Below are 72,089 nucleotides of genomic sequence, written 5' to 3' on the forward strand. Positions count from 1 at the left end.
TGACGATGAAGCTCAGAAATTGCATCGGAAATAAAAATAAGAGACTCAATGCCGACTTAAGTACAGGAAGAGTGATTCTTCCTACTGTCTATGTGTTGAGCGTTCCCTTGTCACCAGTTTTACATTCCGATCAACCTCTGCAGGTATACTGTTCCCCTTCGACCTTCCCATTGACGATGAAGCTCAGAAATTGCATCGGAATTAAATATAAGGGACACCATGCGGACTTAAGTAAAGGAAGACTGAGTCTTCCTACTGTCTCTGATTTGAGCGTTTCCTGTATCACCAGTTTTACATTCCGATGCACCTCTGCAGGTTTACTGTATCCCTTGGACCTTCACAGTGACGATGAATCACAGAAATAGCATCGGAATTAAATATAAGATACACAATAACGACTTAAGAACAGGAAGGCTGAGTCTTCCTACTGTCTATGTTTTGAGCGTTTCCTGTGTCATCAGTTTTACATTCCGATGCACCTCTGCAGGTTTACTGTATCCATTGGACCTTCCCATTGACGATGAAACACAGAAATAGCATCGGAATTAAATATAAGATACACAATAACGACTTAAGAACAGGAAGGCTGAGTCTTCCTACTGTCTATGTTTTGAGCGTTTCCTGTGTCACCAGTTTCACATTCCGATGAACCACTGCAGGTTTACTGTATCCCTTGCACATTCACAGTGACGATGAAACACAGATATTGCATCGGAAATAAATATAAGAGACACAATGCCGACTTAAGTACAAGAAAACTAAGTCTTCTTAAGGTCTACGTTTTGAGCGTTTCCCGTGTCACCAGTTTTACATTCCGATGCACTTCTGCAGGCTTACTGTGTTCCTAGGACCTTCCCATTGACGATGAAGCTCAGAAATTGCATCGGAAATAAAAATAAGAGACACAATGATGACTTAAGTACAGGAAGACTGATTCTTCCTACTGTCTATGTGTTGAGCGTTCCCTTGTCACCAGTTTTACATTCCGATCCACCTCTGCAGGTATACTGTTCCCCTTCGACCTTCCCATTGACGATGAAGCTCAGAAATTGCATCGGAATTAAATATAAGGGACACCATGCGGACTTAAGTAAAGGAAGACTGAGTCTTCCTACTGTCTATGATTTGAGCGTGTCCTGTATCACCAGTTTTACATTCCGATGCACCTCTGCAGGTTTACTGTATCCCTTGGACCTTCACAGTGACGATGAAACACAGAAATTGCATCGGAATTAAATATAAAAGACACAATGCCGACTTAAGTACAAGAAAACTGAGTCTTCTTAGGGTCTATGTTATGAGCGCTTCCTGTGTCACCAGTTTTACATTCCGATGCACCTCTGCAGGCATACTGTATCCCTTGGACCTTCCCATTGACGATGAAACACAGAAATTGCATCGGAATTAAATATAAGAGACAGAATGCCGAGTTAAGTACAGAAAGACTGAGTCTTCCTACTGCCTATGTTTTGAGCGTTTCCTGCGTCACCAATTTTACATTCCGATGCACCTCTGCAGGTTTACTGTATCCATTGGACCTTCCCATTGACGATGAAGCACAGAAATAGCATCGGAATTAAATATAAGAGACACAATAACGACTTAAGAACAGGAAGGCTGAGTCTTCCTACTGTCTATGTTTTGAGCGTTTCCTGTGTCACCAGTTTCACATTCCGATGCACCTCTGCAGGTTTACTGTATCCCTTGGATCTTCCCATTGACGATGAAACACAGAAATTGCATCGGAACTAAATGTAAGAGACACAATGCCGACTTAAGTACAAAAACATAGAGTCTTCCTACTGTCTATGTTTTGAGCGTTTCCTGTGTCACCAGTTTCACATTCCGATGAACCACTGCAGGATTACTGTATCCCTTGGACTTTCACAGTGACGATGAAACACAGATATTGCATCGGAATTAAATATAAGAGACACAATGCCGACTTAAGTACAAGAAAACTGAGTGTTCTTAAGGTCTACGTTTTGAGCGTTTCCCGTGTCACCAGTTTTACATCCCGATGCACTTCTGCAGGCTTACTGTGTTCCTAGGACCTTCCCATTGACGATGAAGCTCAGAAATTGCATCGGAAATAAAAATAAGAGACACAATGCCGACTTAAGTACAGGAAGACTGATTCTTCCTACTGTCTATGTGTTGAGCGTTCCCTTGTCACCAGTTTTACATTCCGATCAACCTCTGCAGGTATACTGTTCCCCTTCGACCTTCCCATTGACGATGAAGCTCAGAAATTGCATCGGAATTAAATATAAGGGACACCATGCGGACTTAAGTAAAGGAACACTGAGTCTTCCTACTGTCTATGATTTCAGCGTTTCCTGTATCACCAGTTTTACATTCCGATGCACCTCTGAGGGTTTACTGTATCCCTTGGACCTTCACAGTGACGATGAAACACAGAAATTGCATCGGAATTAAATATAAAAGACACAATGCCGACTTAAGTACAAGAAAACTGAGTCTTCTTAGGGTCTATGTTATGAGCGCTTCCTGTGTCACCAGTTTTACATTCCGATGCACCTCTGCAGGCATACTGTATCCCTTGGACCTTCCCATTGACGATGAAACACAGAAATAGCATCGGAATTAAATATAAGATACACAACAACGACTTAAGAACAGGAAGGCTGAGTCTTCCTACTGTCTATGTTTTGAGCGTTTCCTGTGTCACCAGTTTTACATTCCGATGCAACTCTGCAGGTTTACTGTATCCCTTGGATCTTCCCATTGACGATGAAACACAGAAATTGCATCGGATTTAAAAATATAAAAGACACAATGCCGACTTAAGTACAAGAAAACTCAGTCTTCTTAGGGTCTATGTTATGAGCGCTTCCTGTGTCACCAGTTTTACATTCCGATGCACCTCTGCAGGCATACTGTATCCCTTGGACCTTCCCATTGACGATGAAACACAGAAATTGCATCGGAATTAAATATAAGAGACAGAATGCCGACTTAAGTACAGAAAGACTGAGTCTTCCTACTGCCTATGTTTTGAGCGTTTCCTGCGTCACCAATTTTACATTCCGATGCACCTCTGCAGGTTTACTGTATCCATTGGACCTTCCCATTGACGATGAAACACAGAAATAGCATCGGAATTAAATATAAGAGACACAATAACGACTTAAGAACAGGAAGGCTGAGTCTTCCTACTGTCTATGTTTTGAGCGTTTCCTGTGTCACCAGTTTCACATTCCGATGCACCTCTGCAGGTTTACTGTATCCCTAGGATCTTCCCATTGACGATGAAACACAGAAATTGCATCGGAACTAAATTTAAGAGACACAATGCCGACTTAAGTACAAAAACATAGAGTCTTCCTACTGTCTATGTTTTGAGCGTTTCCTGTGTCACCAGTTTCACATTCCGATGAACCACTGCAAGTTTACTGTATCCCTTGGACTTTCACAGTGACGATGAAACACAGATATTGCATCGGAATTAAATATAAGAGACACAATGCCGACTTAAGTACAAGAAAACTGAGTCTTCTTAAGGTCTACGTTTTGAGCGTTTCCCGTCTCACCAGTTTTACATTCCGATGCACTTCTGCAGGCTTACTGTGTTCCTAGGACCTTCCCATTGACGATGACGCTCAGAAATTGCATCGGAAATAAAAATAAGAGACTCAATGCCGACTTAAGTACAGGAAGAGTGATTCTTCCTACTGTCTATGTGTTGAGCGTTCCCTTGTCACCAGTTTTACATTCCGATCAACCTCTGCAGGTATACTGTTCCCCTTCGACCTTCCCATTGACGATGAAGCTCAGAAATTGCATCGGAATTAAATATAAGGGACACCATGCGGACTTAAGTAAAGGAAGACTGAGTCTTCCTACTGTCTATGATTTGAGCGTTCCCTGTATCACCAGTTTTACATTCCGATGCACCTCTGCAGGTTTACTGTATCCCTTGGACCTTCACAGTGACGATGAAACACAGAAATAGCATCGGAATTAAATATAAGATACACAATAACGACTTAAGAACAGGAAGGCTGAGTCTTCCTACTGTCTATGTTTTGAGCGTTTCCTGTGTCACCAGTTTTACATTCCGATGCACCTCTGCAGGCATACTGTATCCCTTGGACCTTCCCATTGACGATGAAACACAGAAATAGCATCGGAATTAAATATAAGATACACAACAACGACTTAAGAACAGGAAGGCTGAGTCTTCCTACTGTCTATGTTTTGAGCGTTTCCTGTGTCACCAGTTTTACATTCCGATGCACCTCTGCAGGTTTACTGTATCCCTTGGATCTTCCCATTGACGATGAAACACAGATATTGCATCGGAACTAAATATAAGAGACACAATGCCGACTTAAGTGCAGAAACATTGAGTCTTCCTACTGTCTATGTTTTGAGCGTTTCCTGGGTCACCAGTTTCACATTCCGATGCACCTCTGCAGGTTTACAGTATCTCTTGGATCTTCCCATTGACGATGAAACACAGAAATTGCATCGGAACTAAATATAAGAGACACAATGCCGACTGAAGTACAAAAACATAGAGTCTTCCTACTGTCTATGTTTTGAGCGTTTCCTGTGTCACCAGTTTCACTTTCCGATGAACCACTGCCGGATTACTGTATCCCTTGGACTTTCACAGTGACGATGAAACACAGATATTGCATCGGAATTAAATATAAGAGACACAATGCCGACTTAAGTACAAGAAAACTGAGTCTTCTTAAGGTCTACGTTTTGAGCGTTTCCCGTGTCACCAGTTTTACATTTCGATGCACTTCTGCAGGCTTACTGTGTTCCTAGGACCTTCCCATTGACGATGAAGCTCAGAAATTGCATCGGAAATAAAAATAAGTGACACAATGCCGACTTAAGTACAGGAAGGCTGAGTCTTCCTACTGTCTATGTTTTGAGCATTTCCTGTGTCACCAGTTTTACATTCCAATGCACCTCTGCAGGTTTACTGTATCCCTTGGATCTTCCCATTGACGATGAAACACAGAAATAGCATCGGAATTAAATATAAGATACACAATAACGACTTAAGAACAGGAAGGCTGAGTCTTCCTACTGTCTATGTTTTGAGCGTTTCCTGTGTCACCAGTTTCACATTCCGATGAACCACTGCAGGTTTACTGTATCCCTTGCACATTCACAGTGACGATGAAACACAGATATTGCATCGGAAATAAATATAAGAGACACAATGCCGACTTAAGTACAAGAAAACTAAGTCTTCTTAAGGTCTACGTTTTCAGCGTTTCCCGTGTCACCAGTTTTACATTCCGATGCACTTCTGCAGGCTTACTGTGTTCCTAGGACCTTCCCATTGACGATGAAGCTCAGAAATTGCATCGGAAATAAAAATAAGAGACACAATGATGACTTAAGTACAGGAAGACTGATTCTTCCTACTGTCTATGTGTTGAGCGTTCCCTTGTCACCAGTTTTACATTCCGATCCACCTCTGCAGGTATACTGTTCCCCTTCGACCTTCCCATTGACGATGAAGCTCAGAAATTGCATCGGAATTAAATATAAGGGACACCATGCGGACTTAAGTAAAGGAAGACTGAGTCTTCCTACTGTCTATGATTTGAGCGTGTCCTGTATCACCAGTTTTACATTCCGATGCACCTCTGCAGGTTTACTGTATCCCTTGGACCTTCACAGTGACGATGAAACACAGAAATTGCATCGGAATTAAATATAAAAGACACAATGCCGACTTAAGTACAAGAAAACTGAGTCTTCTTAGGGTCTATGTTATGAGCGCTTCCTGTGTCACCAGTTTTACATTCCGATGCACCTCTGCAGGCATACTGTATCCCTTGGACCTTCCCATTGACGATGAAACACAGAAATTGCATCGGAATTAAATATAAGAGACAGAATGCCGAGTTAAGTACAGAAAGACTGAGTCTTCCTACTGCCTATGTTTTGAGCGTTTCCTGCGTCACCAATTTTACATTCCGATGCACCTCTGCAGGTTTACTGTATCCATTGGACCTTCCCATTGACGATGAAACACAGAAATAGCATCGGAATTAAATATAAGAGATACAATAACGACTTAAGAACAGGAAGGCTGAGTCTTCCTACTGTCTATGTTTTGAGCGTTTCCTGTGTCACCAGTTTCACATTCCGATGCACCTCTGCAGGTTTACTGTATCCCTTGGATCTTCCCATTGACGATGAAACACAGAAATTGCATCGGAACTAAATGTAAGAGACACAATGCCGACTTAAGTACAAAAACATAGAGTCTTCCTACTGTCTATGTTTTGAGCGTTTCCTGTGTCACCAGTTTCACATTCCGATGAACCACTGCAGGATTACTGTATCCCTTGGACTTTCACAGTGACGATGAAACACAGATATTGCATCGGAATTAAATATAAGAGACACAATGCCGACTTAAGTACAAGAAAACTGAGTGTTCTTAAGGTCTACGTTTTGAGCGTTTCCCGTGTCACCAGTTTTACATCCCGATGCACTTCTGCAGGCTTACTGTGTTCCTAGGACCTTCCCATTGACGATGAAGCTCAGAAATTGCATCGGAAATAAAAATAAGAGACACAATGCCGACTTAAGTACAGGAAGACTGATTCTTCCTACTGTCTATGTGTTGAGCGTTCCCTTGTCACCAGTTTTACATTCCGATCAACCTCTGCAGGTATACTGTTCCCCTTCGACCTTCCCATTGACGATGAAGCTCAGAAATTGCATCGGAATTAAATATAAGGGACACCATGCGGACTTAAGTAAAGGAACACTGAGTCTTCCTACTGTCTATGATTTCAGCGTTTCCTGTATCACCAGTTTTACATTCCGATGCACCTCTGAGGGTTTACTGTATCCCTTGGACCTTCACAGTGACGATGAAACACAGAAATTGCATCGGAATTAAATATAAGAGACACAATGCCGACTTAAGTACAAGAAAACTGAGTCTTCTTAGGGTCTATGTTATGAGCGCTTCCTGTGTCACCAGTTTTACATTCCGATGCACCTCTGCAGGCATACTGTATCCCTTGGACCTTCCCATTGACGATGAAACACAGAAATAGCATCGGAATTAAATATAAGGTACACAACAACGACTTAAGAACAGGAAGGCTGAGTCTTCCTACTGTCTATGTTTTGAGCGTTTCCTGTGTCACCAGTTTTACATTCCGATGCACCTCTGCAGGTTTACTGTATCCCTTGGATCTTCCCATTGACGATGAAACACAGAAATTGCATCGGATTTAAAAATATAAAAGACACAATGCCGACTTAAGTACAAGAAAACTCAGTCTTCTTAGGGTCTATGTTATGAGCGCTTCCTGTGTCACCAGTTTTACATTCCGATGCACCTCTGCAGGCATACTGTATCCCTTGGACCTTCCCATTGACGATGAAACACAGAAATTGCATCGGAATTAAATATAAGAGACAGAATGCCGACTTAAGTACAGAAAGACTGAGTCTTCCTACTGCCTATGTTTTGAGCGTTTCCTGCGTCACCAATTTTACATTCCGATGCACCTCTGCAGGTTTACTGTATCCATTGGACCTTCCCATTGACGATGAAACACAGAAATAGCATCGGAATTAAATATAAGAGACACAATAACGACTTAAGAACAGGAAGGCTGAGTCTTCCTACTGTCTATGTTTTGAGCGTTTCCTGTGTCACCAGTTTCACATTCCGATGCACCTCTGCAGGTTTACTGTATCCCTTGGATCTTCCCATTGACGATGAAACACAGAAATTGCATCGGAACTAAATTTAAGAGACACAATGCCGACTTAAGTACAAAAACATAGAGTCTTCCTACTGTCTATGTTTTGAGCGTTTCCTGTGTCACCAGTTTCACATTCCGATGAACCACTGCAAGTTTACTGTATCCCTTGGACTTTCACAGTGACGATGAAACACAGATATTGCATCGGAATTAAATATAAGAGACACAATGCCGACTTAAGTAGAAGAAAACTGAGTCTTCTTAAGGTCTACGTTTTGAGCGTTTCCCGTCTCACCAGTTTTACATTCCGATGCACTTCTGCAGGCTTACTGTGTTCCTAGGACCTTCCCATTGACGATGACGCTCAGAAATTGCATCGGAAATAAAAATAAGAGACTCAATGCCGACTTAAGTACAGGAAGAGTGATTCTTCCTACTGTCTATGTGTTGAGCGTTCCCTTGTCACCAGTTTTACATTCCGATCAACCTCTGCAGGTATACTGTTCCCCTTCGACCTTCCCATTGACGATGAAGCTCAGAAATTGCATCGGAATTAAATATAAGGGACACCATGCGGACTTAAGTAAAGGAAGACTGAGTCTTCCTACTGTCTATGATTTGAGCGTTCCCTGTATCACCAGTTTTACATTCCGATGCACCTCTGCAGGTTTACTGTATCCCTTGGACCTTCACAGTGACGATGAAACACAGAAATAGCATCGGAATTAAATATAAGATACACAATAACGACTTAAGAACAGGAAGGCTGAGTCTTCCTACTGTCTATGTTTTGAGCGTTTCCTGTGTCACCAGTTTTACATTCCGATGCACCTCTGCAGGCATACTGTATCCCTTGGACCTTCCCATTGACGATGAAACACAGAAATAGCATCGGAATTAAATATAAGATACACAACAACGACTTAAGAACAGGAAGGCTGAGTCTTCCTACTGTCTATGTTTTGAGCGTTTCCTGTGTCACCAGTTTTACATTCCGATGCACCTCTGCAGGTTTACTGTATCCCTTGGATCTTCCCATTGACGATGAAACACAGATATTGCATCGGAACTAAATATAAGAGACACAATGCCGACTTAAGTGCAGAAACATTGAGTCTTCCTACTGTCTATGTTTTGAGCGTTTCCTGGGTCACCAGTTTCACATTCCGATGCACCTCTGCAGGTTTACAGTATCTCTTGGATCTTCCCATTGACGATGAAACACAGAAATTGCATCGGAACTAAATATAAGAGACACAATGCCGACTGAAGTACAAAAACATAGAGTCTTCCTACTGTCTATGTTTTGAGCGTTTCCTGTGTCACCAGTTTCACTTTCCGATGAACCACTGCCGGATTACTGTATCCCTTGGACTTTCACAGTGACGATGAAACACAGATATTGCATCGGAATTAAATATAAGAGACACAATGCCGACTTAAGTACAAGAAAACTGAGTCTTCTTAAGGTCTACGTTTTGAGCGTTTCCCGTGTCACCAGTTTTACATTTCGATGCACTTCTGCAGGCTTACTGTGTTCCTAGGACCTTCCCATTGACGATGAAGCTCAGAAATTGCATCGGAAATAAAAATAAGTGACACAATGCCGACTTAAGTACAGGAAGGCTGAGTCTTCCTACTGTCTATGTTTTGAGCATTTCCTGTGTCACCAGTTTTACATTCCAATGCACCTCTGCAGGTTTACTGTATCCCTTGGATCTTCCCATTGACGATGAAACAAAGAAATTCCATCGGAATTAAATAGAAGAGACACAATGCCGACTTAAGTACTGGAAGATTGAGTCTTCCTACTGCCTATGTTTTGAGCGTTTCCTGCGTCACCAATTTTACATTCCGATGCACCTCTGCAGGTTTACTGTATCCATTGGACCTTCCCATTGACGATGAAACACAGAAATAGCATCGGAATTAAATATAAGAGACACAATAACGACTTAAGAACAGGAAGGCTGAGTCTTCCTACTGTCTATTTTTTGAGCGTTTCCTGGGTCCAAAGTTTTACATTCCGATGCACCTCTGCAGGTTTACTGTATCCATTGGACCTTCCCATTGACGATGAAACACAAAAATAGCATCGGAATTAAATATAAGAGACACAATGTCGACATAAGAACAGGAAGGTTCAGTCTTACTACTGTCTATGCTTTGAGGGTTTCCTGTGTCACCAGTTTTACATTCCGATGCACCTCTGCAGGTTTACTGTATCTCTTGGATCTTCCCATTGACGATGAAACACAGAAATTGCATCGGAACTAAAAATAAGAGACACAATGCCGACTTAAGTACAAAAACATAGAGTCTTCCTACTGTCTATGTTTTGAGCGTTTCCTGTGTCACCAGTTTCACATTCCGATGAACCACTGCAAGTTTACTGTATCCCTTGGACTTTCACAGTGACGATGAAACACAGATATTGCATCGGAATTAAATATAAGAGACACAATGCCGACTTAAGTACAAGAAAACTGAGTCTTCTTAAGGTCTACGCTTTGAGCGTTTCCCGTGTCACCAGTTTTACATTCCGATGCACTTCTGCAGGCTTACTGTGTTCCTAGGACCTTCCCATTGACGATGAAGCTCAGAAATTGCATCGGAAATAAAAATAAGAGACTCAATGCCGACTTAAGTACAGGAAGAGTGATTCTTCCTACTGTCTATGTGTTGAGCGTTCCCTTGTCACCAGTTTTACATTCCGATCAACCTCTGCAGGTATACTGTTCCCCTTCGACCTTCCCATTGACGATGAAGCTCAGAAATTGCATCGGAATTAAATATAAGGGACACCATGCGGACTTAAGTAAAGGAAGACTGAGTCTTCCTACTGTCTATGATTTGAGCGTTTCCTGTATCACCAGTTTTACATTCCGATGCACCTCTGCAGGTTTACTGTATCCCTTGGACCTTCACAGTGACGATGAAACACAGAAATAGCATCGGAATTAAATATAAGATACACAATAACGACTTAAGAACAGGAAAAGTGAGTCTTCCTACTGTCTATGTTTTGAGCGTTTCCTGTGTCACCAGTTTTACATTCCGATGCACCTCTGCAGGTTTCCTGTATCCATTGGACCTTCCCATTGACGATGAAACACAGAAATAGCATCGGAATTAAATATAAGATACGCAATAACGACTTAAGAACAGGAAGGTTAAGTCTTCCTACTGTCTATGTTTTGAGCGTTTCCTGTGTCACCAGTTTCACATTCCGATGAACCACTGCAGGTTTACTGTATCCCTTGGACATTCACAGTGACGATGAAACACAGATATTGCATCGGAATTAAATATAAGAGACACAATGCCGACTTAAGTACAAGAAAACTGAGTCTCCTTAAGGTCTACGTTTTGAGCGTTTCCCGTGTCACCAGTTTTACATTCCAATGCACTTCTGCAGGCTTACTGTGTTCCTAGGACCTTCCCATTGACGATGAAGCTCAGAAATTGCATCGGAAATAAAAATAAGAGACACAATGCCGACTTAAGTACAAGAAAACTGAGTCTTCTTAGGGTCTATGTTATGAGCGCTTCCTGTGTCACCAGTTTTACATTCCGATGCACCTCTGCAGGCATACTGTTCCCCTTCGACCTTCCCATTGACGATGAAACACAGAAATAGCATCGGAATTAAATATAAGATACACAACAACGACTTAAGAACAGGAAGGCTGAGTCTTCCTACTGTCTATGTTTTGAGCGTTTCCTGTGTCACCAGTTTTACATTCCGATGCACCTCTGCAGGTTTACTGTATCCCTTGGATCTTCCCATTGACGATGAAACACAGAAATTGCATCGGAATTAAATATAAAAGACACAATGCCGACTTAAGTACAAGAAAACTGAGTCTTCTTAGGGTCTATGTTATGAGTGCTTCCTGTGTCACCAGTTTTACATTCCGATGCACCTCTGCAGGCATACTGTATCCCTTGGACCTTCCCATTGACGATGAAACACAGATATTGCATCGGAATTAAATATAAGAGACAGAATGCTGGCTTAAGTACAGAAAGACTGAGTCTTCCTACTGCCTATGTTTTGAGCGTTTCCTGCGTCACCAATTTTACATTCCGATGCACCCCTGCAGGTTTACTGTATCCATTGGACCTTCCCATTGACGATGAAACACAGAAATAGCATCGGAATTAAATATAAGAGACACAATAACGACTTAAGAACAGGAAGGCTGAGTCTTCCTACTGTCTATGTTTTGAGCGTTTCCTGTGTCACCAGTTTCACATTCCGATGCACCTCTGCAGGTTTACTGTATCCCTTGATTTTCCCATTGACGATGAAACACAGAAATTGCATCGGAACTAAATATAAGAGACAAAATGCCGACTTAAGTACAAATACATAGAGTCTTCCTACGGTCTATGTTTTGAGCGTTTCCTGTGTCACCAGTTTCACATTCCGATGAACCACTGCAGGATTACTGTATCCCTTGGACTTTCACAGTGACGATGAAACACAGATATTGCATCGGAATTAAATATAAGAGACACAATGCCGACTAAGGTACAAGAAAACTGAGTGTTCTTAAGGTCTACGTTTTGAGCGTTTCCCGTGTCACCAGTTTTACATCCCGATGCACTTCTGCAGGCTTACTGTGTTCCTAGGACCTTCCCATTGACGATGAAGCTCAGAAATTGCATCGGAAATAAAAATAAGAGACACAATGCCGACTTAAGTACAGGAAGACTGATTCTTCCTACTGTCTATGTGTTGAGCGTTCCCTTGTCACCAGTTTTACATTCCGATCAACCTCTGCAGGTATACTGTTTCCCTTCGACCTTCCCATTGACGATGAAGCTCAGAAATTGCAACGGAATTAAATATAAGGGACACCATGCGGACTTAAGTAAAGGAACACTGAGTCTTCCTACTGTCTATGATTTCAGCGTTTCCTGTATCACCAGTTTTACATTCCGATGCACCTCTGAGGGTTTACTGTATCCCTTGGACCTTCACAGTGACGATGAAACACAGAAATTGCATCGGAATTAAATATAAAAGACACAATGCCGACTTAAGTACAAGAAAACTGAGTCTTCTTAGGGTCTATGTTATGAGCGCTTCCTGTGTCACCAGTTTTACATTCCGATGCACCTCTGCAGGCATACTGTATCCCTTGGACCTTCCCATTGACGATGAAACACAGATATTGCATCGGAATTAAATATAAGAGACACAATGCCGACTTAAGTACAGAAAGACTGAGTCTTCCTACTGCCTATGTTTTGAGCGTTTCCTGCGTCACCAATTTTACATTCCGATGCACCTCTGCAGGTTTACTGTATCCATTGGACCTTCCTATTGACGATGAAACACAGAAATAGCATCGGAATTAAATATAAGATACACAACAACGACTTAAGAACAGGAAGGCTTAGTCTTCCTACTGTCTGTGTTTTGAGCGTTTCCTGTGTCACCAGTTTTACATTCCGATGCACCTCTGCAGGTTTACTGTATCCCTTGGATCTTCCCATTGACGATGAAACACAGAAATTGCATCGGAACTAAATATAAGAGACACAATGCCGACTTAAGTGCAGAAACATTGAGTCTTCCTACTGTCTATGTTTTGAGCGTTTCCTGGGTCACCAGTTTCACATTCCGATGCACCTCTGCAGGTTTACAGTATCTCTTGGATCTTCCCAATGACGATGAAACACAGAAATTGCATCGGAACTAAATATAAGGGACACAATGCCGACTTAAGTACAAAAACATAGAGTCTTCCTACTGTCTATGTTTTGAGCGTTTCCTGTGTCACCAGTTTCACTTTCCGATGAACCACTGCAGGATTACTGTATCCCTTGGACTTTCACAGTGACGATGAAACACAGATATTGCATCGGAATTAAATATAAGAGACACAATGCCGACTTAAGTACAAGAAAACTGAGTCTTCTTAAGGTCTACGTTTTGAGCGTTTCCCGTGTCACCAGTTTTACATTTCGATGCACTTCTGCAGGCTTACTGAGTTCCTAGGACCTTCCCATTGACGATGAAGCTCAGAAATTGAATCGGAAATAAAAATAAGTGACACAATGCCGACTTAAGTACAGGAAGGCTGAGTCTTCCTACTGTCTATGATTTGAGCATTTCCTGTGTCACCAGTGTTACATTCCAATGCACCTCTGCAGGTTTACTGTATCCCTTGGATCTTCCCATTGACGATGAAACAAAGAAATTCCATCGGAATTAAATAGAAGAGACACAATGCCGACTTAAGTACTGGAAGATTGAGTCTTCCTACTGCCTATGTTTTGAGCGTTTCCTGAGTCACCAATTTTACATTCCGGTGCACCTCTGCAGGTTTACTGTATCCATTGGACCTTCCCATTGACGATGAAACACAGAAATAGCATCGGAATTAAATATAAGAGACACAATAACGACTTATGAACAGGAAGGCTGAGTCTTCCTACTGTCTATGTTTTGAGCGTTTCCTGTGTCACCAGTTTTACATTCCGATGCACCTCTGCAGGTTTACTGTATCCATTGGACCTTCCCATTGACGATGAAACACAAAAATAGCATCGGAATTAAATATAAGAGACACAATGTCGACATAAGAACAGGAAGGTTCAGTCTTCCTACTGTCTATGCTTTGAGGGTTTCCTGTGTCACCAGTTTTACATTCCGATGCACCTCTGCAGGTTTACTGTATCCCTTTGAATCTTCCCATTGACGATGAAACACAGAAATTGCATCGGAACTAAAAATAAGAGACACAATGCCGACTTAAGTACAAAAACATAGATTCTTCCTACTGTCTATGTTTTGAGCGTTTCCTGTGTCACCAGTTTCACATTCCGATGAACCACTGCAGGATTACTGTATCCCTTGGACTTTCACAGTGACGATGAAACACAGATATTGCATCGGATTTAAATATAAGAGACACAATGCCGACTTAAGTACAAGAAAACTGAGTCTTCTTAAGGTCTACGTTTTGAGCGTTTCCCGTGTCACCAGTTTTACATCCCGATGCACTTCTGCAGGCTTACTGTGTTCCTAGGACCTTCCCATTGACGATGAAGCTCAGAAATTGCATCGGAAATAAAAATAAGAGACACAATGCCGACTTAAGTACAGGAAGACTGATTCTTCCTACTGTCTATGTGTTGAGCGTTCCCTTGTCACCAGTTTTACATTCCGATCCACCTCTGCAGGTATACTGCTCCCCTTCGACCTTCCCATTGACGATGAAGCTCAGAAATTGCATCGGAATTAAATATAAGGGACACCATGCGGACTTAAGTAAAGGAAGACTGAGTCTTCCTACTGTCTATGATTTGAGCGTGTCCTGTATCACCAGTTTTACATTCCGATGCACCTCTGCAGGTTTACTGTATCCCTTGGACCTTCACAGTGACGATGAAACACAGAAATTGCATCGGAATTAAATATAAAAGACACAATGCCGACTTAAGTACAAGAAAACTGAGTCTTCTTAGGGTCTATGTTATGAGCGCTTCCTGTGTCACCAGTTTTACATTCCGATGCACCTCTGCAGGCATACTGTATCCCTTGGACCTTCCCATTGACGATGAAACACAGATATTGCATCGGAATTAAATATAAGAGACACAATGCCGACTTAAGTACAGAAAGACTGAGTCTTCCTACTGCCTATGTTTTGAGCGTTTCCTGCGTCACCAATTTTACATTCCGATGCACCTCTGCAGGTTTACTGTATCCATTGGACCTTCCTATTGACGATGAAACACAGAAATAGCATCGGAATTAAATATAAGATACACAACAACGACTTAAGAACAGGAAGGCTTAGTCTTCCTACTGTCTGTGTTTTGAGCGTTTCCTGTGTCACCAGTTTTACATTCCGATGCACCTCTGCAGGTTTACTGTATCCCTTGGATCTTCCCATTGACGATGAAACACAGAAATTGCATCGGAACTAAATATAAGAGACACAATGCCGACTTAAGTGCAGAAACATTGAGTCTTCCTACTGTCTATGTTTTGAGCGTTTCCTGGGTCACCAGTTTCACATTCCGATGCTCCTCTGCAGGTTTACAGTATCTCTTGGATCTTCCCAATGACGATGAAACACAGAAATTGCATCGGAACTAAATATAAGAGACACAATGCCGACTTAAGTACAAAAACATAGAGTCTTCCTACTGTCTATGTTTTGAGCGTTTCCTGTGTCACCAGTTTCACTTTCCGATGAACCACTGCAGGATTACTGTATCCCTTGGACTTTCACAGTGACGATGAAACACAGATATTGCATCGGAATTAAATATAAGAGACACAATGCCGACTTAAGTACAAGAAAACTGAGTCTTCTTAAGGTCTACGTTTTGAGCGTTTCCCGTGTCACCAGTTTTACATTTCGATGCACTTCTGCAGGCTTACTGTGTTCCTAGGACCTTCCCATTGACGATGAAGCTCAGAAATTGCATCGGAAATAAAAATAAGTGACACAATGCCGACTTAAGTACAGGAAGGCTGAGTCTTCCTACTGTCTATGATTTGAGCATTTCCTGTGTCACCAGTGTTACATTCCAATGCACCTCTTCTGGTTTACTGTATCCCTTGGATCTTCCCATTGACGATGAAACAAAGAAATTCCATCGGAATTAAATAGAAGAGACACAATGCCGACTTAAGTACTGGAAGATTGAGTCTTCCTACTGCCTATGTTTTGAGCGTTTCCTGCGTCACCAATTTTACATTCCGGTGCACCTCTGCAGGTTTACTGTATCCATTGGACCTTCCCATTGACGATGAAACACAGAAATAGCATCGGAATTAAATATAAGAGACACAATAACGACTTAAGAACAGGAAGGCTGAGTCTTCCTACTGTCTATGTTTTGAGCGTTTCCTGTGTCACCAGTTTTACATTCCGATGCACCTCTGCAGGTTTACTGTATCCATTGGACCTTCCCATTGACGATGAAACACAAAAATAGCATCGGAATTAAATATAAGAGACACAATGTCGACATAAGAACAGGAAGGTTCAGTCTTCCTACTGTCTATGCTTTGAGGGTTTCCTGTGTCACCAGTTTTACATTCCGATGCACCTCTGCAGGTTTACTGTATCCCTTTGAATCTTCCCATTGACGATGAAACACAGAAATTGCATCGGAACTAAAAATAAGAGACACAATGCCGACTTAAGTACAAAAACATAGAGTCTTCCTACTGTCTATGTTTTGAGCGTTTCCTGTGTCACCAGTTTCACATTCCGATGAACCACTGCAAGTTTACTGTATCCCTTGGACTTTCACAGTGACGATGAAACACAGATATTGCATCGGAATTAAATATAAGAGACACAATGCCGACTTAAGTACAAGAAAACTGAGTCTTCTTAAGGTCTACGGTTTGAGCGTTTCCCGTGTCACCAGTTTTACATTCCGATGCACTTCTGCAGGCTTACTGTGTTCCTAGGACCTTCCCATTGACGATGAAGCTCAGAAATTGCATCGGAAATAAAAATAAGAGACTCAATGCCGACTTAAGTACAGGAAGAGTGATTCTTCCTACTGTCTATGTGTTGAGCGTTCCCTTGTCACCAGTTTTACATTCCGATCAACCTCTGCAGGTATACTGTTCCCCTTCGACCTTCCCATTGACGATGAAGCTCAGAAATTGCATCGGAATTAAATATAAGGGACGCCATGCGGACTTAAGTAAAGGAAGACTGAGTCTTCCTACTGTCTATGATTTGAGCGTTTCCTGTATCACCAGTTTTACATTCCGATGCACCTCTGCAGGTTTACTGTATCCCTTGGACCTTCACAGTGACGATGAAACACAGATATAGCATCGGAATTAAATATAAGATACACAATAACGACTTAAGAACAGGAAGGCTGAGTCTTCCTACTGTCTATGTTTTGAGCGTTTCCTGTGTCACCAGTTTTACATTCCGATGCACCTCTGCAGGTTTACTGTATCCATTGGACCTTCCCATTGACGATGAAACACAGAAATAGCATCGGAATTAAATATAAGATACACAATAACGACTTAAGAACAGGAAGGCTGAGTCTTCCTACTGTCTATGTTTTGAGCGTTTCCTGTGTCACCAGTTTCACATTCCGATGAACCACTGCAGGTTTACTGTATCCCTTGCACATTCACAGTGACGATGAAACACAGATATTGCATCGGAATTAAATATAAGAGACACAATGCCGACTTAAGTACAAGAAAACTGAGTCTTCTTAAGGTCTACGTTTTGAGCGTTTCCCGTGTCACCAGTTTTACATTCCGATGCACTTCTGCAGGCTTACTGTGTTCCTAGAACCTTCCCATTGACGATGAAGCTCAGAAATTGCATCGGAAATAAAAATAAGAGACACAATGATGACTTAAGTACAGGAAGACTGATTCTTCCTACTGTCTATGTGTTGAGCGTTCCCTTGTCACCAGTTTTACATTCCGATCCACCTCTGCAGGTATACTGTTCCCCTTCGACCTTCCCATTGACGATGAAGCTCAGAAATTGCATCGGAATTAAATATAAGGGACACCATGCGGACTTAAGTAAAGGAACACTGAGTCTTCCTACTGTCTATGATTTGAGCGTGTCCTGTATCACCAGTTTTACATTCCGATGCACCTCTGCAGGTTTACTGTATCCCTTGGACCTTCACAGTGACGATGAAACACAGAAATTGTATCGGAATTAAATATAAAAGACACAATGCCGACTTAAGTACAAGAAAACTGAGTGTTCTTAGGGTCTATGTTATGAGCGCTTCCTGTGTCACCAGTTTTACATTCCGATGCACCTCTGCAGGCATACTGTATCCCTTGGACCTTCCCATTGACGATGAAACACAGATATTGCATCGGAATTAAATATAAGAGACACAATGCCGACTTAAGTACAGAAAGACTGAGTCTTCCTACTGCCTATGTTTTGAGCGTTTCCTGCGTCACCAATTTTACATTCCGATGCACCTCTGCAGGTTTACTGTATCCATTGGACCTTCCCATTGACGATGAAACACAGAAATAGCATCGGAATTAAATATAAGATACACAACAACGACTTAAGAACAGGAAGGCTTAGTCTTCCTACTGTCTATGATTTGAGCGTTTCCTGTGTCACCAGTTTTACATTCCGATGCACCTCTGCAGGTTTACTGTATCCCTTGGATCTTCCCATTGACTGATGAAACACAGAAATTGCATCGGAACTAAATATAAGAGACACAATGCCGACTTAAGTGCAGAAACATTGAGTCTTCCTACTGTCTATGTTTTGAGCGTTTCCTGGGTCACCAGTTTCACATTCCGATGCACCTCTGCAGGTTTACAGTATCTCTTGGATCTTCCCAATGACGATGAAACACAGAAATTGCATCGGAACTAAATATAAGAGACACAATGCCGACTTAAGTACAAAAACATAGAGTCTTCCTACTGTCTATGTTTTGAGCGTTTCCTGTGTCACCAGTTTCACTTTCCGATGAACCACTTCAGGATTACTGTATCCCTTGGACTTTCACAGTGACGATGAAACACAGATATTGCATCGGAATTATAATATAAGAGACACAATGCCGACTTAAGTACAAGAAAACTGAGTCTTCTTAAGGTCTACGTTTTGAGCGTTTCCCGTGTCACCAGTTTTACATTTCGATGCACTTCTGCAGGCTTACTGTGTTCCTAGGACCTTCCCATTGACGATGAAGCTCAGAAATTGCATCGGAAATAAAAATAAGTGACACAATGCCGACTTAAGTACAGGAAGGCTGAGTCTTCCTACTGTCTATGATTTGAGCATTTCCTGTGTCACCAGTTTTACATTCCAATGCACCTCTGCAGGTTTACTGTATCCCTTGGATCTTCCCATTGACGATGAAACAAAGAAATTCCATCGGAATTAAATAGAAGAGACACAATGCCGACTTAAGTACTGGAAGATTGAGTCTTCCTACTGCCTATGTTTTGAGCGTTTCCTGCGTCACCAATTTTACATTCCGATGCACCTCTGCAGGTTTACTGTATCCATTGGACCTTCCCATTGACGATGAAACACAGAAATAGCATCGGAATTAAATATAAGAGACACAATAACGACTTAAGAACAGGAAGGCTGAGTCTTCCTACTGTCTATGTTTTGAGCGTTTCCTGTGTCACCAGTTTCACATTCCGATGAACCACTGCAAGTTTACTGTATCCCTTGGACTTTCACAGTGACGATGAAACACAGATATTGCATCGGAATTAAATATAAGAGCCACAATGCCGACTTAAGTACAAGAAAACTGAGTCGTCTTAAGGTCTACGGTTTGAGCGTTTCCCGTGTCTCCAGTTTTACATTCCGATGCACTTCTGCAGGCTTACTGTGTTCCTAGGACCTTCCCATCGACGATGAAGCTCAGAAATTGCATGGGAAATAAAAATAAGAGACTCAATGCCGACTTAAGTACAGGAAGAGTGATTCTTCCTACTGTCTATGTGTTGAGCGTTCCCTTGTCACCAGTTTTACATTCCGATCAACCTCTGCAGGTATACTGTTCCCCTTCGACCTTCCCATTGACGATGAAGCTCAGAAATTGCATCGGAATTAAATATAAGGGACACCATGCGGACTTAAGTAAAGGAAGACTGAGTCTTCCTACTGTCTATGATTTGAGCGTTTCCTGTATCACCAGTTTCACATTCCGATGCACCTCTGCAGGTTTACTGTATCCCTTGGACCTTCACAGTGACGATGAAACACAGAAATAGCATCGGAATTAAATATAAGATACACAATAACGACTTAAGAACAGGAAGGCTGAGTCATCCTACTGTCTATGTTTTGAGCGTTTCCTGTGTCACCAGTTTTACATTCCGATGCACCTCTGCAGGTTTACTGTATCCATTGGACCTTCCCATTGACGATGAAACACAGAAATAGCATCGGAATTAAATATAAGATACACAATAACGACTTAAGAACAGGAAGGCTGAGTCTTCCTACTGTCTATGTTTTGAGCGTTTCCTGTGTCACCAGTTTCACATTCCGATGAACCACTGCACGTTTACTGTATCCCTTGCACATTCACAGTGACGATGAAACACAGATATTGCATCGGAAATAAATATAAGAGACACAATGCCGACTTAAGTACAAGAAAACTAAGTCTTCTTAAGGTCTACGTTTTGAGCGTTTCCCGTGTCACCAGTTTTACATTCCGATGCACTTCTGCAGGCTTACTGTGTTCCTAGGACCTTCCCATTGACGATGAAGCTCAGAAATTGCATCGGAAATAAAAATAAGAGACACAATGATGACTTAAGTACAGGAAGACTGATTCTTCCTACTGTCTATGTGTTGAGCGTTCCCTTGTCACCAGTTTTACATTCCGATCCACCTCTGCAGGTATACTGTTCCCCTTCGACCTTCCCATTGACGATGAAGCTCAGAAATTGCATCGGAATTAAATATAAGGGACACCATGCGGACTTAAGTAAAGGAAGACTGAGTCTTCCTACTGTCTATGATTTGAGCGTGTCCTGTATCACCAGTTTTACATTCCGATGCACCTCTGCAGGTTTACTGTATCCCTTGGACCTTCACAGTGACGATGAAACACAGAAATTGCATCGGAATTAAATATAAAAGACACAATGCCGACTTAAGTACAAGAAAACTGAGTCTTCTTAGGGTCTATGTTATGAGCGCTTCCTGTGTCACCAGTTTTACATTCCGATGCACCTCTGCAGGCATACTGTATCCCTTGGACCTTCCCATTGACGATGAAACACAGAAATTGCATCGGAATTAAATATAAGAGACAGAATGCCGACTTAAGTACAGAAAGACTGAGTCTTCCTACTGCCTATGTTTTGAGCGTTTCCTGCGTCACCAATTTTACATTCCGATGCACCTCTGCAGGTTTACTGTATCCATTGGACCTTCCCATTGACGATGAAACACAGAAATAGCATCGGAATTAAATATAAGAGACACAATAACGACTTAAGAACAGGAAGGCTGAGTCTTCCTACTGTCTATGTTTTGAGCGTTTCCTGTGTCACCAGTTTCACATTCCGATGCACCTCTGCAGGTTTACTGTATCCCTTGGATCTTCCCATTGACGATGAAACACAGAAATTGCATCGGAACTAAATATAAGAGACACAATGCCGACTTAAGTACAAAAACATAGAGTCTTCCTACGGTCTATGTTTTGAGCGTTTCCTGTGTCACCAGTTTCACATTCCGATGAACCACTGCAGGATTACTGTATCCCTTGGACTTTCACAGTGACGATGAAACACAGATATTGCATCGGAATTAAATATAAGAGACACAATGCCGACTTAAGTACAAGAAAACTGAGTCTTCTTAAGGTCTACGTTTTGAGCGTTTCCCGTGTCACCAGTTTTACATCCCGATGCACTTCTGCAGGCTTACTGTGTTCCTAGGACCTTCCCATTGACGATGAAGCTCAGAAATTGCATCGGAAATAAAAATAAGAGACACAATGCCGACTTAAGTACAGGAAGACTGATTCTTCCTACTGTCTATGTGTTGAGCGTTCCCTTGTCACCAGTTTTACATTCCGATCAACGTCTGCAGGTATACTGTTCCCCTTCGACCTTCCCATTGACGATGATGCTCAGAAATTGCATCGGAATTAAATATAAGGGACACCATGCGGACTTAAGTAAAGGAACACTGAGTCTTCCTACTGTCTATGATTTCAGCGTTTCCTGTATCACCAGTTTTACATTCCGATGCACCTCTGAGGGTTTACTGTATCCCTTGGACCTTCACAGTGACGATGAAACACAGAAATTGCATCGGAATTAAATATAAAAGACACAATGCCGACTTAAGTACAAGAAAACTGAGTCTTCTTAGGGTCTATGTTATGAGCGCTTCCTGTGTCACCAGTTTTACATTCCGATGCACCTCTGCAGGCATACTGTATCCCTAGGACCTTCCCATTGACGATGAAACACAGAAATAGCATCGGAATTAAATATAAGATACACAACAACGACTTAAGAACAGGAAGGCTGAGTCTTCCTACTGTCTATGTTTTGAGCGTTTCCTGTGTCACCAGTTTTACATTCCGATGCACCTCTGCAGGTTTACTGTATCCCTTGGATCTTCCCATTGACGATGAAACACAGAAATTGCATCGGATTTAAAAATATAAAAGACACAATGCCGACTTAAGTACAAGAAAACTCAGTCTTCTTAGGGTCTATGTTATGAGCGCTTCCTGTGTCACCAGTTTTACATTCCGATGCACCTCTGCAGGCATACTGTATCCCTTGGACCTTCCCATTGACGATGAAACACAGAAATAGCATCGGAATTAAATATAAGAGACACAATAACGACTTAAGAACAGGAAGGCTGAGTCTTCCTACTGTCTATGTTTTGAGCGTTTCCTGTGTCACCAGTTTCACATTCCGATGCACCTCTGCAGGTTTACTGTATCCCTTGGATCTTCCCATTGACGATGAAACACAGAAATTGCATCGGAACTAAATATAAGAGACACAATGCCGACTTAAGTACAAAAACATAGTGTCTTCCTACTGTCTATGTTTTGAGCGTTTCCTGTGTCACCAGTTTCACATTCCGATGAACCACTGCAAGTTTACTGTATCCCTTGGACTTTCACAGTGACGATGAAACACAGATATTGCATCGGAATTAAATATAAGAGACACAATGCCGACTAAGGTACAAGAAAACTGAGTCTTCTTAAGGTCTACGTTTTGAGCGTTTCCCGTCTCACCAGTTTTACATTCCGATGCACTTCTGCAGGCTTACTGTGTTCCTAGGACCTTCCCATTGACGATGAAGCTCAGAAATTGCATCGGAAATAAAAATAAGAGACTCAATGCCGACTTAAGTACAGGAAGAGTGATTCTTCCTACTGTCTATGTGTTGAGCGTTCCCTTGTCACCAGTTTTACATTCCGATCAACCTCTGCAGGTATACTGTTCCCCTTCGACCTTCCCATTGACGATGAAGCTCAGAAATTGCATCGGAATTAAATATAAGGGACACCATGCGGACTTAAGTAAAGGAAGACTGAGTCTTCCTACTGTCTATGATTTGAGCGTTCCCTGTATCACCAGTTTTACATTCCGATGCACCTCTGCAGGTTTACTGTATCCCTTGGACCTTCACAGTGACGATGAAACACAGAAATAGCATCGGAAATAAATATAAGATACACAATAACGACTTAAGAACAGGAAGGCTGAGTCTTCCTACTGTCTATGTTTTGAGCGTTTCCTGTGTACCAGTTTTACATTCCGATGCACCTCTGCAGGCATACTGTATCCCTTGGACCTTCCCATTGACGATGAAACACAGAAATAGCATCGGAATTAAATATAAGATACACAACAACGACTTAAGAACAGGAAGGCTGAGTCTTCCTACTGTCTATGTTTTGAGCGTTTCCTGTGTCACCAGTTTTACATTCCGATGAACCTCTGCAGGTTTACTGTATCCCTTGGATCTTCCCATTGACGATGAAACACAGAAATTGCATCGGAACTAAATATAAGAGACACAATGCCGACTTAAGTGCAGAAACATTGAGTCTTCCTACTGTCTATGTTTTGAGCGTTTCCTGTGTCACCAGTTTCACTTTCCGATGAACCACTGCAGGATTACTGTATCCCTTGGACTTTCACAGTGACGATGAAACACAGATATTGCATCGGAATTAAATATAAGAGACACAATGCCGACTTAAGTACAAGAAAACTGAGTCTTCTTAAGGTCTACGTTTTGAGCGTTTCCCGTGTCACCAGTTTTACATTTCGATGCACTTCTGCAGGCTTACTGTGTTCCTAGGACCTTCCCATTGACGATGAAGCTCAGAAATTGCATCGGAAATAAAAATAAGTGACACAATGCCGACTTAAGTACAGGAAGGCTGAGTCTTCCTACTGTCTATGTTTTGAGCATTTCCTGTGTCACCAGTTTTACATTCCAATGCACCTCTGCAGGTTTACTGTATCCCTTGGATCTTCCCATTTACGATGAAACAAAGAAATTCCATCGGAATTAAATAGAAGAGACACAATGCCGACTTAAGTACTGGAAGATTGAGTCTTCCTACTGCCTATGTTTTGAGCGTTTCCTGCGTCACCAATTTTACATTCCGATGCACCTCTGCAGGTTTACTGTATCCATTGGACCTTCCCATTGACGATGAAACACAGAAATAGCATCGGAATTAAATATAAGAGACACAATAACGACTTAAGAACAGGAAGGCTGAGTCTTCCTACTGTCTATGTTTTGAGCGTTTCCTGTGTCACCAGTTTTACATTCCGATGCACCTCTGCAGGTTTACTGTATCCATTGGACCTTCCCATTGACGATGAAACACAAAAATAGCATCGGAATTAAATATAAGAGACACAATGTCGACATAAGGACAGGAAGGTTCAGTCTTACTACTGTCTATGCTTTGAGGGTTTCCTGTGTCACCAGTTTTACATTCCGATGCACCTCTGCAGGTTTACTGTATCCCTTGGATCTTCCCATTGACGATGAAACACAGAAATTGCATCGGAACTAAAAATAAGAGACACAATGCCGACTTAAGTACAAAAACATAGAGTCTTCCTACTGTCTATGTTTTGAGCGTTTCCTGTGTCACCAGTTTCACATTCCGATGAACCACTGCAAGTTTACTGTATCCCTTGGACTTTCACAGTGACGATGAAACACAGATATTGCATCGGAATTAAATATAAGAGACACAATGCCGACTTAAGAACAAGAAAACTGAGTCTTCTTAAGGTCTACGTTTTGAGCGTTTCCCGTGTCACCAGTTTTACATTCCGATGCACTTCTGCAGGCTTACTGTGTTCCTAGGACCTTCCCATTAACGATGAAGCTCAGAAATTGCATCGGAAATAAAAATAAGAGACACAATGATGACTTAAGTACAGGAAGACTGATTCTTCCTACTGTCTATGTGTTGAGCGTTCCCTTGTCACCAGTTTTACATTCCGATCCACCTCTGCAGGTATACTGTTCCCCTTCGACCTTCCCATTGACGATGAAGCTCAGAAATTGCATCGGAATTAAATATAAGGGACACCATGCGGACTTAAGTAAAGGAAGACTGAGTCTTCCTACTGTCTATGATTTGAGCGTGTCGTGTATCACCAGTTTTACATTCCGAAGCACCTCTGCAGGTTTACTGTATCCCTTGGACCTTCACAGTGACGATGAAACACAGAAATTGCATCGGAATTAAATATAAAAGACACAATGCCGACTTAAGTACAAGAAAACTGAGTCTTCTTAGGGTCTATGTTATGAGCGCTTCCTGTGTCACCAGTTTTACATTCCGATGCACCTCTGCAGGCATACTGTATCCCTTGGACCTTCCCATTGACGATGAAACACAGAAATTGCATCGGAATTAAATATAAGAGACAGAATGCCGACTTAAGTACAGAAAGACTGAGTCTTCCTACTGCCTATGTTTTGAGCGTTTCCTGCGTCACCAATTTTACATTCCGATGCACCTCTGCAGGTTTACTGTATCCATTGGACCTTCCCATTGACGATGAAACACAGAAATAGCATCGGAATTAAATATAAGAGACACAATAACGACTTAAGAACAGGAAGGCTGAGTCTTCCTACTGTCTATGTTTTGAGCGTTTCCTGTGTCACCAGTTTCACATTCCGATGAACCACTGCAGGATTACTGTATCCCTTGGACTTTCACAGTGACGATGAAACACAGATATTGCATCGGAATTAAATATAAGAGACACAATGCCGACTTAAGTACAAGAAAACTGAGTGTTCTTAAGGTCTACGTTTTGAGCGTTTCCCGTGTCACCAGTTTTACATCCCGATGCACTTCTGCAGGCTTACTGTGTTCCTAGGACCTTCCCATTGACGATGAAGCTCAGAAATTGCATCGGAAATAAAAATAAGAGACACAATGCCGACTTAAGTACAGGAAGACTGATTCTTCCTACTGTCTATGTGTTGAGCGTTCCCTTGTCACCAGTTTTACATTCCGATCAACCTCTGCAGGTATACTGTTCCCCTTCGACCTTCCCATTGACGATGAAGCTCAGAAATTACATCGGAATTAAATATAAGGGACACCATGCGGACTTAAGTAAAGGAACACTGAGTCTTCCTACTGTCTATGATTTCAGCGTTTCCTGTATCACCAGTTTTACATTCCGATGCACCTCTGAGGGTTTACTGTATCCCTTGGACCTTCACAGTGACGATGAAACACAGAAATTGCATCGGAATTAAATATAAAAGACACAATGCCGACTTAAGTACAAGAAAACTGAGTCTTCTTAGGGTCTATGTTATGAGCGCTTCCTGTGTCACCAGTTTTACATTCCGATGCACCTCTGCAGGCATACTGTATCCCTTGGACCTTCCCATTGACGATGAAACACAGAAATAGCATCGGAATTAAATATAAGATACACAACAACGACTTAAGAACAGGAAGGCTGAGTCTTCCTACTGTCTATGTTTTGAGCGTTTCCTGTGTCACCAGTTTTACATTCCGATGCACCTCTGCAGGATTACTGTATCCCTTGGATCTTCCCATTGACGATGAAACACAGAAATTGCATCGGATTTAAAAATATAAAAGACACAATGCCGACTTAAGTACAAGAAAACTCAGTCTTCTTAGGGTCTATGTTATGAGCGCTTCCTGTGTCACCAGTTTTACATTCCGATGCACCTCTGCAGGCATACTGTATCCCTTGGACCTTCCCATTGACGATGAAACACAGAAATTGCATCGGAATTAAATATAAGAGACAGAATGCCGACTTAAGTACAGAAAGACTGAGTCTTCCTACTGCCTATGTTTTGAGCGTTTCCTGCGTCACCAATTTTACATTCCGATGCACCTCTGCAGGTTTACTGTATCCATTGGACCTTCCCATTGACGATGAAACACAGAAATAGCATCGGAATTAAATATAAGAGACACAATAACGACTTAAGAACAGGAAGGCTGAGTCTTCCTACTGTCTATGTTTTGAGCGTTTCCTGTGTCACCAGTTTCACATTCCGATGCACCTCTGCAGGTTTACTGTATCCCTTGGATCTTCCCATTGACGATGAAACACAGAAATTGCATCGGAACTAAATATAAGAGACACAATGCCGACTTAAGTACAAAAACATAGAGTCTTCCTACTGTCTATGTTTTGAGCGTTTCCTGTGTCACCAGTTTCACATTCCGATGAACCACTGCAAGTTTACTGTATCCCTTGGACTTTCACAGTGACGATGAAACACAGATATTGCATCGGAATTAAATATAAGAGACACAATGCCGACTTAAGTACAAGAAAACTGAGTCTTCTTAAGGTCTACGTTCTGAGCGTTTCCCGTCTCACCAGTTTTACATTCCGATGCACTTCTGCAGGCTTACTGTGTTCCTAGGACCTTCCCATTGACGATGAAGCTCAGAAATTGCATCGGAAATAAAAATAAGAGACTCAATGCCGACTTAAGTACAGGAAGAGTGATTCTTCCTACTGTCTATGTGTTGAGCGTTCCCTTGTCACCAGTTTTACATTCCGATCAACCTCTGCAGGTATACTGTTCCCCTTCGACCTTCCCATTGACGATGAAGCTCAGAAATTGCATCGGAATTAAATATAAGGGACACCATGCGGACTTAAGTAAAGGAAGACTGAGTCTTCCTACTGTCTATGATTTGAGCGTTCCCTGTATCACCAGTTTTACATTCCGATGCACCTCTGCAGGTTTACTGTATCCCTTCGACCTTCACAGTGACGATGAAACACAGAAATAGCATCGGAATTAAATATAAGATACACAATAACGACTTAAGAACAGGAAGGCTGAGTCTTCCTACTGTCTATGTTTTGAGCTTTTCCTGTGTCACCAGTTTTACATTCCGATGCACCTCTGCAGGCATACTGTATCCCTTGGACCTTCCCATTGACGATGAAACACAGAAATAGCATCGGAATTAAATATAAGATACACAACAACGACTTAAGAACAGGAAGGCTGAGTCTTCCTACTGTCTATGTTTTGAGCGTTTCCTGTGTCACCAGTTTTACATTCCGATGCACCTCTGCAGGTTTACTGTATCCCTTGGATCTTCCCATTGACGATGAAACACAGAAATTGCATCGGAACTAAATATAAGAGACACAATGCTGACTTAAGTGCAGAAACATTGAGTCTTCCTACTGTCTATGTTTTGAGCGTTTCCTGGGTCACCAGTTTCACATTCCGATGCACTTCTGCAGGTTTACAGTATCTCTTGGATCTTCCCATTGACGATGAAACACAGAAATTGCATCGGAACTAAATATAAGAGACACAATGCCGACTGAAGTACAAAAACATAGAGTCTTCCTACTGTCTATGTTTTGAGCGTTTCCTGTGTCACCAGTTTCACTTTACGTTGAACCACTGCAGGATTACTGTATCCCTTGGACTTTCACAGTGACGATGAAACACAGATATTGCATCGGAATTAAATATAAGAGACACAATGCCGACTTAAGTACAAGAAAACTGAGTCTTCTTAAGGTCTACGTTTTGAGCGTTTCCCGTCTCACCAGTTTTACATTCCGATGCACTTCTGCAGGCTTACTGTGTTCCTAGGACCTTCCCATTGACGATGAAGCTCAGAAATTGCATCGGAAATAAAAATAAGAGACTCAATGCCGACTTAAGTACAGGAAGAGTGATTCTTCCTACTGTCTATGTGTTGAGCGTTCCCTTGTCACCAGTTTTACATTCCGATCAACCTCTGCAGGTATACTGTTCCCCTTCGACCTTCCCATTGACGATGAAGCTCAGAAATTGCATCGGAATTAAATATAAGGGACACCATGCGGACTTAAGTAAAGGAAGACTGAGTCTTCCTACTGTCTATGATTTGAGCGTTCCCTGTATCACCAGTTTTACATTCCGATGCACCTCTGCACGTTTACTGTATCCCTTCGACCTTCACAGTGACGATGAAACACAGAAATAGCATCGGAATTAAATATAAGATACACAATAACGACTTAAGAACAGGAAGGCTGAGTCTTCCTACTGTCTATGTTTTGATCGTTTCCTGTGTCACCAGTTTTACATTCCGATGCACCTCTGCAGGCATACTGTATCCCTTGGACCTTCCCATTGACGATGAAACACAGAAATAGCATCGGAATTAAATATAAGATACACAACAACGACTTAAGAACAGGAAGGCTGAGTCTTCCTACTGTCTATGTTTTGAGCGTTTCCTGTGTCACCAGTTTTACATTCCGATGAACCTCTGCAGGTTTACTGTATCCCTTGGATCTTCCCATTGACGATGAAACACAGAAATTGCATCGGAACTAAATATAAGAGACACAATGCCGACTTAAGTGCAGAAACATTGAGTCTTCCTACTGTCTATGTTTTGAGCGTTTCCTGGGTCACCAGTTTCACATTCCGATGCACCTCTGCAGGTTTACAGTATCTCTTGGATCTTCCCATTGACGATGAAACACAGAAATTGCATCGGAACTAAATATAAGAGACACAATGCCGACTTAAGTACAAAAACATAGAGTCTTCCTACTGTCTATGTTTTGAGCGTTTCCTGTGTCACCAGTTTCACTCTCCGATGAACCACTGCAGGATTACTGTATCCCTTGGACTTTCACAGTGACGATGAAACACAGATATTGCATCGGAATTAAATATAAGAGACACAATGCCGACTTAAGTACAAGAAAACTGAGTCTTCTTAAGGTCTACGTTTTGAGCGTTTCCCGTGTCACCAGTTTTACATTTCGATGCACTTCTGCAGGCTTACTGTGTTCCTAGGACCTTCCCATTGACGATGAAGCTCAGAAATTGCATCGGAAATAAAAATAAGTGACACAATGCCGACTTAAGTACAGGAAGGCTGAGTCTTCCTACTGTCTATGTTTTGAGCATTTCCTGTGTCACCAGTTTTACATTCCAATGCACCTCTGCAGGTTTACTGTATCCCTTGGATCTTCCCATTGACGATGAAACAAAGAAATTCCATCGGAATTAAATAGAAGAGACACAATGCCGACTTAAGTACTGGAAGATTGAGTCTTCCTACTGCCTATGTTTTGAGCGTTTCCTGCGTCACCAATTTTACATTCCGATGCACCTCTGCAGGTTTACTGTATCCATTGGACCTTCCCATTGACGATGAAACACAGAAATAGCATCGGAATTAAATATAAGAGACACAATAACGACTTAAGAACAGGAAGGCTGAGTCTTCCTACTGTCTATGTTTTGAGCGTTTCCTGGGTCCAAAGTTATACATTCCGATGCACCTCTGCAGGTTTACTGTATCCATTGGACCTTCCCATTGACGATGAAACACAAAAATAGCATCGGAATTAAATATAAGAGACACAATGTCGACATAAGAACAGGAAGGTTCAGTCTTACTACTGTCTATGCTTTGAGGGTTTCCTGTGTCACCAGTTTTACATTCCGATGCACCTCTGCAGGTTTACTGTATCCCTTGGATCTTCCCATTGACGATGAAACACAGAAATTGCATCGGAACTAAAAATAAGAGACACAATGCCGACTTAAGTACAAAAACATAGAGTCTTCCTACTGTCTATGTTTTGAGCGTTTCCTGTGTCACCAGTTTCACATTCCGATGAACCACTGCAAGTTTACTGTATCCCTTGGACTTTCACAGTGACGATGAAACACAGATATTGCATCGGAATTAAATATAAGAGACACAATGCCGACTTAAGAACAAGAAAACTGAGTCTTCTTAAGGTCTACGTTTTGAGCGTTTCCCGTGTCACCAGTTTTACATTCCGATGCACTTCTGCAGGCTTACTGTGTTCCTAGGACCTTCCCATTGACGATGAAGCTCAGAAATTGCATCGGAAATAAAAATAAGAGACACAATGATGACTTAAGTACAGGAAGAGTGATTCTTCCTACTGTCTATGTGTTGAGCGTTCCCTTGTCACCAGTTTTACATTCCGATCCACCTCTGCAGGTATACTGTTCCCCTTCGACCTTCCCATTGACGATGAAGCTCAGAAATTGCATCGGAATTAAATATAAGGGACACCATGCGGACTTAAGTAAAGGAAGACTGAGTCTTCCTACTGTCTATGATTTGAGCGTGTCCTGTATCACCAGTTTTACATTCCGATGCACCTCTGCAGGTTTACTGTATCCCTTGGACCTTCACAGTGACGATGAAACACAGAAATTGCATCGGAATTAAATATAAGAGACAGAATGCCGACTTAAGTACAGAAAGACTGAGTCTTCCTACTGCCTATGTTTTGAGCGTTTCCTGCGTCACCAATTTTACATTCCGATGCACCTCTGCAGGTTTACTGTATCCATTGGACCTTCCCATTGACGATGAAACACAGAAATAGCATCGGAATTAAATATAAGAGACACAATAACGACTTAAGAACAGGAAGGCTGAGTCTTCCTACTGTCTATGTTTTGAGCGTTTCCTGTGTCACCAGTTTCACATTCCGATGAACCACTGCAGGATTACTGTATCCCTTGGACTTTCACAGTGACGATGAAACACAGATATTGCATCGGAATTAAATATAAGAGACACAATGCCGACTTAAGTACAAGAAAACTGAGTGTTCTTAAGGTCTACGTTTTGAGCGTTTCCCGTGTCACCAGTTTTACATCCCGATGCACTTCTGCAGGCTTACTGTGTTCCTAGGACCTTCCCATTGACGATGAAGCTCAGAAATTGCATCGGAAATAAAAATAAGAGACACAATGCCGACTTAAGTACAGGAAGACTGATTCTTCCTACTGTCTATGTGTTGAGCGTTCCCTTGTCACCAGTTTTACATTCCGATCAACCTCTGCAGGTATACTGTTCCCCTTCGACCTTCCCATTGACGATGAAGCTCAGAAATTACATCGGAATTAAATATAAGGGACACCATGCGGACTTAAGTAAAGGAACACTGAGTCTTCCTACTGTCTATGATTTCAGCGTTTCCTGTATCACCAGTTTTACATTCCGATGCACCTCTGAGGGTTTACTGTATCCCTTGGACCTTCACAGTGACGATGAAACACAGAAATTGCATCGGAATTAAATATAAAAGACACAATGCCGACTTAAGTACAAGAAAACTGAGTCTTCTTAGGGTCTATGTTATGAGCGCTTCCTGTGTCACCAGTTTTACATTCCGATGCACCTCTGCAGGCATACTGTATCCCTTGGACCTTCCCATTGACGATGAAACACAGAAATAGCATCGGAATTAAATATAAGATACACAACAACGACTTAAGAACAGGAAGGCTGAGTCTTCCTACTGTCTATGTTTTGAGCGTTTCCTGTGTCACCAGTTTTACATTCCGATGCACCTCTGCAGGATTACTGTATCCCTTGGATCTTCCCATTGACGATGAAACACAGAAATTGCATCGGATTTAAAAATATAAAAGACACAATGCCGACTTAAGTACAAGAAAACTCAGTCTTCTTAGGGTCTATGTTATGAGCGCTTCCTGTGTCACCAGTTTTACATTCCGATGCACCTCTGCAGGCATACTGTATCCCTTGGACCTTCCCATTGACGATGAAACACAGAAATTGCATCGGAATTAAATATAAGAGACAGAATGCCGACTTAAGTACAGAAAGACTGAGTCTTCCTACTGCCTATGTTTTGAGCGTTTCCTGCGTCACCAATTTTACATTCCGATGCACCTCTGCAGGTTTACTGTATCCATTGGACCTTCCCATTGACGATGAAACACAGAAATAGCATCGGAATTAAATATAAGAGACACAATAACGACTTAAGAACAGGAAGGCTGAGTCTTCCTACTGTCTATGTTTTGAGCGTTTCCTGTGTCACCAGTTTCACATTCCGATGCACCTCTGCAGGTTTACTGTATCCCTTGGATCTTCCCATTGACGATGAAACACAGAAATTGCATCGGAACTAAATATAAGAGACACAATGCCGACTTAAGTACAAAAACATAGAGTCTTCCTACTGTCTATGTTTTGAGCGTTTCCTGTGTCACCAGTTTCACATTCCGATGAACCACTGCAAGTTTACTGTATCCCTTGGACTTTCACAGTGACGATGAAACACAGATATTGCATCGGAATTAAATATAAGAGACACAATGCCGACTTAAGTACAAGAAAACTGAGTCTTCTTAAGGTCTACGTTCTGAGCGTTTCCCGTCTCACCAGTTTTACATTCCGATGCACTTCTGCAGGCTTACTGTGTTCCTAGGACCTTCCCATTGACGATGAAGCTCAGAAATTGCATCGGAAATAAAAATAAGAGACTCAATGCCGACTTAAGTACAGGAAGAGTGATTCTTCCTACTGTCTATGTGTTGAGCGTTCCCTTGTCACCAGTTTTACATTCCGATCAACCTCTGCAGGTATACTGTTCCCCTTCGACCTTCCCATTGACGATGAAGCTCAGAAATTGCATCGGAATTAAATATAAGGGACACCATGCGGACTTAAGTAAAGGAAGACTGAGTCTTCCTACTGTCTATGATTTGAGCGTTCCCTGTATCACCAGTTTTACATTCCGATGCACCTCTGCAGGTTTACTGTATCCCTTCGACCTTCACAGTGACGATGAAACACAGAAATAGCATCGGAATTAAATATAAGATACACAATAACGACTTAAGAACAGGAAGGCTGAGTCTTCCTACTGTCTATGTTTTGAGCTTTTCCTGTGTCACCAGTTTTACATTCCGATGCACCTCTGCAGGCATACTGTATCCCTTGGACCTTCCCATTGACGATGAAACACAGAAATAGCATCGGAATTAAATATAAGATACACAACAACGACTTAAGAACAGGAAGGCTGAGTCTTCCTACTGTCTATGTTTTGAGCGTTTCCTGTGTCACCAGTTTTACATTCCGATGCACCTCTGCAGGTTTACTGTATCCCTTGGATCTTCCCATTGACGATGAAACACAGAAATTGCATCGGAACTAAATATAAGAGACACAATGCTGACTTAAGTGCAGAAACATTGAGTCTTCCTACTGTCTATGTTTTGAGCGTTTCCTGGGTCACCAGTTTCACATTCCGATGCACTTCTGCAGGTTTACAGTATCTCTTGGATCTTCCCATTGACGATGAAACACAGAAATTGCATCGGAACTAAATATAAGAGACACAATGCCGACTGAAGTACAAAAACATAGAGTCTTCCTACTGTCTATGTTTTGAGCGTTTCCTGTGTCACCAGTTTCACTTTACGTTGAACCACTGCAGGATTACTGTATCCCTTGGACTTTCACAGTGACGATGAAACACAGATATTGCATCGGAATTAAATATAAGAGACACAATGCCGACTTAAGTACAAGAAAACTGAGTCTTCTTAAGGTCTACGTTTTGAGCGTTTCCCGTCTCACCAGTTTTACATTCCGATGCACTTCTGCAGGCTTACTGTGTTCCTAGGACCTTCCCATTGACGATGAAGCTCAGAAATTGCATCGGAAATAAAAATAAGAGACTCAATGCCGACTTAAGTACAGGAAGAGTGATTCTTCCTACTGTCTATGTGTTGAGCGTTCCCTTGTCACCAGTTTTACATTCCGATCAACCTCTGCAGGTATACTGTTCCCCTTCGACCTTCCCATTGACGATGAAGCTCAGAAATTGCATCGGAATTAAATATAAGGGACACCATGCGGACTTAAGTAAAGGAAGACTGAGTCTTCCTACTGTCTATGATTTGAGCGTTCCCTGTATCACCAGTTTTACATTCCGATGCACCTCTGCACGTTTACTGTATCCCTTCGACCTTCACAGTGACGATGAAACACAGAAATAGCATCGGAATTAAATATAAGATACACAATAACGACTTAAGAACAGGAAGGCTGAGTCTTCCTACTGTCTATGTTTTGATCGTTTCCTGTGTCACCAGTTTTACATTCCGATGCACCTCTGCAGGCATACTGTATCCCTTGGACCTTCCCATTGACGATGAAACACAGAAATAGCATCGGAATTAAATATAAGATACACAACAACGACTTAAGAACAGGAAGGCTGAGTCTTCCTACTGTCTATGTTTTGAGCGTTTCCTGTGTCACCAGTTTTACATTCCGATGAACCTCTGCAGGTTTACTGTATCCCTTGGATCTTCCCATTGACGATGAAACACAGAAATTGCATCGGAACTAAATATAAGAGACACAATGCCGACTTAAGTGCAGAAACATTGAGTCTTCCTACTGTCTATGTTTTGAGCGTTTCCTGGGTCACCAGTTTCACATTCCGATGCACCTCTGCAGGTTTACAGTATCTCTTGGATCTTCCCATTGACGATGAAACACAGAAATTGCATCGGAACTAAATATAAGAGACACAATGCCGACTTAAGTACAAAAACATAGAGTCTTCCTACTGTCTATGTTTTGAGCGTTTCCTGTGTCACCAGTTTCACTCTCCGATGAACCACTGCAGGATTACTGTATCCCTTGGACTTTCACAGTGACGATGAAACACAGATATTGCATCGGAATTAAATATAAGAGACACAATGCCGACTTAAGTACAAGAAAACTGAGTCTTCTTAAGGTCTACGTTTTGAGCGTTTCCCGTGTCACCAGTTTTACATTTCGATGCACTTCTGCAGGCTTACTGTGTTCCTAGGACCTTCCCATTGACGATGAAGCTCAGAAATTGCATCGGAAATAAAAATAAGTGACACAATGCCGACTTAAGTACAGGAAGGCTGAGTCTTCCTACTGTCTATGTTTTGAGCATTTCCTGTGTCACCAGTTTTACATTCCAATGCACCTCTGCAGGTTTACTGTATCCCTTGGATCTTCCCATTGACGATGAAACAAAGAAATTCCATCGGAATTAAATAGAAGAGACACAATGCCGACTTAAGTACTGGAAGATTGAGTCTTCCTACTGCCTATGTTTTGAGCGTTTCCTGCGTCACCAATTTTACATTCCGATGCACCTCTGCAGGTTTACTGTATCCATTGGACCTTCCCATTGACGATGAAACACAGAAATAGCATCGGAATTAAATATAAGAGACACAATAACGACTTAAGAACAGGAAGGCTGAGTCTTCCTACTGTCTATGTTTTGAGCGTTTCCTGGGTCCAAAGTTATACATTCCGATGCACCTCTGCAGGTTTACTGTATCCATTGGACCTTCCCATTGACGATGAAACACAAAAATAGCATCGGAATTAAATATAAGAGACACAATGTCGACATAAGAACAGGAAGGTTCAGTCTTACTACTGTCTATGCTTTGAGGGTTTCCTGTGTCACCAGTTTTACATTCCGATGCACCTCTGCAGGTTTACTGTATCCCTTGGATCTTCCCATTGACGATGAAACACAGAAATTGCATCGGAACTAAAAATAAGAGACACAATGCCGACTTAAGTACAAAAACATAGAGTCTTCCTACTGTCTATGTTTTGAGCGTTTCCTGTGTCACCAGTTTCACATTCCGATGAACCACTGCAAGTTTACTGTATCCCTTGGACTTTCACAGTGACGATGAAACACAGATATTGCATCGGAATTAAATATAAGAGACACAATGCCGACTTAAGAACAAGAAAACTGAGTCTTCTTAAGGTCTACGTTTTGAGCGTTTCCCGTGTCACCAGTTTTACATTCCGATGCACTTCTGCAGGCTTACTGTGTTCCTAGGACCTTCCCATTGACGATGAAGCTCAGAAATTGCATCGGAAATAAAAATAAGAGACACAATGATGACTTAAGTACAGGAAGAGTGATTCTTCCTACTGTCTATGTGTTGAGCGTTCCCTTGTCACCAGTTTTACATTCCGATCCACCTCTGCAGGTATACTGTTCCCCTTCGACCTTCCCATTGACGATGAAGCTCAGAAATTGCATCGGAATTAAATATAAGGGACACCATGCGGACTTAAGTAAAGGAAGACTGAGTCTTCCTACTGTCTATGATTTGAGCGTGTCCTGTATCACCAGTTTTACATTCCGATGCACCTCTGCAGGTTTACTGTATCCCTTGGACCTTCACAGTGACGATGAAACACAGAAATTGCATCGGAATTAAATATAAAAGACACAATGCCGACTTAAGTACAAGAAAACTGAGTCTTCTTAGGGTCTATGTTATGAGCGCTTCCTGTGTCACCAGTTTTACATTCCGATGCACCTCTGCAGGCATACTGTATCCCTTGGACCTTCCCATTGACGATGAAACACAGAAATTGCATCGGAATTAAATATAAGAGACAGAATGCCGACTTAAGTACAGAAAGACTGAGTCTTCCTACTGCCTATGTTTTGAGCGTTTCCTGCGTCACCAATTTTACATTCCGATGCACCTCTGCAGGTTTACTGTATCCATTGGACCTTCCCATTGACGATGAAACACAGAAATAGCATCGGAATTAAATATAAGAGACACAATAACGACTTAAGAACAGGAAGGCTGAGTCTTCCCACTGTCTATGTTTTGAGCGTTTCCTGTGTCACCAGTTTCACATTCCGATGCACCTCTGCAGGTTTACTGTATCCCTTGGATCTTCCCATTGACGATGAAACACAGAAATTGCATCGGAACTAAATATAAGAGACACAATGCCGACTTAAGTACAAAAACATAGAGTCTTCCTACGGTCTATGTTTTGAGCGTTTCCTGTGTCACCAGTTTCACATTCCGATGAACCACTGCAGGATTACTGTATCCCTTGGACTTTCACAGTGACGATGAAACACAGATATTGCATCGGAATTAAATATAAGAGACACAATGCCGACTTAAGTACAAGAAAACTGAGTGTTCTTAAGGTCTACGTTTTGAGCGTTTCCCGTGTCACCAGTTTTACATCCCGATGCACTTCTGCAGGCTTACTGTGTTCCTAGGACCTTCCCATTGACGATGAAGCTCAGAAATTGCATCGGAAAGAAAAATAAGAGACACAATGCCGACTTAAGTACAGGAAGACTGATTCTTCCTACTGTCTATGTGTTGAGCGTTCCCTTGTCACCAGTTTTACATTCCGATCAACCTCTGCAGGTATACTGTTCCCCTTCGACCTTCCCATTGACGATGAAGCTCAGAAATTGCATCGGAATTAAATATAAGGGACACCATGCGGACTTAAGTAAAGGAACACTGAGTCTTCCTACTGTCTATGATTTCAGCGTTTCCTGTATCACCAGTTTTACATTCCGATGCACCTCTGAGGGTTTACTGTATCCCTTGGACCTTCACAGTGACGATGAAACACAGAAATTGCATCGGAATTAAATATAAAAGACACAATGCCGACTTAAGTACAAGAAAACTGAGTCTTCTTAGGGTCTATGTTATGAGCGCTTCCTGTGTCACCAGTTTTACATTCCGATGCACCTCTGCAGGCATACTGTATCCCTTGGACCTTCCCATTGACGATGAAACACAGAAATAGCATCGGAATTAAATATAAGATACACAACAACGACTTAAGAACAGGAAGGCTGAGTCTTCCTACTGTCTATGTTTTGAGCGTTTCCTGTGTCACCAGTTTTACATTCCGATGCACCTCTGCAGGATTACTGTATCCCTTGGATCTTCCCATTGACGATGAAACACAGAAATTGCATCGGATTTAAAAATATAAAAGACACAATGCCGACTTAAGTACAAGAAAACTCAGTCTTCTTAGGGTCTATGTTATGAGCGCTTCCTGTGTCACCAGTTTTACATTCCGATGCACCTCTGCAGGCATACTGTATCCCTTGGACCTTCCCATTGACGATGAAACACAGAAATTGCATCGGAATTAAATATAAGAGACAGAATGCCGACTTAAGTACAGAAAGACTGAGTCTTCCTACTGCCTATGTTTTGAGCGTTTCCTGCGTCACCAATTTTACATTCCGATGCACCTCTGCAGGTTTACTGTATCCATTGGACCTTCCCATTGACGATGAAACACAGAAATAGCATCGGAATTAAATATAAGAGACACAATAACGACTTAAGAACAGGAAGGCTGAGTCTTCCTACTGTCTATGTTTTGAGCGTTTCCTGTGTCACCAGTTTGACATTCCGATGCACCTCTGCAGGTTTACTGTATCCCTTGGATCTTCCCATTGACGATGAAACACAGAAATTGCATCGGAACTAAATATAAGAGACACAATGCCGACTTAAGTACAAAAACATAGAGTCTTCCTACTGTCTATGTTTTGAGCGTTTCCTGTGTCACCAGTTTCACATTCCGATGAACCACTGCAAGTTTACTGTATCCCTTGGACTTTCACAGTGACGATGAAACACAGATATTGCATCGGAATTAAATATAAGAGACACAATGCCGACTTAAGTACAAGAAAACTGAGTCTTCTTAAGGTCTACGTTTTGAGCGTTTCCCGTCTCACCAGTTTTACATTCCGATGCACTTCTGCAGGCTTACTGTGTTCCTAGGACCTTCCCATTGACGATGAAGCTCAGAAATTGCATCGGAAATAAAAATAAGAGACTCAATGCCGACTTAAGTACAGGAAGAGTGATTCTTCCTACTGTCTATGTGTTGAGCGTTCCCTTGTCACCAGTTTTACATTCCGATCAACCTCTGCAGGTATACTGTTCCCCTTCGACCTTCCCATTGACGATGAAGCTCAGAAATTGCATCGGAATTAAATATAAGGGACACCATGCGGACTTAAGTAAAGGAAGACTGAGTCTTCCTACTGTCTATGATTTGAGCGTTCCCTGTATCACCAGTTTTACATTCCGATGCACCTCTGCAGGTTTACTGTATCCCTTGGACCTTCACAGTGACGATGAAACACAGATATAGCATCGGAATTAAATATAAGATACACAATAACGACTTAAGAACAGGAAGGCTGAGTCTTCCTACTGTCTATGTTTTGAGCGTTTCCTGTGTCACCAGTTTTACATTCCGATGCACCTCTGCAGGCATACTGTATCCCTTGGACCTTCCCATTGACGATGAAACACAGAAATAGCATCGGAATTAAATATAAGATACACAACAACGACTTAAGAACAGGAAGGCTGAGTCTTCCTACTGTCTATGTTTTGAGCGTTTCCTGTGTCACCAGTTTTACATTCCGATGCACCTCTGCAGGTTTACTGTATCCCTTGGATCTTCCCATTGACGATGAAACACAGAAACTGCATCGGAACTAAATATAAGAGACACAATGCCGACTTAAGTGCAGAAACATTGAGTCTTCCTACTGTCTATGTTTTGAGCGTTTCCTGGGTCACCAGTTTCACATTCCGATGCACCTCTGCAGGTTTACAGTATCTCTTGGATCTTCCCATGACGATGAAACACAGAAATTGCATCGGAACTAAATATAAGAGACACAATGCCGACTGAAGTACAAAAACATAGAGTCTTCCTACTGTCTATGTTTTGAGCGTTTCCTGTGTCACCAGTTTCACTTTCCGATGAACCACTGCAGGATTACTGTATCCCTTGGACTTTCACAGTGACGATGAAACACAGATATTGCATCGGAATTAAATATAAGAGACACAATGACGACTTAAGTACAAGAAAACTGAGTCTTCTTAAGGTCTACGTTTTGAGCGTTTCCCGTGTCACCAGTTTTACATTTCGATGCACTTCTGCAGGCTTACTGTGTTCCTAGGACCTTCCCATTGACGATGAAGCTCAGAAATTGCATCGGAAATAAAAATAAGTGACACAATGCCGACTTAAGTACAGGAAGGCTGAGTCTTCCTACTGTCTATGTTTTGAGCATTTCCTGTGTCACCAGTTTTACATTCCAATGCACCTCTGCAGGTTTACTGTATCCCTTGGATCTTCCCATTGACGATGAAACAAAGAAATTCCATCGGAATTAAATAGAAGAGACACAATGCCGACTTAAGTACTGGAAGATTGAGTCTTCCTACTGCCTATGTTTTGAGCGTTTCCTGCGTCACCAATTTTACATTCCGATGCACCTCTGCAGGTTTACTGTATCCATTGGACCTTCCCATTGACGATGAAACACAGAAATAGCATCGGAATTAAATATAAGAGACACAATAACGACTTAAGAACAGGAAGGCTGAGTCTTCCTACTGTCTATTTTTTGAGCGTTTCCTGGGTCCAAAGTTTTACATTCCGATGCACCTCTGCAGGTTTACTGTATCCATTGGACCTTCCCATTGACGATGAAACACAAAAATAGCATCGGAATTAAATATAAGAGACACAATGTCGACATAAGAACAGGAAGGTTCAGTCTTACTACTGTCTATGCTTTGAGGGTTTCCTGTGTCACCAGTTTTACATTCCGATGCACCTCTGCAGGTTTACTGTATCCCTTGGATCTTCCCATTGACGATGAAACACAGAAATTGCATCGGAACTAAAAATAAGAGACACAATGCCGACTTAAGTACAAAAACATAGAGTCTTCCTACTGTCTATGTTTTGAGCGTTTCCTGTGTCACCAGTTTCACATTCCGATGAACCACTGCAAGTTTACTGTATCCCTTGGACTTTCACAGTGACGATGAAACACAGAAATTGCATCGGAATTAAATATAAGAGACACAATGCCGACTTAGTACAAGAAAACTGAGTCTTCTTAAGGTCTACGTTTTGAGCGTTTCCCGTGTCACCAGTTTTACATTCCGATGCACTTCTGCAGGCTTACTGTGTTCGTAGGACCTACCCATTGACGATGAGGCTCAGAAATTGCATCGGAAATAAAAATAAGAGACTCAATGCCGACTTAAGTACAGGAAGAGTGATTCTTCCTACTGTCTATGTGTTGAGCGTTCCCTTGTCACCAGTTTTACATTCCGATCAACCTCTGCAGGTATACTGTTCCCCTTCGACCTTCCCATTGACGATGAAGCTCAGAAATTGCATCGGAATTAAATATAAGGGACACCATGCGGACTTAAGTAAAGGAAGACTGAGTCTTCCTACTGTCTATGATTTGAGCGTTTCCTGTATCACCAGTTTTACATTCCGATGCACCTCTGCAGGTTTACTGTATCCCTTGGACCTTCACAGTGACGATGAAACACAGAAATAGCATCGGAATTAAATATAAGATACACAATAACGACTTAAGAACAGGAAAACTGAGTCTTCCTACTGTCTATGTTTTGAGCGTTTCCTGTGTCACCAGTTTTACATTCCGATGCACCTCTGCAGGTTTCCTGTATCCATTGGACCTTCCCATTGACGATGAAACACAGAAATAGCATCGGAATTAAATATAAGATACACAATAACGACTTAAGAACAGGAAGGTTAAGTCTTCCTACTGCCTATGTTTTGAGCGTTTCCTGTGTCACCAGTTTCACATTCCGATGAACCACTGCAGGTTTACTGTATCCCTTGGACATGCACAGTGACGATGAAACACAGATATTGCATCGGAATTAAATATAAGAGGCACAATGCCGACTTAAGTACAAGAAAACTGAGTCTTCTTAAGGTCTACGTTTTGAGCGTTTCCCGTGTCACCAGTTTTACATTCCGATGCACTTCTGCAGGCTTACTGTGTTCCTAGGACCTTCCCATTGACGATGAAGCTCAGAAATTGCATCGGAAATAAAAATAAGAGACACAATGCCGACTTAAGTACAAGAAAACTGAGTCTTCTTAGGGTCTATGTTATGAGCGCTTCCTGTGTCACCAGTTTTACATTCCGATGCACCTCTGCAGGCATACTGTATCCCTTGGACCTTCCCATTGACGATGATACACAGAAATAGCATCGGAATTAAATTTAAGATACACAACAAAGACTTAAGAACAGGAAGGCTGAGTCTTCCTACTGTCTATGTTTTGAGCGTTTCCTGTGTCACCAGTTTTACATTCCGATGCACCTCTGCAGGTTTACTGTATCCCTTGGATCTTCCCATTGACGATGAAACACAGAAATTGCATCGGAATTAAATATAAAAGACACAATGCCGACATAAGTACAAGAAAACTGAGTCTTCTTAGGGTCTATGATATGAGCGCTTCCTGTGTCACCAGTTTTACATTCCGATGCACCTCTGCAGGCATACTGTATCCCTTGGACCTTCCCATTGACGATGAAACACAGAAATTGCATCGGAACTAAATATAAGAGACACAATGCCGACTTAAGTACAAAAACATAGAGTCTTCCTACGGTCTATGTTTTGAGCGTTTCCTGTGTCACCAGTTTCACATTCCGATGAACCACTGCAGGATTACTGTATCCCTTGGACTTTCACAGTGACGATGAAACACAGATATTGCATCGGAATTAAATATAAGAGACACAATGCCGACTTAAGTACAAGAAAACTGAGTGTTCTTAAGGTCTACGTTTTGAGCGTTTCCCGTGTCACCAGTTTTACATCCCGATGCACTTCTGCAGGCTCACTGTGTTCCTAGGACCTTCCCATTGACGATGAAGCTCAGCAATTGCATCGGAAATAAAAATAAGAGACACAATGCCGACTTAAGTACAGGAAGACTGATTCTTCCTACTGTCTATGTGTTGAGCGTTCCCTTGTCACCAGTTTTACATTCCGATCAACCTCTGCAGGTATACTGTTCCCCTTCGACCTTCCCATTGACGATGAAGCTCAGAAATTGCATCGGAATTAAATATAAGGGACACCATGCGGACTTAAGTAAAGGAACACTGAGTCTTCCTACTGTCTATGATTTCAGCGTTTCCTGTATCACCAGTTTTACATTCCGATGCACCTCTGAGGGTTTACTGTATCCCTTGGACCTTCACAGTGACGATGAAACACAGAAATTGCATCGGAATTAAATATAAAAGACACAATGCCGACTTAAGTACAAGAAAACTGAGTCTTCTTAGGGTCTATGTTATGAGCGCTTCCTGTGTCACCAGTTTTACATTCCGATGAACCTCTGCAGGCATACTGTATCCCTTGGACCTTCCCATTGACGATGAAACACAGAAATAGCATCGGAATTAAATATAAGATACACAACAACGACTTAAGAACAGGAAGGCTGAGTCTTCCTACTGTCTATGGTTTGAGCGTTTCCTGTGTCACCAGTTTTACATTCCGATGCACCCCTGCAGGTTTACTGTATCCCTTGGATCTTCCCATTGACGATGAAACACAGAAATTGCATCGGAACTAAATATAAGAGACACAATGCCGACTTAAGTGCAGAAACATTGAGTCTTCCTACTGTCTATGTTTTGAGCGTTTCCTGGGTCACCAGTTTCACATTCCGATGCACCTCTGCAGGTTTACAGTATCTCTTGGATCTTCCCATTGACGATGAAACACAGAAATTGCATCGGAACTAAATATAAGAGACACAATGCCGACTTAAGTACAAAAACATAGAGTCTTCCTACTGTCTATGTTTTGAGCGTTTCCTGTGTCACCAGTTTCACTTTCCGATGAACCACTGCAGGATTACTGTATCCCTTGGACTTTCACAGTGACGATGAAACACAGATATTGCATCAGAATTAAATATAAGAGACACAATGCCGACTTAAGTACAAGAAAACTGAGTCTTCTTAAGGTCTACGTTTTGAGCGTTTCCCGTGTCACCAGTTTTACATTTCGATGCACTTCTGCAGGCTTACTGTGTTCCTAGGACCTTCCCATTGACGATGAAGCTCAGAAATTGCATCGGAAATAAAAATAAGTGACACAATGCCGACTTAAGTACAGGAAGGCTGAGTCTTCCTACTGTCTATGTTTTGAGCATTTCCTGTGTCACCAGTTTTACATTCCAATGCACCTCTGCAGGTTTACTGTATCCCTTGGATCTTCCCATTGACGATGAAACAAAGAAATTCCATCGGAATTAAATAGAAGAGACACAATGCCGACTTAAGTACTGGAAGATTGAGTCTTCCAACTGCCTATATTTGAGCGTTTCCTGCGTCACCAATTTTACATTCCGATGCACCTCTGCAGGTTTACTGTATCCATTGGACCTTCCCATTGACGATGAAACACAGAAATAGCATCGGAATTAAATATAAGAGACACAATAACGACTTAAGAACAGGAAGGCTGAGTCTTCCTACTGTCTATGTTTTGAGCGTTTCCTGTGTCACCAGTTTTACATTCCGATGCACCTCTGCAGGTTTACTGTATCCATTGGACCTTCCCATTGACGATGAAACACAAAAATAGCATCGGAATTAAATATAAGAGACACAATGTCGACATAAGAACAGGAAGGTTCAGTCTTCCTACTGTCTATGCTTTGAGGGTTTCCTGTGTCACCAGTTTTACATTCCGATGCACCTCTGCAGGTTTACTGTATCCCTTGGATCTTCCCATTGACGATGAAACACAGAAATTGCATCGGAACTAAAAATAAGAGACACAATGCCGACTTAAGAACAAAAACATAGAGTCCTCCGACTGTCTATGTTTTGAGCGTTTCCTGTGTCACCAGTTTCACATTCCGATGAACCACTGCAGGATTACTGTATCCCTTGGACTTTCACAGTGACGATGAAACACAGATATTGCATCGGAATTAAATATAAGAGACACAATGCCGACTTAAGTACAAGAAAACTGAGTGTTCTTAAGGTCTACGTTTTGAGCGTTTCCCGTGTCACCAGTTTTACATCCCGATGCACTTCTGCAGGCTTACTGTGTTCCTAGGACCTTCCCATTGACGATGAAGCTCAGAAATTGCATCGGAAAGAAAAATAAGAGACACAATGCCGACTTAAGTACAGGAAGACTGATTCTTCCTACTGTCTATGTGTTGAGCGTTCCCTTGTCAACAGTTTTACATTCCGATCAACCTCTGCAGGTATACTGTTCCCCTTCGACCTTCCCATTGACGATGAAGCTCAGAAATTGCATCGGAATTAAATATAAGGGACACCATGCGGACTTAAGTAAAGGAACACTGAGTCTTCCTACTGTCTATGATTTCAGCGTTTCCTGTATCACCAGTTTTACATTCCGATGCACCTCTGAGGGTTTACTGTATCCCTTGGACCTTCACAGTGACGATGAAACACAGAAATTGCATCGGAATTAAATATAAAAGACACAATGCCGACTTAAGTACAAGAAAACTGAGTCTTCTTAGGGTCTATGTTATGAGCGCTTCCTGTGTCACCAGTTTTACATTCCGATGCACCTCTGCAGGCATACTGTATCCCTTGGACCTTCCCATTGACGATGAAACACAGAAATAGCATCGGAATTAAATATAAGATACACAACAACGACTTAAGAACAGGAAGGCTGAGTCTTCCTACTGTCTATGTTTTGAGCGTTTCCTGTGTCACCAGTTTTACATTCCGATGCACCTCTGCAGGATTACTGTATCCCTTGGATCTTCCCATTGACGATGAAACACAGAAATTGCATCGGATTTAAAAATATAAAAGACACAATGCCGACTTAAGTACAAGAAAACTCAGTCTTCTTAGGGTCTATGTTATGAGCGCTTCCTGTGTCACCAGTTTTACATTCCGATGCACCTCTGCAGGCATACTGTATCCCTTGGACCTTCCCATTGACGATGAAACACAGAAATTGCATCGGAATTAAATATAAGAGACAGAATGCCGACTTAAGTACAGAAAGACTGAGTCTTCCTACTGCCTATGATTTGAGCGTTTCCTGCGTCACCAATTTTACATTCCGATGCACCTCTGCAGGTTTACTGTATCCATTGGACCTTCCCATTGACGATGAAACACAGAAATAGCATCGGAATTAAATATAAGAGACACAATAACGACTTAAGAACAGGAAGGCTGAGTCTTCCTACTGTCTATGTTTTGAGCGTTTCCTGTGTCACCAGTTTGACATTCCGATGCACCTCTGCAGGTTTACTGTATCCCTTGGATCTTCCCATTGACGATGAAACACAGAAATTGCATCGGAACTAAATATAAGAGACACAATGCCGACTTAAGTACAAAAACATAGAGTCTTCCTACTGTCTATGTTTTGAGCGTTTCCTGTGTCACCAGTTTCACATTCCGATGAACCACTGCAAGTTTACTGTATCCCTTGGACTTTCACAGTGACGATGAAACACAGATATTGCATCGGAATTAAATATAAGAGACACAATGCCGACTTAAGTACAAGAAAACTGAGTCTTCTTAAGGTCTACGTTTTGAGCGTTTCCCGTCTCACCAGTTTTACATTCCGATGCACTTCTGCAGGCTTACTGTGTTCCTAGGACCTTCCCATTGACGATGAAGCTCAGAAATTGCATCGGAAATAAAAATAAGAGACTCAATGCCGACTTAAGTACAGGAAGAGTGATTCTTCCTACTGTCTATGTGTTGAGCGTTCCCTTGTCACCAGTTTTACATTCCGATCAACCTCTGCAGGTATACTGTTCCCCTTCGACCTTCCCATTGACGATGAAGCTCAGAAATTGCATCGGAATTAAATATAAGGGACACCATGCGGACTTAAGTAAAGGAAGACTGAGTCTTCCTACTGTCTATGATTTGAGCGTTCCCTGTATCACCAGTTTTACATTCCGATGCACCTCTGCAGGTTTACTGTATCCCTTGGACCTTCACAGTGACGATGAAACACAGATATAGCATCGGAATTAAATATAAGATACACAATAACGACTTAAGAACAGGAAGGCTGAGTCTTCCTACTGTCTATGTTTTGAGCGTTTCCTGTGTCACCAGTTTTACATTCCGATGCACCTCTGCAGGCATACTGTATCCCTTGGACCTTCCCATTGACGATGAAACACAGAAATAGCATCGGAATTAAATATAAGATACACAACAACGACTTAAGAACAGGAAGGCTGAGTCTTCCTACTGTCTATGTTTTGAGCGTTTCCTGTGTCACCAGTTTTACATTCCGATGCACCTCTGCAGGTTTACTGTATCCCTTGGATCTTCCCATTGACGATGAAACACAGAAACTGCATCGGAACTAAATATAAGAGACACAATGCCGACTTAAGTGCAGAAACATTGAGTCTTCCTACTGTCTATGTTTTGAGCGTTTCCTGGGTCACCAGTTTCACATTCCGATGCACCTCTGCAGGTTTACAGTATCTCTTGGATCTTCCCATGACGATGAAACACAGAAATTGCATCGGAACTAAATATAAGAGACACAATGCCGACTGAAGTACAAAAACATAGAGTCTTCCTACTGTCTATGTTTTGAGCGTTTCCTGTGTCACCAGTTTCACTTTCCGATGAACCACTGCAGGATTACTGTATCCCTTGGACTTTCACAGTGACGATGAAACACAGATATTGCATCGGAATTAAATATAAGAGACACAATGACGACTTAAGTACAAGAAAACTGAGTCTTCTTAAGGTCTACGTTTTGAGCGTTTCCCGTGTCACCAGTTTTACATTTCGATGCACTTCTGCAGGCTTACTGTGTTCCTAGGACCTTCCCATTGACGATGAAGCTCAGAAATTGCATCGGAAATAAAAATAAGTGACACAATGCCGACTTAAGTACAGGAAGGCTGAGTCTTCCTACTGTCTATGTTTTGAGCATTTCCTGTGTCACCAGTTTTACATTCCAATGCACCTCTGCAGGTTTACTGTATCCCTTGGATCTTCCCATTGACGATGAAACAAAGAAATTCCATCGGAATTAAATAGAAGAGACACAATGCCGACTTAAGTACTGGAAGATTGAGTCTTCCTACTGCCTATGTTTTGAGCGTTTCCTGCGTCACCAATTTTACATTCCGATGCACCTCTGCAGGTTTACTGTATCCATTGGACCTTCCCATTGACGATGAAACACAGAAATAGCATCGGAATTAAATATAAGAGACACAATAACGACTTAAGAACAGGAAGGCTGAGTCTTCCTACTGTCTATTTTTTGAGCGTTTCCTGGGTCCAAAGTTTTACATTCCGATGCACCTCTGCAGGTTTACTGTATCCATTGGACCTTCCCATTGACGATGAAACACAAAAATAGCATCGGAATTAAATATAAGAGACACAATGTCGACATAAGAACAGGAAGGTTCAGTCTTACTACTGTCTATGCTTTGAGGGTTTCCTGTGTCACCAGTTTTACATTCCGATGCACCTCTGCAGGTTTACTGTATCCCTTGGATCTTCCCATTGACGATGAAACACAGAAATTGCATCGGAACTAAAAATAAGAGACACAATGCCGACTTAAGTACAAAAACATAGAGTCTTCCTACTGTCTATGTTTTGAGCGTTTCCTGTGTCACCAGTTTCACATTCCGATGAACCACTGCAAGTTTACTGTATCCCTTGGACTTTCACAGTGACGATGAAACACAGAAATTGCATCGGAATTAAATATAAGAGACACAATGCCGACTTAAGTACAAGAAAACTGAGTCTTCTTAAGGTCTACGTTTTGAGCGTTTCCCGTGTCACCAGTTTTACATTCCGATGCACTTCTGCAGGCTTACTGTGTTCCTAGGACCTACCCATTGACGATGAGGCTCAGAAATTGCATCGGAAATAAAAATAAGAGACTCAATGCCGACTTAAGTACAGGAAGAGTGATTCTTCCTACTGTCTATGTGTTGAGCGTTCCCTTGTCACCAGTTTTACATTCCGATCAACCTCTGCAGGTATACTGTTCCCCTTCGACCTTCCCATTGACGATGAAGCTCAGAAATTGCATCGGAATTAAATATAAGGGACACCATGCGGACTTAAGTAAAGGAAGACTGAGTCTTCCTACTGTCTATGATTTGAGCGTTTCCTGTATCACCAGTTTTACATTCCGATGCACCTCTGCAGGTTTACTGTATCCCTTGGACCTTCACAGTGACGATGAAACACAGAAATAGCATCGGAATTAAATATAAGATACACAATAACGACTTAAGAACAGGAAAACTGAGTCTTCCTACTGTCTATGTTTTGAGCGTTTCCTGTGTCACCAGTTTTACATTCCGATGCACCTCTGCAGGTTTCCTGTATCCATTGGACCTTCCCATTGACGATGAAACACAGAAATAGCATCGGAATTAAATATAAGATACACAATAACGACATAAGAACAGGAAGGTTAAGTCTTCCTACTGCCTATGTTTTGAGCGTTTCCTGTGTCACCAGTTTCACATTCCGATGAACCACTGCAGGTTTACTGTATCCCTTGGACATGCACAGTGACGATGAAACACAGATATTGCATCGGAATTAAATATAAGAGGCACAATGCCGACTTAAGTACAAGAAAACTGAGTCTTCTTAAGGTCTACGTTTTGAGCGTTTCCCGTGTCACCAGTTTTACATTCCGATGCACTTCTGCAGGCTTACTGTGTTCCTAGGACCTTCCCATTGACGATGAAGCTCAGAAATTGCATCGGAAATAAAAATAAGAGACACAATGCCGACTTAAGTACAAGAAAACTGAGTCTTCTTAGGGTCTATGTTATGAGCGCTTCCTGTGTCACCAGTTTTACATTCCGATGCACCTCTGCAGGCATACTGTATCCCTTGGACCTTCCCATTGACGATGAAACACAGAAATAGCATCGGAATTAAATTTAAGATACACAACAAAGACTTAAGAACAGGAAGGCTGAGTCTTCCTACTGTCTATGTTTTGAGCGTTTCCTGTGTCACCAGTTTTACATTCCGATGCACCTCTGCAGGTTTACTGTATCCCTTGGATCTTCCCATTGACGATGAAGCACAGAAATTGCATCGGAATTAAATATAAAAGACACAATGCCGACATAAGTACAAGAAAACTGAGTCTTCTTAGGGTCTATGATATGAGCGCTTCCTGTGTCACCAGTTTTACATTCCGATGCACCTCTGCAGGCATACTGTATCCCTTGGACCTTCCCATTGACGATGAAACACAGAAATTGCATCGGAACTAAATATAAGAGACACAATGCCGACTTAAGTACAAAAACATAGAGTCTTCCTACGGTCTATGTTTTGAGCGTTTCCTGTGTCACCAGTTTCACATTCCGATGAACCACTGCAGGATTACTGTATCCCTTGGACTTTCACAGTGACGATGAAACACAGATATTGCATCGGAATTAAATATAAGAGACACAATGCCGACTTAAGTACAAGAAAACTGAGTGTTCTTAAGGTCTACGTTTTGAGCGTTTCCCGTGTCACCAGTTTTACATCCCGATGCACTTCTGCAGGCTTACTGTGTTCCTAGGACCTTCCCATTGACGATGAAGCTCAGCAATTGCATCGGAAATAAAAATAAGAGACACAATGCCGACTTAAGTACAGGAAGACTGATTCTTCCTACTGTCTATGTGTTGAGCGTTCCCTTGTCACCAGTTTTACATTCCGATCAACCTCTGCAGGTATACTGTTCCCCTTCGACCTTCCCATTGACGATGAAGCTCAGAAATTGCATCGGAATTAAATATAAGGGACACCATGCGGACTTAAGTAAAGGAACACTGAGTCTTCCTACTGTCTATGATTTCAGCGTTTCCTGTATCACCAGTTTTACATTCCGATGCACCTCTGAGGGTTTACTGTATCCCTTGGACCTTCACAGTGACGATGAAACACAGAAATTGCATCGGAATTAAATATAAAAGACACAATGCCGACTTAAGTACAAGAAAACTGAGTCTTCTTAGGGTCTATGTTATGAGCGCTTCCTGTGTCACCAGTTTTACATTCCGATGCACCTCTGCAGGCATACTGTATCCCTTGGACCTTCCCATTGACGATGAAACACAGAAATAGCATCGGAATTAAATATAAGATACACAACAACGACTTAAGAACAGGAAGGCTGAGTCTTCCTACTGTCTATGGTTTGAGCGTTTCCTGTGTCACCAGTTTTACATTCCGATGCACCCCTGCAGGTTTACTGTATCCCTTGGATCTTCCCATTGACGATGAAACACAGAAATTGCATCGGAACTAAATATAAGAGACACAATGCCGACTTAAGTGCAGAAACATTGAGTCTTCCTACTGTCTATGTTTTGAGCGTTTCCTGGGTCACCAGTTTCACATTCCGATGCACCTCTGCAGGTTTACAGTATCTCTTGGATCTTCCCATTGACGATGAAACACAGAAATTGCATCGGAACTAAATATAAGAGACACAATGCCGACTTAAGTACAAAAACATAGAGTCTTCCTACTGTCTATGTTTTGAGCGTTTCCTGTGTCACCAGTTTCACTTTCCGATGAACCACTGCAGGATTACTGTATCCCTTGGACTTTCACAGTGACGATGAAACACAGATATTGCATCAGAATTAAATATAAGAGACACAATGCCGACTTAAGTACAAGAAAACTGAGTCTTCTTAAGGTCTACGTTTTGAGCGTTTCCCGTGTCACCAGTTTTACATTTCGATGCACTTCTGCAGGCTTACTGTGTTCCTAGGACCTTCCCATTGACGATGAAGCTCAGAAATTGCATCGGAAATAAAAATAAGTGACACAATGCCGACTTAAGTACAGGAAGGCTGAGTCTTCCTACTGTCTATGTTTTGAGCATTTCCTGTGTCACCAGTTTTACATTCCAATGCACCTCTGCAGGTTTACTGTATCCCTTGGATCTTCCCATTGACGATGAAACAAAGAAATTCCATCGGAATTAAATAGAAGAGACACAATGCCGACTTAAGTACTGGAAGATTGAGTCTTCCAACTGCCTATATTTGAGCGTTTCCTGCGTCACCAATTTTACATTCCGATGCACCTCTGCAGGTTTACTGTATCCATTGGACCTTCCCATTGACGATGAAACACAGAAATAGCATCGGAATTAAATATAAGAGACACAATAACGACTTAAGAACAGGAAGGCTGAGTCTTCCTACTGTCTATGTTTTGAGCGTTTCCTGTGTCACCAGTTTTACATTCCGATGCACCTCTGCAGGTTTACTGTATCCATTGGACCTTCCCATTGACGATGAAACACAAAAATAGCATCGGAATTAAATATAAGAGACACAATGTCGACATAAAAACAGGAAGGTTCAGTCTTCCTACTGTCTATGCTTTGAGGGTTTCCTGTGTCACCAGTTTTACATTCCGATGCACCTCTGCAGGTTTACTGTATCCCTTGGATCTTCCCATTGACGATGAAACACAGAAATTGCATCGGAACTAAAAATAAGAGACACAATGCCGACTTAAGTACAAAAACATAGAGTCCTCCGACTGTCTATGTTTTGAGCGTTTCCTGTGTCACCAGTTTCACATTCCGATGAACCACTGCAAGTTTACTGTATCCCTTGGACTTTCACAGTGACGATGAAACACAGATATTGCATCGGAATTAAATATAAGAGACACAATGCCGACTTAAGTACAAGAAAACTGAGTCTTCTTAAGGTCTACGTTTTGAGCGTTTCCCGTGTCACCAGTTTTACATTCCGATGCACTTCTGCAGGCTTACTGTGTTCCTAGGACCTTCCCATTGACGATGAAGCTCAGAAATTGCATCGGAAATAAAAATAAGAGACTCAATGCCGACTTAAGTACAGGAAGAGTGATTCTTCCTACTGTCTATGTGTTGAGCGTTCCCTTGTCACCAGTTTTACATTCCGATCAACCTCTGCAGGTATACTGTTCCCCTTCGACCTTCCCATTGACGATGAAGCTCAGAAATTGCATCGGAATTAAATATAAGGGACACCATGCGGACTTAAGTAAAGGAACACTGAGTCTTCCTACTGTCTATGATTTCAGCGTTTCCTGTATCACCAGTTTTACATTCCGATGCACCTCTGCAGGTTTACTGTATCCCTTGGACCTTCACAGTGACGATGAAACACAGAAATAGCATCGGAATTAAATATAAGATACACAATAACGACTTAAGAACAGGAAGGCTGAGTCTTCCTACTGTCTATGTTTTGAGCGTTTCCTGTGTCACCAGTTTTACATTCCGATGCACCTCTGCAGGTTTACTGTATCCATTGGACCTTCCCATTGACGATGAAACACAGAAATAGCATCGGAATTAAATATAAGATACACAATAACGACTTAAGAACAGGAAGGCTAAGTCTTCCTACTGTCTATGTTTTGAGCGTTTCCTGTGTCACCAGTTTCACATTCCGATGAACCACTGCAGGTTTACTGTATCCCTTGGACATTCACAGTGACGATGAAACACAGATATTGCATCGGAATTAAATATAAGAGACACAATGCCGACTTAAGTACAAGAAAACTGAGTCTTCTTAAGGTCTACGTTTTGAGCGTTTCCCGTGTCACCAGTTTTACATTCCGATGCTCTTCTGCCGGCTTACTGTGTTCCTAGGACCTTCCCATTGACGATGAAGCTCAGAAATTGCATCGGAAATAAAAATAAGAGACACAATGCCGACTTAAGTACAGGAAGACTGATTCTTCCTACTGTCTATGTGTTGAGCGTTCCCTTGTCACCAGTTTTACATTCCGATCCACCTCTGCAGGTATACTGTTCCCCTTCGACCTTCCCATTGACGATGAAGCTCAGAAATTGCATCGGAATTAAATATAAGGGACACCATGCGGACTTAAGTAAAGGAAGACTGAGTCTTCCTACTGTCTATGATTTGAGCGTGTCCTGTATCACCAGTTTTACATTCCGATGCACCTCTGCAGGTTTACTGTATCCCTTGGACCTTCACAGTGACGATGAAACACAGAAATTGCATCGGAATTAAATATAAAAGACACAATGCCGACTTAAGTACAAGAAAACTGAGTCTTCTTAGGGTCTATGTTATGAGCGCTTCCTGTGTCACCAGTTTTACATTCCGATGCACCTCTGCAGGCATACTGTATCCCTTGGACCTTCCCATTGACGATGAAACACAGAAATTGCATCGGAATTAAATATAAGAGACAGAATGCCGACTTAAGTACAGAAAGACTGAGTCTTCCTACTGCCTATGTTTTGAGCGTTTCCTGCGTCACCAATTTTACATTCCGATGCACCTCTGCAGGTTTACTGTATCCATTGGACCTTCCCATTGACGATGAAACACAGAAATAGCATCGGAATTAAATATAAGAGACACAATGCCGACTTAAGTACTGAAACGTTGAGTGTTCCTACTGTCTATGCTTTGAGCGTTTCCTGTGTCACCAGTTTCACATTCCGATGCACCTCTGCAGGTTTACTGTATCCCTTGGATCTTCCCATTGACGATGAAACACAGAAATTGCATCGGAACTAAATATAAGAGACACAATGCCGACTTAAGTACAAAAACATAGAGTCTTCCTACGGTCTATGTTTTGAGCGTTTCCTGTGTCACCAGTTTCACATTCCGATGAACCACTGCAGGATTACTGTATCCCTTGGACTTTCACAGTGACGATGAAACACAGATATTGCATCGGAATTAAATATAAGAGACACAATGCCGACTTAAGTACAAGAAAACTGAGTCTTCTTAAGGTCTACGTTTTGAGCGTTTCCCGTGTCACCAGTTTTACATCCCGATGGACTTCTGCAGGCTTACTGTGTTCCTAGGACCTTCCCATTGACGATGAAGCTCAGAAATTGCATCGGAAATAAAAATAAGAGACACAATGCCGACTTAAGTACAGGAAGACTGATTCTTCCTACTGTCTATGTGTTGAGCGTTCCCTTGTCACCAGTTTTACATTCCGATCAACCTCTGCAGGTATACTGTTCCCCTTCGACCTTCCCATTGACGATGAAGCTCAGAAATTGCATCGGAACTAAATATAAGGGACACCATGCGGACTTAAGTAAAGGAAGACTGAGTCTTCCTACTGTCTATGATTTCAGCGTTTCCTGTATCACCAGTTTTACATTCCGATGCACCTCTGCAGGTTTACTGTATCCCTTGGACCTTCACAGTGACGATGAAACACAGAAATTGCATCGGAATTAAATATAAAAGACACAATGCCGACTTAAGTACAAGAAAACTGAGTCTTCTTAGGGTCTATGTTATGAGCGCTTCCTGTGTCACCAGTTTTACATTCCGATGCACCTCTGCAGGTTTACTGTATCCCTTGGATCTTCCCATTGACGATGAAACACAGAAATTGCATCGGAACTAAATATAAGAGACACAATGCCGACTTAAGTGCACAAACATTGAGTCTTCCTACTGTCTATGTTTTGAGCGTTTCCTGGGTCACCAGTTTCACATTCCGATTCACCTCTGAGGGTTTACAGTATCTCTTGGATCTTCCCATTGACGATGAAACACAGAAATTGCATCGGAACTAAATATAAGAGACACAATGCCGACTTAAGTACAAAAACATAGAGTCTTCCTACTGTCTATGTTTTGAGCGTTTCCTGTGTCACCAGTTTCACTTTCCGATGAACCACTGCAGGATTACTGTATCGCTTGGACTTTCACAGTGACGATGAAACACAGATATTGCATCGGAATTAAATATAAGAGACACAATGCCGACTTAAGTACAAGAAAACTGAGTCTTCTTAAGGTCTACATTTTGAGCGTTTCCCGTGTCACCAGTTTTACATTTCGATGCACTTCTGCAGGCTTACTGTGTTCCTAGGACCTTCCCATTGACGATGAAGCTCAGAAATTGCATCGGAAATAAAAATAAGTGACACAATGCCGACTTAAGTACAGGAAGGCTGAGTCTTCCTACTGTCTATGTTTTGAGCATTTCCTGTGTCACCAGTTTTACATTCCAATTCACCTCTGCAGGTTTACTGTATCCCTTGGATCTTCCCATTGACGATGAAACAAAGAAATTCCAGCGGAATTAAATAGAAGAGACACAATGCCGACTTAAGTACTGGAAGATTGAGTCTTCCTACTGCCTATGTTTTGAGCGCTTCCTGCGTCACCAATTTTACATTCCGATGCACCTCTGCAGGTTTACTGTATCCATTGGACCTTCCCATTGACGATGAAACACAGAAATAGCATCGGAATTAAATATAAGAGACACAATAACGACTTAAGAACAGGAAGGCTGAGTCTTCCTACTGTCTATGTTTTGAGCGTTTCCTGTGTCACCAGTTTCACATTCCGACGAACCACTGCAAGTTTACTGTATCCCTTGGACTTTCACAGTGACGATGAAACACATATATTGCACCGGAATTAAATATAAGAGACACAATGCCAACTTAAGTACAAGAAAACTGAGTCTTCTTAAGGTCTACGTTTTGAGCGTTTCCCGTGTCACCAGTTTTACATTCCGATGCACTTCTGCAGGCTTACTGTGTTCCTAGGACCTTCCCATTGACGATGAAGCTCAGAAATTGCATCGGAAATAAAAATAAGAGACTCAATGCCGACTTAAGTACAGGAAGAGTGATTCTTCCTACTGTCTATGTGTTGAGCGTTCCCTTGTCACCAGTTTTACATTCCGATCAACCTCTGCAGGTATACTGTTCCCCTTCGACCTTCCCATTGACGATGAAGCTCAGAAATTGCATCGGAATTAAATATAAGGGACACCATGCGGACTTAAGTAAAGGAAGACTGAGTCTTCCTACTGTCTATGATTTGAGCGTTTCCTGTATCACCAGTTTTACATTCCGATGCACCTCTGCAGGTTTACTGTATCCCTTGGACCTTCACAGTGACGATGAAACACAGAAATAGCATCGGAATTAAATATAAGATACACAATAACGACTTAAGAACAGGAAGGCTGAGTCTTCCTACTGTCTATGCTTTGAGCGTTTCCTGTGTCACCAGTTTTACATTCCGATGCACCTCTGCAGGTTTACTGTATCCATTGGACCTTCCCATTGACGATGAAACACAGAAATAGCATCGGAATTAAATATAAGATACACAATAACGACTTAAGAACAGGAAGGCTAAGTCTTCCTACTGTCTATGTTTTGAGCGTTTCCTGTGCCACCAGTTTCACATTCCGATGAACCACTGCAGGTTTACTGTATCCCTTGGACATTCACAGTGACGATGAAACACAGATATTGCATCGGAATTAAATATAAGAGACACAATGCCGACTTAAGTACAAGAAAACTGAGTCTTCTTAAGGTCTACGTTTTGAGCGTTTCCCGTGTCACCAGTTTTACATTCCGAATAACGACTTAAGAACAGGAAGGCTAAGTCTTCCTACTGTCTATGTTTTGAGCGTTTCCTGTGCCACCAGTTTCACATTCCGATGAACCACTGCAGGTTTACTGTATCCCTTGGACATTCACAGTGACGATGAAACACAGATATTGCATCGGAATTAAATATAAGAGACACAATGCCGACTTAAGTACAAGAAAACTGAGTCTTCTTAAGGTCTACGTTTTGAGCGTTTCCCGTGTCACCAGTTTTACATTCCGATGCACTTCTGCAGGCTTACTGTGTTCCTAGGACCTTCCCATTGACGATGAAGCTCAGAAATTGCATCGGAAATAAAAATAAGAGACACAATGCCGACTTAAGTACAGGAAGACTGATTCTTCCTACTGTTTATGTGTTGAGCGTTCCCTTGTCACCAGTTTTACATTCCGATCCACCTCTGCAGGTATACTGTTCCCCTTCGACCTTCCCATTGACGATGAAGCTCAGAAATTGCATCGGAATTAAATATAAGGGACACCATGCGGACTTAAGTAAAGGAAGACTGAGTCTTCCTACTGTCTATGATTTGAGCGTGTCCTGTATCACCAGTTTTACATTCCGATGCACCTCTGCAGGTTTACTGTATCCCTTGGACCTTCACAGTGACGATGAAACACAGAAATTGCATCGGAATTAAATATAAAAGACACAATGCCGACTTAAGTACAAGAAAACTGAGTCTTCTTAGGGTCTATGTTATGAGCGCTTCCTGTGTCACCAGTTTTACATTCCGATGCACCTCTGCAGGCATACTGTATCCCTTGGACCTTCCCATTGACGATGAAACACAGAAATTGCATCGGAATTAAATATAAGAGACAGAATGCCGACTTAAGTACAGAAAGACTGAGTCTTCCTACTGCCTATGTTTTGAGCGTTTCCTGCGTCACCAATTTTACATTCCGATGCACCTCTGCAGGTTTACTGTATCCATTGGACCTTCCCATTGACGATGAAACACAGAAATAGCATCGGAATTAATTATAAGAGACACAATGCCGACTTAAGTATTGAAACGTTGAGTCTTCCTACTGTCTATGTTTTGAGCGTTTCCTGTGTCACCAGTTTCACATTCCAATGCACCTCTGCAGGTTTACTGTATCCCTTGGATCTTCCCATTGACGATGAAACACAGAAATTGCATCGGAACTAAATATAATAGACACAATGCCGACTTAAGTACAAAAACATAGAGTCTTCCTACGGTCTATGTTTTGAGCGTTTCCTGTGTCACCAGTTTCACATTCCGATGAACCACTGCAGGATTACTGTATCCCTTGGACTTTCACAGTGACGATGAAACACAGATATTGCATCGGAATTAAATATAAGAGACACAATGCCGACTTAAGTACAAGAAAACTGAGTCTTCTTAAGGTCTACGTTTTGAGCGTTTCCCGTGTCACCAGTTTTACATCCCGATGCACTTCTGCAGGCTTACTGTGTTCCTAGGACCTTCCCATTGACGATGAAGCTCAGAAATTGCATCGGAAATAAAAATAAGAGACACAATGCCGACTTAAGTACAGGAAGACTGATTCTTCCTACTGTCTATGTGTTGAGCGTTCCCTTGTCACCAGTTTTACATTCCGATCAACCTCTGCAGGTATACTGTTCCCCTTCGACCTTCCCATTGACGATGAAGCTCAGAAATTGCATCGGAATTAAATATAAGGGACACCATGCGGACTTAAGTAAAGGAACACTGAGTCTTCCTACTGTCTATGATTTCAGCGTTTCCTGTATCACCAGTTTTACATTCCGATGCACCTCTGCAGGTTTACTGTATCCCTTGGACCTTCACAGTGACAATGAAACACAGAAATTGCATCGGAATTAAATATAAAAGACACAATGCCGACTTAAGTACAAGAAAACTGAGTCTTCTTAGGGTCTATGTTATGAGCGCTACCTGTGTCACCAGTTTTACATTCCGATGCACCTCTGCAGGCATACTGTATCCCTTGGACCTTCCCATTGACGATGAAACACAGAAATTGCATCGGAATTAAATATAAGAGACACAATGCCGACTTAAGTACAGAAAGACTGAGTCTTCCTACTGCCTATGTTTTGAGCGTTTCCTGCGTCACGAATTTTACATTCCGATTCACCTCTGCAGGTTTACTGTATCCATTGGACCTTCCCATTGACGATGAAACACAGAAATAGCATCGGAATTAAATATAAGATACACAACAACGACTTAAGAACAGGAAGGCTGATTCTTCCTACTGTCTATGTTTTGAGCGTTTCCTGTGTCACCAGTTTTACAGTCCGATGCACCTCTGCAGGTTTACTGTATCCCTTGGATCTTCCCATTGACGATGAAACACAGAAATTGCATCGGAACTAAATATAAGAGACACAATGCCGACTTAAGTGCAGAAACATTGTCTTCCTACTGTCTATGTTTGAGCGTTTCCTGGGTCGCCAGTTTCACATTCCGATGCACCTCTGAGGGTTTACAGTATCTCTTGGATCTTCCCATTGACGATGAAACACAGAAATTGCATCGGAACTAAATATAAGAGACACAATGCCGACTTAAGTACAAAAACATAGAGTCTTCCTACTGTCTATGTTTTGAGCGTTTCCTGTGTCACCAGTTTCACTTTCCGATGAACCACTGCAGGATTACTGTATCCCTTGGACTTTCACAGTGACGATGAAACACAGATATTGTATCGGAATTAAATATAAGAGACACAATGCCGACTTAAGTACAAGAAAACTGAGTCTTCTTAAGGTCTACGTTTTGAGCGTTTCCCGTGTCACCAGTTTTACATTTCGATGCACTTCTGCAGGCTTACTGTGTTCCTAGGACCTTCCCATTGACGATGAAGCTCAGAAATTGCATCGGAAATAAAAATAAGTGACACAATGCCGACTTAAGTACAGGAAGACTGATTCTTCCTACTGTCTATGAGATGAGCGTTCCCTTGTCACCAGTTTTACATTCCGATCAACCTCTGCAGGTATACTGTTCCCCTTCGACCTTCCCATTGACGATGAAGCTCAGAAATTGCATCGGAATTAAATATAAGGGACACCATGCGGACTTAAGTAAAGGAAGACTGAGTCTTCCTACTGTCTATGATTTGAGCGTTTCCTGTATCACCAGTTTTACATTCCGATGCACCTCTGCAGGTTTACTGTATCCCTTGGACCTTCACAGTGACGATGAAACACAGAAATAGCATCGGAATTAAATATAAGATACACAATAACGACTTAAGAACAGGAGGGCTGAGTCTTCCTACTGTCTATGTTTTGAGCGTTTCCTGTGTCACCAGTTTTACATTCCGATGCACCTCTGCAGGTTTACTGTATCCCTTGGATCTTCCCATTGACGATGAAACACAGAAATTGCATCCGAACTAAATATAAGAGACACAATGCCGACTAAAGTACAGAAACATTGATTCTTCCTACTGTCTATGTTTTGAGCGTTTCCTGGGTCACCAGTTTCACATTCCGATGCACCTCTGCAGGTTTACTGTATCCCTTGGATCTTCCCATTGACGATGAAACACAGAAATTGCATCGGAACTAAATATTAGAGACACAATGCCGACTTAAGTACAAAAACATAGAGTCTTCCTACTGTCTATGTTTTGAGCGTTTCCTGTGTCATCAGTTTCACATTCCGATGAACCACTGCAGGATTACAGTATCCCTTGGACTTTCACAGTGACGATGAAACACAGATATTGCATCGGAATTAAATATAAGAGACACAATGCCGACTTAAGTACAAGAAAACTGAGTCTTCTTAAGGTCTACGTTTTGAGCGTTTCCCGTGTCACCAGTTTTACATTCCGATGCACTTCTGCAGGCTTACTGTGTTCCTAGGACCTTCCCATTGACGATGAAGCTCAGAAATTGCATCGGAAATAAAAATAAGTAACACAATGCCGACTTAAGTACAGGAAGGCTGAGTCTTCCTACTGTCTATGTTTTGAGCATTTCCTGTGTCACCAGTTTTACATTCCGATGCACCTCTGCAGGTTTACTGTATCCCTTGGATCTTCCCATTGTCGATGAAACACAGAAATTCCATCGGAATTAAATAGAAGAGACACAATGCCGACTTAAGTACTGGAAGATTGAGTCTTCCTACTGCCTATGTTTTGAGCGTTTCCTGCGTCACCAATTTTACATTCCGATGCACCTCTGCAGGTTTACTGTATCCATTGGACCTTCCCATTGACGATGAAACACAGAAATACCATCGGAATTAAATATAAGAGACACAATAACGACTTAAGAACAGGAAGGCTGAGTCTTCCTACTGTCTATGTTTTGAGCGTTTCCTGTGTCACCAGTTTTACATTCCGATGCACCTCTGCAGGTTTACTGTATACATTGGACATTCCCATTGGCGATGAAACACAGAAATGGCATCGGAATTAAATATAAGAGACACAATGCCGACTGAAGTACAGGAAGACTGAGTCTTCCTACTGTCTATGTTTTGAGCGTTCCTGTGTCACCAGTTTTACATTCCGATGCACCTCTGAAGGTTTACTGTATCCCTTGGACCTTCACAGTGACGATGAAACACAGAAATTGCATCGGAATTAAATATAAGAGACACAATGGTGACTTAAGTACAGGAAGACTGAGTCTTCCTACTGTCTATGATTTGAGCGTGTCCTGTATCACCAGTTTTACATTCCGATGCACCTCTGCAGGTTTACTGTATACATTGGACCTTCCCATTGACGATGAAACACAGAAATTGCATCGGAATTAAAAAGAAGAGACACAATGCCGACTTAAGTACTTGAAGATTGAGTCTTCCTACTGCCTATGATTTGAGCGTTTCCTGCGTCACCAATTTTACATTCCGATGCACCTCTGCAGGTTTACTGTATACATTGGACCTTCCCATTGACGATGAAACACAGAAATTGCATCGGAATTAAATAGAAGAGACACAATGCCGACTTAAGTACTTGAAGATTGAGTCTTCCTACTGCCTATGTTTTGAGCGTTTCCTGCGTCACCAATTTTACATTCCGATGCACCCCTGCAGTTTTACTGTATCCATTGGACCTTCCCATTGACGATGAAACACAGATATAGCATCGGAATTAAATATAAGAGACACAATGCCGACTTAAGAACAGGAAGGCTTAGTCTTCCTACTGTCTATGTTTTGAGCATTTCCTGTGTCACCAGTCTTACATTCCGATGCACCTCTGCAGGTTTACTGTATCCCTTGGATCTTCCCATTGACGATGAAACACAGAAATTGCATCGGAATTAAATAGAAGAGACACAATGTCGACTTAACTACTGGAAGATTGAGTCTTCCTACTGCCTATGTTTTGAGCGTTTCCTGAGTCACCAATTTTACATTCCGATGCACCTCTGCAGGTTTACTGTATCCATTGGACCTTCCCATTGACGATGAAAGACAAAAATAGCATCGGAATTAAATATAAGAGACACAATGCCGACATAAGAACAGGAAGGCTCAGTCTTCCTACTGTCTATGCTTTGAGGGTTTCCTGTGTCACCAGTTTTACATTCCGATGCACCTCTGCAGGTTTACTGTATCCCTTGGACCTTCACAGTGACGATGAAACAAAGAAATTGCATCGGAATTAAATATAAAAGACACAATGTCGACTTAAGTACAAGAAAACTGAGTCTTCTTAGGGTCTATGTTATGAGCGCTTCCTGTGTCACCAGTTTTACATTCCGATGCACCTCTGCAGGCATACTGTATCCCTTGGACCTTCCCATTGACGATGAAACACAGAAATTGCATCGGAATTAAATATAAGAGACAGAATGCCGACTTAAGTACAGAAAGACTGAGTCTTCCTACTGCCTATGTTTTGAGCGTTTCCTGCGTCACCAATTTTACATTCCGATGCACCTCTGCAGGTTTACTGTATCGATTGGACCTTCCCATTGACGATGAAACACAGAAATAGCATCGGAATTAAATATAAGAGACACAATAACGACTTAAGAACAGGAAGGCTGAGTCTTCCTACTGTCTATGTTTTGAGCGTTTCCTGTGTCACCAGTTTTACATTCCGATGCACCTCTGCAGGTTTACTGTATCCCTTGGATCTTCCCATTGACGATGAAACACAGAAATTGCATCGGAACTAAATATAAGAGACACAATGCCGACTTAAGTACAGAAACGTTGAGTCTTCCTACTGTCTATGTTTTGAGCGTTTCCTGGGTCACCAGTTTCACATTCCGATGCACCTCTGCAGGTTTACTGTATCCCTTGGATCTTCCCATTGACGATGAAACACAGTAATTGCATCGGAACTAAATATAAGAGACACAATGCCGACTTAAGTACAAAAACATAGAGTCTTCCTACGGTCTATGTTTTGAGCGTTTCCTGTGTCACCAGTTTCACATTCCGATGAACCACTGCAGGATTACTGTATCCCTTGGACTTTCACTGTGACGATGAAACACAGATATTGCATCGGAATTAAATATAAGAGACACAATGCCGACTTAAGGGGATACGGAATCACCTATCCCCGCAATGTTAATATATGCCTACTATAGGGAACATTTTCTCACAAACTACTGGAGACAGAGAGGTAAAAATTTTACTGTATGTGCATTCATATGTTACAACAATACTGAAACAACAGTTTATTGTCAAAGTATTTTCTTACAGAGATATTGTACATTTATTTTTAAGTAAATTTTTTCCATCGCTTTTTACTAGACTATCACCCCTAAGTCTTTTGTAAATCAAGTAATTAAAAAATCGTTGTTTCAGTATGTAATAGGGACCTATGTCACTACGTCATAAAAATTTCAGACTTCTAGGTTGACCAGTACCTGAGATAATGTTCCTAGATGAAGTAAAAAGTAAACTTACGGGAAACGGAGAAAGAAGATTAAAACATTCCTGATCCGTAGCTAATACCCCCTTCACAGTCTTCATAATCATCTTCAAGTCTTCTTTTGGCACCCCTCTGCACCTGTCTTGCTTTTTTCACTAATGTCTTGATTATATTATCAGCATGCCTTAGTCTGTGCTGATCTAAAAAGAACATAGCACGTACCGTACGGGAACCAACACACATACCCAACTTTTGAAGGACCTGGCATTTAGTTATATTTCCAAGATTGAAGGTTGCCACAGCATCATACACACCAAAATGTAGTGTATTAATTCCGACAAACACTGTTTTTGGGAGACGATGCCATATCACACTATTCAAGCACTCGTTGGGGTTCTGCGTTTTTCCGTGAAGACATTTCATCAGAAGACTTCTGTCAGCCAGATCTCTGAAAATGGGCTTTATTTCTGCCATGATGGCTGATGGTAGACTGTGGTGGTGAATGTATTTCTCTCCTGTTGTTAGTCCCCTATTGTATTTACACCAGCTGTTTTCACCTTTGGGGCACAAACCATGTTGTGGATGCTCATCCGTGGATGCGGTGTGGAAATATAAAGCCCATATAGCTCTCCTCATTTCTTCAAGATTGCCTGTATTTTGCCTGATTGCAAGGCCATAGCAGTTCTGAATGTGGTCTATTATGGAATCAGTCAATCTTCCTCTGCCATCCAAGGTTTTCCCATCATCTAGTTTTTTCCCTTTCATAACTGATTTTAACCTTCTCAGCCTGGCACCCATTCTCTTCTGCACATGTCCTATACATTCAAGTTTGCTTATATTTACACTGTTCCCATATGGTCTGCTTTCCAAAACTTCTTTGAATGCTTTATTGTCACCATCTCCCAGATATTTGACATAGCGAACATTATACCACTGTGAAGCGCAATACCCGATCTCACAAATATATAAAAATAAAATAGTTATAATTGTAGTAGAGCTATGTATGATACGTCATTTTAAAGAGGAAACATGGCAGAATATAATACGCCAATAAAAAAAAATTCGATTTTTTAACCCAAAATCCGATTCCGTATCCCCTTAAGTACAAGAAAACTGAGTCTTCTTAAGGTCTACGTTTTGAGCGTTTCCCGTGTCACCAGTTTTACATCCCGATGCACTTCTGCAGGCTTACTGTGTTCCTAGGACCTTCCCATTGACGATGAAGCTCAGAAATTGCATCGGAAATAAAAATAAGAGACACAATGCCGACTTAAGTACAGGAAGACTGATTCTTCCTACTGTCTATGTGTTGAGCGTTCCCTTGTCACCAGTTTTACATTCCGATCAACGTCTGCAGGTATACTGTTCCCCTTCGACCTTCCCATTGACGATGAAGCTCAGAAATTGCATCGGAATTAAATATAAGGGACACGATGCGGACTTAAGTAAAGGAAGACTGAGTCTTACTACTGTCTATAATTTGAGCGTTTCCTGTATCACCAGTTTTACATTCCGATGCACCTCTGCAGGTTTACTGTATCCCTTGGACCTTCACAGTGACGATGAAACACAGAAATTGAATCGGAATTAAATATAAAAGACACAATCGCGACTTAAGTACAAGAAAACTGAGTCTTCTTAGGGTCTATGTTATGAGCGCTTCCTGTGTCACCAGTTTTACATTGCCATGCACCTCTGCAGGCATACTGTATCCCTTGGACCTTCCCATTGACGATGAAACACAGAAATTGCATCGGAATTAAATATAAGAGACACAATGCCGACTTAAGTACAGAAAGACTGAGTCTTCCTACTGCCTATGATTTGAGCGTTTCCTGCGTCACCAATTTTACATTCCGATGCACCTCTGCAGGTTTACTGTATCCATTGGACCTTCCCATTGACGATGAAACACAGAAATAGCATCGGAATTAAATATAAGATACACAACAACGACTTAAGAACAGGAAGGCTGAGTCTTCCTACTGTCTATGTTTTGAGCGTTTCCTGTGTCACCAGTTTACATTCCGATGCACCTCTGCATGTTTACTGTATCCCTTGGATCTTCCCATTGACGATGAAACACAGAAATTGCATCGGAACTAAATATAAGAGATACAATGCCGACTTAAGTACAGAAACATTGAGTGTTCCTACTGTCTATGTTTTGAGCGTTTCCTGGGTCACCAGTTTCACATTCCGATGCACCTCTGCAGGTTTACTGTATCCCTTGGACCTTCACAGTGACGATGAAACACAGAAATAGCATCGGAATTAAATATAAGATACACAATAACGACTTAAGAACAGGAGGGCTGAGTCTTCCTACTGTCTATGTTTTGAGCGTTTCCTGTGTCACCAGTTTTACATTCCGATGCACCTCTGCAGGTTTACTGTATCCCTTGGATCTTCCCATTGACGATGAAACACAGAAATTGCATCCGAACTAAATATAAGAGACACAATGCCGACTAAAGTACAGAAACATTGATTCTTCCTACTGTCTATGTTTTGAGCGTTTCCTGGGTCACCAGTTTCACATTCCGATGCAGCTCTGCAGGTTTACTGTATCCCTTGGATCTTCCCATTGACGATGAAACACAGAAATTGCATCGGAACTAAATATTAGAGACACAATGCCGACTTAAGTACAAAAACATAGAGTCTTCCTACTGTCTATGTTTTGAGCGTTTCCTGTGTCATCAGTTTCACATTCCGAGGAACCACTGCAGGATTACAGTATCCCTTGGACTTTCACAGTGACGATGAAACACAGATATTGCATCGGAATTAAATATAAGAGACACAATGCCGACTTAAGTACAAGAAAACTGAGTCTTCTTAAGGTCTACGTTTTGAGCGTTTCCCGTGTCACCAGTTTTACATTCCGATGCACTTCTGCAGGCTTACTGTGTTCCTAGGACCTTCCCATTGACGATGAAGCTCAGAAATTGCATCGGAAATAAAAATAAGTAACACAATGCCGACTTAAGTACAGGAAGGCTGAGTCTTCCTACTGTCTATGTTTTGAGCATTTCCTGTGTCACCAGTTTTACATTCCGATGCACCTCTGCAGGTTTACTGTATCCCTTGGATCTTCCCATTGTCGATGAAACACAGAAATTCCATCGGAATTAAATAGAAGAGACACAATGCCGACTTAAGTACTGGAAGATTGAGTCTTCCTACTGCCTATGTTTTGAGCGTTTCCTGCGTCACCAATTTTACATTCCGATGCACCTCTGCAGGTTTACTGTATCCATTGGACCTTCCCATTGACGATGAAACACAGAAATACCATCGGAATTAAATATAAGAGACACAATAACGACTTAAGAACAGGAAGGCTGAGTCTTCCTACTGTCTATGTTTTGAGCGTTTCCTGTGTCACCAGTTTTACATTCCGATGCACCTCTGCAGGTTTACTGTATACATTGGACATTCCCATTGGCGATGAAACACAGAAATGGCATCGGAATTAAATATAAGAGACACAATGCCGACTGAAGTACAGGAAGACTGAGTCTTCCTACTGTCTATGTTTTGAGCGTTCCTGTGTCACCAGTTTTACATTCCGATGCACCTCTGAAGGTTTACTGTATCCCTTGGACCTTCACAGTGACGATGAAACACAGAAATTGCATCGGAATTAAATATAAGAGACACAATGGTGACTTAAGTACAGGAAGACTGAGTCTTCCTACTGTCTATGATTTGAGCGTGTCCTGTATCACCAGTTTTACATTCCGATGCACCTCTGCAGGTTTACTGTATACATTGGACCTTCCCATTGACGATGAAACACAGAAATTGCATCGGAATTAAAAAGAAGAGACACAATGCCGACTTAAGTACTTGAAGATTGAGTCTTCCTACTGCCTATGATTTGAGCGTTTCCTGCGTCACCAATTTTACATTCCGATGCACCTCTGCAGGTTTACTGTATACATTGGACCTTCCCATTGACGATGAAACACAGAAATTGCATCGGAATTAAATAGAAGAGACACAATGCCGACTTAAGTACTTGAAGATTGAGTCTTCCTACTGCCTATGTTTTGAGCGTTTCCTGCGTCACCAATTTTACATTCCGATGCACCCCTGCAGTTTTACTGTATCCATTGGACCTTCCCATTGACGATGAAACACAGATATAGCATCGGAATTAAATATAAGAGACACAATGCCGACTTAAGAACAGGAAGGCTTAGTCTTCCTACTGTCTATGTTTTGAGCATTTCCTGTGTCACCAGTCTTACATTCCGATGCACCTCTGCAGGTTTACTGTATCCCTTGGATCTTCCCATTGACGATGAAACACAGAAATTGCATCGGAATTAAATAGAAGAGACACAATGTCGACTTAACTACTGGAAGATTGAGTCTTCCTACTGCCTATGTTTTGAGCGTTTCCTGAGTCACCAATTTTACATTCCGATGCACCTCTGCAGGTTTACTGTATCCATTGGACCTTCCCATTGACGATGAAAGACAAAAATAGCATCGGAATTAAATATAAGAGACACAATGCCGACATAAGAACAGGAAGGCTCAGTCTTCCTACTGTCTATGCTTTGAGGGTTTCCTGTGTCACCAGTTTTACATTCCGATGCACCTCTGCAGGTTTACTGTATCCCTTGGACCTTCACAGTGACGATGAAACAAAGAAATTGCATCGGAATTAAATATAAAAGACACAATGTCGACTTAAGTACAAGAAAACTGAGTCTTCTTAGGGTCTATGTTATGAGCGCTTCCTGTGTCACCAGTTTTACATTCCGATGCACCTCTGCAGGCATACTGTATCCCTTGGACCTTCCCATTGACGATGAAACACAGAAATTGCATCGGAATTAAATATAAGAGACAGAATGCCGACTTAAGTACAGAAAGACTGAGTCTTCCTACTGCCTATGTTTTGAGCGTTTCCTGCGTCACCAATTTTACATTCCGATGCACCTCTGCAGGTTTACTGTATCGATTGGACCTTCCCATTGACGATGAAACACAGAAATAGCATCGGAATTAAATATAAGAGACACAATAACGACTTAAGAACAGGAAGGCTGAGTCTTCCTACTGTCTATGTTTTGAGCGTTTCCTGTGTCACCAGTTTTACATTCCGATGCACCTCTGCAGGTTTACTGTATCCCTTGGATCTTCCCATTGACGATGAAACACAGAAATTGCATCGGAACTAAATATAAGAGACACAATGCCGACTTAAGTACAGAAACGTTGAGTCTTCCTACTGTCTATGTTTTGAGCGTTTCCTGGGTCACCAGTTTCACATTCCGATGCACCTCTGCAGGTTTACTGTATCCCTTGGATCTTCCCATTGACGATGAAACACAGAAATTGCATCGGAACTAAATATAAGAGACACAATGCCGACTTAAGTACAAAAACATAGAGTCTTCCTACGGTCTATGTTTTGAGCGTTTCCTGTGTCACCAGTTTCACATTCCGATGAACCACTGCAGGATTACTGTATCCCTTGGACTTTCACTGTGACGATGAAACACAGATATTGCATCGGAATTAAATATAAGAGACACAATGCCGACTTAAGTACAAGAAAACTGAGTCTTCTTAAGGTCTACGTTTTGAGCGTTTCCCGTGTCACCAGTTTTACATCCCGATGCACTTCTGCAGGCTTACTGTGTTCCTAGGACCTTCCCATTGACGATGAAGCTCAGAAATTGCATCGGAAATAAAAATAAGAGACACAATGCCGACTTAAGTACAGGAAGACTGGTTCTTCCTACTGTCTATGTGTTGAGCGTTCCCTTGTCACCAGTTTTACATTCCGATCAACGTCTGCAGGTATACTGTTCCCCTTCGACCTTCCCATTGACGATGAAGCTCAGAAATTGCATCGGAATTAAATATAAGGGACACGATGCGGACTTAAGTAAAGGAAGACTGAGTCTTACTACTGTCTATAATTTGAGCGTTTCCTGTATCACCAGTTTTACATTCCGATGCACCTCTGCAGGTTTACTGTATCCCTTGGACCTTCACAGTGACGATGAAACACAGAAATTGCATCGGAATTAAATATAAAAGACACAATCGCGACTTAAGTACAAGAAAACTGAGTCTTCTTAGGGTCTATGTTATGAGCGCTTCCTGTGTCACCAGTTTTACATTGCGATGCACCTCTGCAGGCATACTGTATCCCTTGGACCTTCCCATTGACGATGAAACACAGAAATTGCATCGGAATTAAATATAAGAGACACAATGCCGACTTAAGTACAGAAAGACTGAGTCTTCCTACTGCCTATGATTTGAGCGTTTCCTGCGTCACCAATTTTACATTCCGATGCACCTCTGCAGGTTTACTGTATCCATTGGACCTTCCCATTGACGATGAAACACAGAAATAGCATCGGAATTAAATATAAGATACACAACAACGACTTAAGAACAGGAAGGCTGAGTCTTCCTA

This window comes from Schistocerca nitens, chromosome 9 (genome assembly GCF_023898315.1).
Source record: "Schistocerca nitens isolate TAMUIC-IGC-003100 chromosome 9, iqSchNite1.1, whole genome shotgun sequence".
Lineage (NCBI taxonomy): Eukaryota > Metazoa > Arthropoda > Insecta > Orthoptera > Acrididae > Schistocerca > Schistocerca nitens.